The sequence below is a fragment of the Pelophylax lessonae genome, assembly GCF_965119305.1.
Source record: "Pelophylax lessonae genome assembly, chromosome: 3".
In the NCBI taxonomy this organism is placed as follows: Eukaryota; Metazoa; Chordata; class Amphibia; order Anura; family Ranidae; genus Pelophylax; species Pelophylax lessonae.
The window spans coordinates 163,019,155-163,091,243 of record NC_138770.1 but is presented as its reverse complement, the minus strand read 5'-3'; positions in this window follow the sequence as shown (position 1 = coordinate 163,091,243).

Genomic DNA, 72,089 nt, shown 5'->3' with positions numbered 1-72,089 from the left:
TCAAAAAATCAATATTGCTTATAAACATTTTGTACTTATGCCTCGTACACACGCAACGATTATCGGCCGACCAATCGGCCGTCTTTTGTCCAGTGTTGTTGTGTTGGTTGAAATGTGCTCTAGACTGCACACAAATTTTCTCGGCCGATCGGACGTTGGCCGAAAATTCACGGCAAACTATCGATGCGTGTGTACGAGGCATTACTCTTTTGTAGCCAGCCAGCCAGTTGCAAGTATGAGTATAGTATGTCATGCTTAAAAAAAACTGGTTTACTGCTGCAAAAACCTAAACAGTAGAGATGGTCCGAATGACCCCCTGTTTGGTTCGCACCAGAACTTTCGAACATCACAAAAGTTCAGAGCCAAACAATGAACTCCATCAATCTCTATGGGACCAGAACTGGAAAAACCAAAAGTACCAATTTTGAAGGTTTATATGCAAGTAATTGGGCATACAAAGGGTATGGGGCCCAGGTACTGCCTTGGGGGACATGTATCAATGAAAAAAAAGTTGTAAAAAACATCAATCTTAATGAGCAATGATTTACTGATACTCAAAGTAAAATAATAAAAATGAAAGAAATCCTATAAATATAGTGCCTGGGGGTCCCCTCAGGGCCAGATTAAGAGAATTATGGGCCTGGTGCTGAGGATTTTGGTGGGCTTTAAGGGCTGTGCATCAGCGTGCGCTCTGAGATGAAAGGGTGCAGCTGTACAGGCCCAATGGTATGGAAGTCCCAGGCTTCAATAAAAGCCCAACATGGGCGTGAGTGGCACGCCCTGAGGTGAGGTTGAAGGGCACAGCTGTGCAGACCTAACACAACATTACAGAAGCTAAATACCTGGCTTCCCTTAGGATGGCCCACAGTGCCCGTTATTAATCCCACCACCCGGCCCAGGTGGTGCATTTGGAATGCAGGACCGGTCATGCCAGGGAGAACACTTCCTGTTGGCCCGTTGCTTTCCATGCATGGCCTGTTCTTTTTGGGTGGCTGAACCTAGGGCCACATCATAGGGTGGGTGTGGCTAAATTGTACAGTTGGAGGGTCCTAAAGAAACATTGTTAAATAAGAACCAGTTCAGGATAACGTAATACACAGAGAGCTGGGTTCAAGAGAGCGTAATACACAGAGAGCTGGGTTCAGGACAGTGTAATACACAGAGAGCTGGGTTCAGGACAGCGTAATACACAGAGAGATGGGTTCAGGATAGCATAATACACAGAGAGCTGGGTTCAGGATAGCGTAATACACAGAGAGCTGGGTTCAGGACAGCGTAATACACAGAGAGCTGGGTTCAGGACAGCATAATACACAGAGAGCTGGGTTCAGGACAGCGTAATACACAGAGAGCTGGGTTCAGGACAGCATAATACACAGAGAGCTCGGTTCAGGACAGCGTAATACACAGAGAGCTGGGTTCAGGACAGCGTAATACACAGAGAGCTGGGTTCAGGACAGCGTAATACACAGAGAGCTGGGTTCAGGACAGCGTAATACACAGAGAGCTGGGTTCAGGACCGCGTAATACACAGAGAGCTGGGTTCAGGACAGCGTAATACACAGAGAGCTGGGTTCAGGATAGCGTAATACACAGAGACCTGGGTTCAGGAGAGCATAATACACAGAGAGCTGGGTTCAGGAGAGCATAATACACAGAGCACTGGATTAGGACAGCGTAATACACAGAGAGATGGGTTCAGGATAGCGTAATACACAGAGAGCTGGGTTCAGGATAGCGTAATACACATAGAACTGGGTTCAGGACAGTGTAATACACAGAGAGCTGGGTTCAGGACAGCGTAATACACAGAGAGCTGGGTTCAGGACAGCGTAATACACAGAGAGCTGGGTTCAGGACAGCGTAATACACAGAGAACTGGGTTCAGGAGAGCATAATACACAGAGAGCTGGGTTCAGGACAGCGTAATACACAGAGAGCTGGGTTCAGGACAGCGTAATACACAGAGAGCTGGGTTCAGGACAGCATAATACACAGAGAGCTGGGTTCAGGACAGCGTAATACACAGAGAGCTGGGCTCAGGATAGCGTAATACACAGAGAACTGGGTTTAAGAGAGCATAATACACAGAGAACTGGGTTCAGGAGAGCGTAATACACAGAGTGCTGGGTTCAGGAGAGCGAAATACACAGAGAGCTGGATTCAGGAGAGCGTAATACACGGAGAGCTGGGTTCAGGAGAGCATAACACACAGAGTGCTGGGTTCAGGAGAGCATAATACACAGAGAGCTGGATTCAGGAGAGCGTAATACACAGAGTGCTGGGTTGAGGAGAGCGTAATACACAGAGTGCTGGATTAGGAGAGCGTAATACACAGAGTGCTGGATTAGGAGAGCGTAATACACAGAGTGCTGGATTAGGAGAGCATAATACACAGAGTGCTGGATTAGGAGTGCGTAATACACAGAGTGCTGGATTAGGAGAGCATAATACACAGAGTGCTGGATTAGGAGTGCGTATCACACATAGTGCTGGATTAGGAGAGCGTAATACACAGAGTGCTGGATTAGGAGAGCGTAATACACAGAGTGCTGGATTAGGAGAGGGTAATACACAGAGTGCTGGATTAGGAGAGCGTAATACACAGAGTGCTGGGTTAGGAGAGCGTAATACACAGAGTGCTGTATTAGGACAGCATAATACACAGAGCACTGGATGCCGCAACACTGATAGGCGGCACTGTTGAGGGGCACTGATAGGCGGCACTGATGAGGGGCACTGATAGGCGGCACTGTTGAGGGGCACTGATAGGCAGGACTGAAGAGTGGCATTGATGAGCTGCAATTGTGGGCACTGCTAGGTGTCTAGTGGGTAGGCCTCATCACTAGTCACTAGACCACCACCCCCCCCAATAGACCACCATCCATCTTCCACCCCCCCAAACCAGTTACAATTCTGCAGTTCACATATTCATTTCACATATCTTACCTTGAAGCTTTACAAAGCGCCAGAGCCCATACAGTGCCAGTATCTGCTTCCAGACAGGACCCAGACTTTCCTCTTCACGCCGTGGCCACTGCACTTGCCAGGGCTGGCCTCTGGATGATATCGCACCCCGGATGAAGCTCCGCCCAAGTAGTCAAGGGGAGGAGCGCGCAGCCTCGGCGCACCGTGCTGCATAGTAACCTAGTACACTGTATGTGTAAGCATCGTGGTCACTGTCGGAGGCAGTGTCCTTTTGGGGGGGGGGGGGCAATGCTGACAGGGATATGTCTGTTGTGTCTGGTGTGACAGTGTCTGGACTTATAAGGTAGCCGTCCGGCGGCCGCTGATGTAACAGTAAAATGTAGCCTCCCTTCCTGCTGACTTTACTTTGGGCCTAAATCATGGTAGGGGCCTGGAGCTGCAGCTCCAATAGCCCCTACCTTAATCCGGCCCTGGGTCCCCTTAGTCTGTCTGTAAAGTGGTGCATCTGTACAATGTATATAACATGCTGCAGCAGAACTGACATATTTAAAGAAAATAAAATGACATTGATTTTCCCTGCAAGCTTTCTTTATTTGGTAAACAACAGATTGGGGAGCAAGTCAGTATGATGAGGCCACAATTTAGTGCACTCGGAACAAGATTAGTGATTTCTTTGGACACATTCTGGTGTCTCTTTGGCAGACTTTGGATGGGAATAACAAAGTTTTGCAGCACAGTGAGCAAGCCTTATGTGAAGAAGCCAAATTATAGCACACTCAGGCCCAAGTTTATGGGGGAACATAACTGCCAATTTGTGTAGCAGTTTTCTCCCCTCTCTGTAGGCTCATGTCCCTACCTTCTTCAGCCTCAGAACCAACATCTAAGTATCAAGTAATGGCTGTCCATCGTCAAGGAGCAAGTGGCTGGCGCTGTGTTCAAATAACTCTGTTGACTACCTGCATGATGCTGGGGATATGGCGGGAGTATCTGTGGACAAGGAGGCAGAATAAGCCACTCTGGCGGCTGCTGTGGACTGCGCACTAGTCTCTTTTTGGGTGACAGAGGATGAAGAGGACGAGGATGGTTTAGTAAGCCAGTTGACCACCTCCTCCGCATGCTGTGGCTGGATAGCACAGGCAACATGACTAAACAGAGGACATGTTGGGGGGGGGGGGGCTTATTGACAAGATGTAATAGAGATGGGGAAATGTGTACATGGATGGATGCACTTTAATCAATAAAAAGTGCCGTTTGGTTCACTTTAACTTGAGGACTCACTACACAGACACACTCCACTGACACACTACAATATACTGCGGTAAACATGCCCTGACGCACTTCAATATACTGTGGTAAAAATGCAATAACGCACTTCAAAATACTGCAGTACACGTGCACTATCACACTTCACTATACTGCAGTAAACATGCTCTAATGCACTGCAACATACTACAGTAAACGTGCACTAACTCACTCCAATATACTGCAGTAAATGTGTGCTAACACACTTAACTATAATGCAGTAAACATGCACTAATGCACTGCAATATGCTGCAGTAAAAGTACCCTGACGCACTACAATATAATGCAGTATCACTGCCCTTACACTCTACACTGATGCACTGTAATATACTACAGTAAACATGCTCTAATGCACTGCAATATACTGCAGTAAACATGCTCTAATGCACTGAAATATACTACAGTAAACATGCTTTAATGCACTGCAATATACTGCAGTAAACATGCACTAACTCACTCCAATATACTGCAGTAAACGTGCACTAAATCACTCCAATATACTGCAGTAAATGTGCGCTAACACACTTAACTATACTGCAGTAAATGTGCAGTAACGCACTGCAATATGCTGCAGTAAACCTGCCCTGGCACAATAAACTAACACAAAAGTAAAATGAACTGTCTCACCACACTCATGCTACTCTATCACTATATTCACACTAAGCTGACACTAAAATAAAAATAAACGGCCGCATTACACTCACACTGCACTATCAGTATTTTCACACTAAACTGATACTTCACACTCACAATAGAATCAGAATAGTGCACTATAGCACACTAACTCGCTATCCATGTTGATATCACACTGCACATGGCTGCTATGGAAAGGATATTGTGAGTGGGGTGGGAATAAGAGCAATGAGCCATGATTGGAGAGAGTCATCATGACAGTGTCCAATCATGGCTCTGACAGTGCAATGTGTCCTGATTGGGCAAAGCTTTCATTGCTCCTGGCGGTGCAGTGCATTGTGGGGCGATCGGCAGGCCGATCAAATGGTCGAACGCCCTTACAATTCGGATGTTCGCCGAACGGGCAAACAGTCAATGTTCAGCCAGAACTCATGCTTAGTCTGAACCGTTTGCCCAACACTACTAAACAGGAGTATAATAAAGTGGAACTAAACTGTTTCAAACAAAATTGACTGTTTTTATTCCTCATGCTGCTAGCATTAGTAAATAGATAGCAAAGTGCATTATATTTTCTTGTTTTAAACTTTTTTTTTTATACATGTCTTCAGTTACTTACTGGTCTCCATGCCTAAGCAAAATTATGGCATACATCACAGGAGTCTTCAGGAGGGGAGGAGGGGTTTTCCAAGCTAAGCACACCCTCCTGTCTGCATGCCTGAGCTAAGGGCAGATAGATACCAGGAAGTTAATGATACATAAATCCACTGCCTTTTTTTTTTCCAAAGGGGGGGGGGGGTGTTTTTCAAAGTGATTTTTCAACAAAATAAAGCATAAAGACATGGATGGATGGGTGAATTTGCTTTGAATATTAAGGAAGGAAAAACTGGCATATTGCTTAGTAAAAGCAGCACACAGTGCTCACAAACATTGTCAGACCACACACACACACACACACACACACACACACAAACACACACACACACACACACACACACACACACACGCACACACGCACACACACACGCGCACACGCGCACACGCGCACACACGCACGCACACACACACACACCTCAGAAGATGCGGTGTAGGGTATATCCTGCAATTTCTCTTTACTCGACAGGCATTGCTCTATCCCTGGAAGGTTGGTACAGAGATGGGAAACAGTGTAGCAGACGCTCTTAGCCTTTTCGCTCCAGCAGTTCACACAGGCACACACAGGTGGCTTCATCCTCCAGCTCTGCAGCCTCTTCCACATGTGAAGCAGTAAGTCTGTCCACTCTCCTCAGTACACACATCCTGATCCTGCACCCACTGCCCTGGGAGTTAAAGAGTAGAGGAGCATAGTCCAGCCTTAGTTGGGAAGTTATGGGAGCCTGTGGGAACCAAAACTAGCAGCCCCTTGTGGAGATTAAAAGATGCAGCACACAACCAGCAGCTTACAGTCTGCCAGCCCTCCTCCTTAACTCCCCCCATAGGGACATGCCCAGAGGGAAAAATGTGCCACCTACTTGCCGCACAGGAGCAGATAGTGGGTTTATCGAGACCAGAGGTGACCCCTGGTAGCTCGGCCAACACTGCGCAGATAGCTATGTAGACAGATACCCCCGAAGCCGGTGAGGAGAAGCAGAGGGGTGGAGAACATTGCTTAAGGGGGTGCAGAGGGGCAAAGGACATTACTGGGGGGGGTACCTTACTGTGGGGGGGGGCAGTTGATGTCAAAGGGGGGGGGGAAGAAGACACTACTGTGACTACATGTCATCTTTTTATTGGGGGCTAAATATATATTTTTTTATTTCCTCCATGTTGTCTCAGTAGATCTCAACCTCTGAAAGGTTGCCTACCCCTGCTGTAAAAGAATTAGCTTAGGATATATGTACAAAGCAATATTTATTTATAGATATGTGACTTTTTAGAGCTGTTAGTGCTTACTTGTCATTTTGTGGTTAGTAGATGCACATTTTGTGAGTGCCAAGCCTTGTAACTCATTGGGCACAATGTATTTTAACATTAGTGAGTTTAATGTATGTCAGTTCAGGTTGATGTCTGGGTTTTTTTCTAGCTAGGAACACATGACTTATTGATTGCTACAGTTGTATGCTTAAAGCGGAACTACACTGCATCTGAGAATCACAAACCAAAAATGCTATTTAATTAATGTTTGATATTCAAAGCAAACTCGCCCATCCATACAGGTCTCCAAGCATTATTTTGCTGAGAAATCACTTTGAAAAACACCCCCTGGCATTCTTGGCCGTTGCCATCTTGAGCAAGGACAGATGATTCATGTAGCATTTACTTCCTGGAATCCATCTGCCCTTGACTCAAGCTTTTAGGCAGTAGGGTGTGCTCAGCTTTTTCCTAATGACAGAAATGACATTCACGTTATGATCTCAGCAACATACAAAGATAGGTGCCCACATGTATCTTAATGTAAAATGTTGGCATATTGCCAGAGATAAATGGATTGCATCCACTAGACAAAGGGTTTATCTAATTAATAGGGATTATTTGTCACAACGTTCTCCAAGTAACCAACATATTAAAAATTTCCTGTAGTATATGCTGATATGGATCTCTTTTCAATGTTAAAAAATTGGTGCAGATTCTCTAGCCGGCATTCCCGCACCTTAGGGAGTTTATTATCTCCCAGGTTTTTTTTTCAATTCTAGGCAATCTAACAACACATGGCTCAATGTAACAAGCTCATATCATTGTGGCTTAAATACTTGGAACTTGTGGTTCCAAAAATGTGGTATATGTTAAAGAGTGTAAAATAGTGCCACCCACTTGTGCACTGCAATATGTGGGTGGCACTATTTTGACCGCTCTGCACAAGAATAAGGGAGCATTATAATGATGGCATCTATTTAAAGTGAATGTAAACAATCACCTTGGAAAACAACCCATTCAGTTTAAAATAGAAATAAAAAATAAAATATGTGTTTAGATGTAAAAAAAAAAAAAAAAAATTACAAATACCTTTTTAAAAGTGGTCATATATCCTCTGTTTTCAACTGCATAAGAGCTGGGGGTGGAGAAGCAACTTTACACTGAGCTTCCCAGGGGGTGCAGGTGGGGGGGGGGGGGCAGGGGTGTCAGGACAAGTCTGATCATTGGAGCACAGCAGGCTGAGTTCCCAGCATAAATGTAATTTTGGTATGGGTCTTGCGCTGTCTGGGGGATTATGTTATATATAAGGCCATTTCCTAGATGCTGCATGTACCAATACTGAAAACCATACACTGTAAAACTTATATTGAGGGGAGGGAGATACCGCGCTTCTGGGAAGTGTATTAATAAATCTTTAAATTAATTGGTGAACACACATAAATGTGAAATACCTTATAAATAATCAGATAAAAACCAATGAATAGCCTGTGTTCAATCACATAAAAAAATGTATTAAATATAAAGTGCATCAGTGTAGACCATATTCTCTAAATAAAGATATTCATACTCATAGCCAAATAAGTTGTGCAAATGCAAACAATTCATAAAGTGACAGATAAAGTGCTCAGGTGCTTAAAAGTAAGTGGGTGAATAAAGATCAATTAATCTATATAGTCCTTTGTAAAGTGCTGTAGGTGACCCAAAAGTTTAAAAAAATGGAATACACATATTAAAACTATATCCAGGTGGTAAAAATCTTCTAAAAGGTGTTCACCCTCCACCTAACACCGTGTTGGATTGTGGGGTGCTTCTTCTCACTCGTTACCCCTCAGGGTGTGCTAATCGCTCAGCTCAATATATCTGATCATGTAAAGCCTACACTCCCCACTGTGTCATGGGTATCTATACACCCACTGTCTCAATAATCATAATTTTTGTTGTCTTCATTATGACTCATTCAATGCTTGTTCTATTTTTATAGAATCGGTTTTGATCCTTCATTGTTTCTCCTGAAGAAGCGGCATAGTCCGCGAAACATGTAGAGAATCTACTGTGGAAATATGCCAACTACACTCCACAGTTTCAACTATGTCAAATGCATCTCAGTCAATCTGTCTGTATATTGACTTTATTTGTTTGTCTTGTGCATAATGTTATGTCCATGTGACTAACTTTTTTATGGAATAAAAACTATTTTACTTATACTTGATGTTGATTTGTAACTAATATACCTTGGTATCCTAAATCCAGAACCAATTCCCCAATTCCCACTCCCCTGTCCCATTGAGTACCTCTTCAACTGGGGAGTCTGAGGTCTCTCTTATCCCCTTTCCCTATTTTTGATATAGTCTAGCATCTGGAAGTTGATACCACTATGGTTCTATTAATTATAGGCTTACTTTGAATTTATATCTGATCATGCGCTGAGAGGAGTATTGAGTATATGTCAAAAGGCGCATGATCAGATATATTGAGCTGAGCGATTAGCACACCCTGAGGGGTAACGAGTGAGAAGAAGCACCCCACAATCCAACACGGTGTTAGGTGGAGGGTGAACACCTTTTAGAAGATTTTTACCACCTGGATATAGTTTTAATATGTGTATTCCATTTTTTTTAACTTTTGGGTCACCTACAGCACTTTACAAAGGACTATATAGATTAATTGATCTTTATTCACCCACTTACTTTTAAGCACCTGAGCACTTTATCTGTAACTTTATGAATTGTATGCATTTGCACAACTTATTTGGCTATGAGTATGAATATCTTAATTTAGAGAATATGGTCTACACTGATGCACTTTATATTTAATTTTTTTTTTTTTATGCGATTGAACACAGGCTATTTATTGTTTTTTATCTGATTATTTATAAGGTATTTCACATTTATGTGTGTACTGTTCACCAATTAATTTAAAGATTTATTAATACACTTCCCAGAAGCGCGGTATCCCCCTCCCCTCAATATGAGTTCCCAGCATAGCTAGGGAACTGACCACGCTGTGCTCTTGGCATGGTCAGTTTTTAACAGGAAAGCCTGTTATTGGGAGGGGATTTTAAACAAATTTTACAATAAATAGGGATATAGAAATAGAAGAGAATGGAGAGCACTTCTAAGAGTAGCCGTATAAATGAAAAATAAAGATAACAAGCCTATTCTTCTCACCCGATACACCATAAAAAGGAACTCTTCTACATAGCCCCAAATTGGGTTGGGTGTAGCAATACAATATAAAGCAGGCTTGTGATTTGCTAATGTATCTATGCATTGAAATACAAAGCAGATTTACCAATGCAAAGCAACAAATTATGCAATGTTTTAGTCCGTAAAATTATATTCTTGCATTATATATGATAAACTTTATATATAAAAAACTCCATTGTTTTTATAATTAAAACTATTGTTCTCGGCTCACTTATGCTCTCAGTCAAACTCCCACTCTATGACTAATTTCCCTAAAGCCCGGTACACACATACTGAAATTCGACCGGTTCAGCAGGCACTGGCCGAATTTCAGTACGTTTGTACTGCTGTCTGTTTAACAGAAGTCTGTCTAATATCTGACTAAGGGAGCTGTGCCCGACTTTGCCCACCCTTTCTGCCCACCTCCTCCAGTCATAGAAGTTAGGACTACATTTTTATGAATAAAACAATAAATGAATGTAGGGAAAGATCTTTCAATCATTTGGCCATCCTCCATTTTTCATTCACAGAAGCTGAAGTATCAGCTTCTATGAATAGAGTAGCTGGGCAGAAAGGGTACACCATATCTCACAGAAATTGTTCCAATGGTGCAAGAGTGACTATCCAAACTGTGTGAGATGTCAAGAAGCACCCACAGATCTCATACACATGCTCTAGAAATGCCCCAAACTGTTCCATTACTGGCAATCAGTGATGGGTACAATTAACATTGATTTCCAGGTGAAAAAAAGCATTAAACCCCTTGGTGTGTATATTGGGAGCTCTGGATGAGGAAGTTTTCCCTCCTGGCAATTAGATTCTGATCTCTAGACTTTTGTTTCTTGTCTGAAAAATCATAGCTCTTAAATAGATTTGACTTTATGCTCCTTCTTTTGAGGACTGGCGAACGCAAGTTAATACTAATCCTGCCAGAGAACATCTGATTTTCCAACATAGAGGAGCACTGGGGAAAATGTAACAAACTTTGGGACCCATGGTTGTCCATCCCTAGGCTGGCTCCTTTTACCCTCATTATTCAAAATGTATTTCAATGTCCATAGGTCTTTACTTCTCTAAGATGATAAAAGAAGTTGGGTTTCTTACCTGTGAAGGCTTCACCTCGTGATGCATATTGGGTGCTCTGCATTCTACCTGCTGATTATGATACATGTGCTCTGTGACAGTGAACAATGTTCAAATTAGGTTGCAGTTTGTGTTTTGGTTATAATGCCCCTTGACTTGAGACCTTTATTTCAAATCTTGTTCTTGTTGTCATATACTGACTGTTGCTCTGTTGTTTCTGTATATGTGTATAAGCAAGTGGATGTGTTTGATACTGTGTGTAGAGCATTTTTTTTTTATTATTTGGTTGGTTTTAAACTACGTCATCTTACATAGCTGCCTAGCATAGACATGAAATTTAAATCTAACAGTCTTTGTCACCAACTTGCATATTGTGCGGAAAATAAGGGTGGCACTGTGTTCCACATTTTCTCTGTTCAGGGGGGAGGACAGAGTGAACAGAGAAATTAGCTCACCAACTTGCTGCTGGAACTTCATTGTCTAATCACAGTCTGGGGATAAGGTGGTAACCAAGCTGTAAAGGTTAAAGCATGCTGTCGCTAAAAACCACAATAACAAAATTAAAGGAAGCAACTGCCTGCAAACCCTTCAGAATCTGACATTTCTGACATTTTACAGAAATACAAGTGTTTAGGAAAATAAGTCTATTGGCTATATGCAACTGAAATTATATCAATCATATCTTAGACTGTTATATATGACAAGCAGAAAAGTTGACAAAAAAATAAAAGCAAAACACCTAACTTGATCATTTAAAGCACAACAGGATCCAGGTGTGCATATACTGGCCTGGGAGCTTTAACACTCTAACTCTCACAATGCAAGTCTCTCTATCAATCAAATTGTACACTTCAGTGAAGGATATGGATCTGGAAGCCACCCTATATATACATATCTCCCAGAGTGCTTTAGAAGATAAAAGAAAGTCCAGACCACCTTGGGGTACTCACAGACAGCATTTAAAGAGTCGGCCCATCACTGTTGTGAGACCTCTGTGCTTCTATCTACCATTGTGTGGATTTTATGAAGAACACAACAGCAATAGGAACAGCCAAAGGTGAATAGAACACTCAAAATACCAAGACTGACTGAAACAGTTGAAATCTATGATGAGATAGTCTGGCTCCTGGAGTCTCTAAGAGATATAAGAAGATAGTGGGTGACTTATTCAGCAACCTCCACCTGTAACCAAAACTGCATTTTGGGTTAAATCTCCCTTTACATTGCAGTTAAGTATTTGTTTTACTTTTTTAAAAATTTGTCATAATTAGGTGTATTTTCCAGCCAGCCAGAAGAGCAATGTGCATAGCACATTTAGTTATAATGGCCAGCAGCAGTTAGAGTGGTCTGTTCTGGAAATGATTTTATAATGCTAACAATTATATTCTTTGCGTTCTATAACGTTAAATTGCACTGGGAAATCCACTTATGCCTGTTCTGTTTTTCAAAATATCCCCTTGAAACATACTCCTTTAAGGAAAGCAAGAAGTGACATATATTGATGATTTTTACGAATTTATTATGTTAAGTTTGATATAAGCATCAGATCCTAATAGCCCAGCTGGAGCAAAGCAAGACCATTTTGACAATCCATCTTCTACTCATAAGGATACACTGACACCGGAATGTGATTTTATGAGTAATATGGCCAAAGGCAGTAAAAGACAAAGTTCCAGATATTCATGACTGTCCTACAATAGTGTGTTCCCGCGTCAGAGTGAATATGCTTTTTTCATATTGGACATTTTGTGATGTCACTCGCCTACTCTGATTCAGGCCAAGATGTCCTTAATCAAAAATAATCACATTTTTGTGCTAATGGTAGAAAACTATATCATTTATTATCAAGTATGTGGTCAGCAGACATTACAATGTTAGGAAGCTTAACTTCTTAGGAGCCAGCTTTTGCTATGTTTCATTAAATTTACTAGAAATTTATACTTCCACTTTTACAAGAATGTAAGAAGTTTTCCTTATTACATTTATCTTTAGTGATAGCAAAGAAAAAACAGAAAAACAAAACAAAAAGTTGAGATGTGAAATATTTAGGGTCCATGTACACGGGACGCTGGAAATGGCCGTTTAGGAGCAGTTGGGCGTTTTTTTCAGAAGCCCCTGAACCCATCTACATTTTATCTTATCTGTCCATGTACACCAGGTCGTTTACAGTCATTTGCAGGCAGTTGCGTTCAGGGACTTTTTTTAGAACGCAATTATTTGCGTTCGAACGTGTGTTTCCCGGCGTTACAAACGCGTCCAAACGCGTCTGAACGCGATGACCCGCGATTTGCGTTCGCGTTTTCCATTTTAAAGGGGAATAATTTTTTTGACCTCTAGGAACGCTTCTAAACGCAAACGCCCGCAAACGCCCGCAAACGCCGCTAAACGCCCGCTAAACGCGGGTACAAACGCGACCGAACGGACATTTCAAACGTCCTAAAAATTCCAGCATTCAAAGGGACTTTTTTTAAATACAAAAGTTTTATTGAGCTTTGTAAACAGAAAAAAGCCAACAAACAACAAAACCAAAGTACAACATATCAGAGCTGTGCAAATACATGTCATTACGAACAAGTGTCTTACATATCACATAGTAATAAAAGGGGGGAAGAAAAAAAAATAATATAACATATAAAGATATGTAAAGTGGCGGTAAATTACGCTTTATAAACAGTGACGTAGACATGTGTTCGCAGAAAACATAGAAGATGGAAGGACAAGCTATAGTCTCTATTAATGGTATGGGCATAGAGAACATTTTTGCACTGAACACTTCATCGTATATCAGATACCAAAGTCCAACCATACCGATTTCCATGTATGCATACTTCGGAGAAAAGAACGATAATAACAGCAACAAAATGTTCCTGACATAAAAAAAAAGAGCATTGATAGGGGTATGACCCCCACGTAGACCACTGGGCGCTGATTCAAGGCAATCCTATAAGGTCCATAACACATCAGACTGTGGACCAGTTCTCCCATTTTTTATGGAATATATGCATAGTGTCGTATGAGGTGTGGTGAACCCTCTCCATGCTCCTAATCGCCTCCATTCTTGATAATACCTGAGTCCAAGGGACCATCTCCGACCGCCAGTTAAGGGCCACCGCCCACAGCACCGAGCAACATAGTGCATGGGCCAATCTTTGGGTTGGTGCCGGGGCACTAGGAATTTTAGCAAACAAAAGTCCCATCTGAGGGGTAATGGATATTCTAGAGTTCAACATTTGTGAGATTACTTCTGATACCCTATTCCACACAGCCGTCAATCTACCGCACTCCCAAAAGGTGTGAAGTATGGTGCCTGGGGCACCACAGCCTCAAAGCAACGGTCGGAGACCCCCTGGTAAAATCTATGGACTCTGTCTGGAGTAAAATACCACCTAGTGTGGAGCTTTACTACTGTGTCCTTTACTGACATAGACTTAGTGCATTTATGCATATTCTGTAACATGGAGGACCATGATTCAACTGATAATTCCACCCCGAGATCAGCCTCCCACACCAGCATGGCCCGAGATTTGACTGGGAGGTGAAGTCCATTAAGGTGACTGTATAATCTCGAGACCACTCCTCTATCTCTAGATGAGGTACGGCTGATAAGTTCAAATAAAGAGGATTCAAGGTTGTCCGTCAGAAGGCCTTGAGAGCCGTAAAAGTCTCTAATTTGAAGGTATCTATGGGATTCAGAATCTGGAATTTGATAATTGTTTTTAAGGCCTTCAAATGAATAGAAGGAGTTGTCTCGGAACAGGGCGTGGAAGGTGACCAAGGAGTGTTGCACCCACCAGCTATAGTCATCAGGAGACCTGAATGCTGGTGTAAAACTTTTATTACCCATAAAGGACATTAAGGGAGGTCTAGAGGAGCGTAGCTGGTACCTGTCATGACAGGTAGACCAAAGTTTTAGGGTATGCCACACTATGCCATTAAGCTGCTTGACGTTCCGAGGATGCGACATGGAGGCCCAAAGCAGACCCTGAAGGTTGAAGGGGCGAACAAATTCATTTTCGAACCTCAGCCAAGGTGGCTGTGGGGCACCTGCATGCTATTGTTCGGTCTGTGCCAGTCTAGCCGCTAGGTAATAGTGCCACAGGCTAGGGACCCCTAGCCCTCCCTGAGAGAGAGGCCTATACACTGTGGGTTTCCCACACCTGGGCCTCTTACCTTTCCATATGAACCTGTTCACTTCCCTTTGTATGTCCTCCACATCCCCTCTCCGGAGCGCTATCGGCAGGGCACGGAAGAGATATAACAATTTCGGCAATATAGACATTTTAATTTCTACTATCCTGCCCATAAACGGGATCGGGAAAGAATGCCAGAGGGACAACCACTGTCTCACTTTAGTGAAAGCCTGAGGGTAGTTATTGCTATAAATGGCTGATAGGGATGGAGCCAGTCGCACTCCAAGATACTGTAGGGACTGTCTTGAGACTGGGAAACCAAATCTGGCAGTTATAGCATCTATCATTTCCTGAGGTAAGTTCACTGATAGGGCTGAACACTTAGAGAGGTTGACGCTTAATCCTGAGATTCCCTCAAATTCACTCAGTACCTGTACCAGTCTAGGGAGGGAGTCCAGAGGATCCGGTAGGAAAACCAGTACATCGTCAGCGTACAAGCTAATTTTATGTTCCTCTAGGCCCTTCTTATATCCCTTTATCGCTGCATCCTCACAGATAGCCCTGGCCAGGGGCTCTATGGCCAGTGCAAAAATTAGTGGTGATAGGGGGCATCCCTGCCTGGTGCCCCTACCCAGTGTGAAGAGGTCCGAGGAGCAGCCTGGCAGCTTTATTCTAGTCTGAGGATCCCTGTATAACGCCTTAAAGCCATGCAAAAAAGCCCCCCGGAAACCAAATTTCGCTAGAATGACATCTAGATAGGGCCAAAGCACACTATCAAATGCTTTATTGATATCAAGTCCCAATATCAAGGCCTTATGTTGGAATAGATCTGCATCCTGAATGATATTAGAGGCTAATCGGATATTATCCGTTATTTTTCTGGAGGGAATAAAACCAGTCTGTTCTGGAGCAACCAGAGATGAAATAATGGGGGCTAAGCGAGCCGACAACAGTCTTCCAAAGATCTTGAGATCATTATTAAGGACAGAGATCGGCCTATAATTTTGGGGGAAAGAGTGATCCTTATTGGGTTTGGGAATTAAAGTCATGTTGGCATGCAGCATATCTGGGGGAAGAGAGTTGCCCTGTAGAATAAAATTAAAGACCTGTGCCAATTTAGGGGATAAAAAGTCTACAAATTTCTTATAATATGTGGACGTAAAGCCATCAGGGCCTGGGGCTTTGGAAGTTTTAAGGGACTTGATCACAGTCGCAACTTCTGCTTCTGTGCATGGGGCATTCAAACTACCAAGCTGCTCCTCAGTTAGGACAGGTAACTTCAGGCTGTTTAACCATGAGTAAGATATATCCGGATTGTTGATCTCTGGGGGAGAGAGCAACTTCTTATAAAATCGTGAGAAGACATCAAGTACCTCCTTAGGATGTGAGACCAAGTTGTCTCCCTCATCCCTCACCTTATATACATGTGCCGGCTGGAGAGACTGGTGGAGCTTCCTGGTGAACATGGCCGAGGCAGTATTACTGTGCAGAAGGAACCTAGCTTTTGCCCACTTAAGAGATTTTTCCGTGGCCGAGGACAATATGGAGTCTAGAGCAACTCTCTTCTGTGAAATTTGGTGTAGTACATCTGGTGAGTGATTCTGGCTATGTGTATGATATAATTTATGCAGGTCAGATGTCAGTGAGCGGATATCTGCCAGTCGTTTGCGTTTGGCTTGAGTAGCTAGTTCTATTAATTTACCTCTTATCACTGCCCTATGGGCAGCCCAGAGCATAGGGGGTGACACTTCACCATTATCATTAAGGGCGAAGTACTCACGCAGATGGTCAGCTACTGTGGTGAATGTCTCTAAATTAGAGAAGATAGAGTCGTTCATTCTCCAGTTCGACGCAGAGTACGGAAGGCAAACATGATCCGTATTAAAGGATACTACATGATGGTCAGACCATGGACATACATGAATATCCGCCGATGAGGAATTTGCCAATAAAACTGGTGTACTAAAGTCTAACCTAGCATAACTTTCATGCAGGTGCGAGTAATGGGTATATTCTCACCAACATTCAATGCCCTCCATGTATCTAATAATTGACAGTTGGTTAATGATTTATGTAAAGTTCGTGGAAAAGCATTGGCCGTGCTCACCGATCGGCTCTTGTCAAGCATGGGTTGTGCCACCAGATTGAAATCGCCTCCAACCAGGACATGTGCAGAGGAATATCGTTCCAGGATCTGGAAAAAATGTTGAAAAAAAGAACCCTGTGAGACATTCGGGGCATAAAGATTTGCAATTGTTATAGATTTACCCTGAATAGTACCCTGTACTATAATGAACCTGCTATCTGGGTCTCTATATACCTTTTGCAAATCAAAGAACAGATGACCACGTACCAGGATCATGACACCCCTTGTCTTTGAGGTATATGTGGTGAAATAGACTTATTTATAAGCCTTATCGAAGAATTTGGGGTGGTTTTGGGTAGCAAAATGAGTCTCCTGTAGCATAATAATATCTGCGCCTAAGTGCTTATAAAAGCGGAATGCTTTACGTCTCTTTTGAGGGGTATTAAAACCCCTCACATTATGTGAGATTACCCGCAGCCCCATATCTGGGTATACAAGTGGAGTCTATAACCCTCTTGTCCACAAGGCACTAACATATCCAGCGAGTCATAATAAGGCACTTGATAATTCTTATAAGTAAGGCGTGTATCAACCAGGGGTTTCCGTGGCAACTCCCTGTTTGCGCCCAGTGGTCCACGCATAGTCAGGAACATAGCAAACAAAAATGAGAAACGTATTTTCATATAAAAAACAATGAACAACAAAAAATAAAAATTAACAAAACTTAGGGTTCTTGTCATTGGAGAAATTCGGGGGACAGAACCCCGGTTCCAAGAGAAGAATAAATATCGTCCTACACTCTTTGGAATAGGTATCAAACCTACAGCATCAAGCAGTGTACCTTAGCCTTCCCTGCTGCAAATATCGTGCAGGGAATCCTCGGCAACTACAGCAAGTGCTGAAGAGTGGGGGGAGTAAGAGAGTGAGCACCTAGAGCCTTCAGTGTGGCCCCAAGAAATTGCAAGGGGAGAAAAAGAAAAATAACCAACATGAAAAAAGGTCCAGCAGTAACTAAAATTAAAAAAAAAAAAACTGTCAGTGGTGGAAAAGACCAACATCCCCTTAAGGGCGCAAAAATGTGACCAAAAAAAAAAATAGGAAAAGAAGTCGCTGAGCCTCACGGAGACCCACATCCTCTCCCCATGCCCGATGATATAGGACTCAAATACTCATATCCTAGTAGGATAGAGAATATGGCATGGGAGGGGTGGGGGCCAATCAGTCTGGGTAAGATCCACTCCTGGAAATTTCCTCGTTAGGGATGGTCAAGGAACACGATCCCTAGACCGGGATCCTCCATTATTGGTTCTCTGTGGTGATGGTGTCGCCCAAATGGCAGATGGGCGTGGGGTAGACGGAAGTCTCGGATTATTTTGGGGTGCCAAGAGACCCAGTTTAACCAGGAGCTCCTTACCCTCCATGACATTAAATACTGTATAAGTGGAGCCATTGTGGGGTACTGTGAGTTTAAATGGGAATCCCCATCGATATCTGATCCTGGCCGACTGGAGTACTGATGTGACTTCCTTCATCCTTCTTCTTTTATCTAGTGTCGTTGGGGAGATGTCTGGATAGATTTGAATGGTAACCCCCTCTAGTTGAATATGTTGTGTGGTACGTGCAGCTCTGAGGATATCCTCCTTCACAACATAGTCCTTGAAGCACATTATTATATCCCGAGGGGGTTTATCTGGGGTAGGTTTAGGCCTGAGGGCTCTGTGGAGCCTGTCGCAAGCAAAGGCCGAAGCAGGGTGTTCAGGGAGGAGGGAGCCAAAAAGCTTCTTCATTGCAGCCGCAAGGTCTGTGGTGGTCTCCGGCACCCCCCGCACCCGGAGGTTATTTCTACGATTGCGGTTGTCCAGATCTTCCAGGTGTGATTGAAGCTGGACAACCGCATCAGAGAGAGTCTCATGATCCTTCCTTAGGTCTGTGTGCACCAGGGCTAGCTCATCATGCCTGGTCTCCAACATGACCGTCCTGCCTCCCAAAGCCGCTATCTCCGCAGTGAGGGTGTTCGTGGACTAGTTGAGTTCGGCCTGAAATTTTTGAGCAATGCGATCATACATGATGGCAAGACTGTCCTCCAGATCCGCTTTCGTAAGTTGTGGAGTGTACTCACTGCGGTCCACGGAGACAGGAACAGGGGCGGCCTGGTTTGTAGTCTCCGCCGGAGCCTGCTGGCTGCGGGCGCCATCTTGGGACATGGTCTTCTCCCTGACTCGGAGAAGATAGGTCGTCAGGGACCGCTGGACGGGCTTCTTCTTGCGTTTCTTGGGGGTAGGCATACACTAGAAGTCCCACGGTGGTGATCGGGTAGGAGAGGAATAGAATCTTCCAGCAGGAAAGCCCCGGGGAGTGATAAAAGGCTCAATCTAGCTCAGAGCGTCTCCTACATGTGACCGTCCGGATCCGCGGCTTGGACACGCCCCCTTCAAAGGGACCTTTAACAACGTCCTGTGTACATGGAGCCTAAAAGTATATTTTAACCCAAACCTTCAGGACTTACTCACACTGGAGTACTTAATTATGCAGCAGTGTGAAGGGTGTGTTTGTCCACATGGGATGCATGAGTGTTGTTCCCTTCAAAGCACAAAACCAAGCACACAAAATCCTTCATGGGAAAAATTATACCAAAGATGTTAAACCCAAAAGTAGCAGATGTATTGAATGAGGACAAAAATGTATAAACTTTAACAGTCACTCAATGCCCAGTCCCAATGGGTTAAAGAAAGTTGCTTTATTTGGATACTAAAAAAACTATAGGAGCCAAAGTTAATTTACCACTTCAATACTGGACACTTTCACTCCCCTCCTGCCCAGGCCAATTGTTAGTACTGTCATATTTTGAATGACAATTGCTCAGTCATGCAACACTGTACGCATAAGAAACTTTTATAATATTTTTCACACAAATAGAGCTTTCCTTTGGTGGTATTTATACACCACTGGGTTTTTTTTTTTAAAATTTTTTGCAAATAAATAATCTTTAAATGATCTTTCTTCATAAATTTAGGCCAAACTGTATTCTGCTACATTTGTTTGATGAAAATAACCCAAATCAGTGTTTATATCTTTCGTACAGATTAAATATTAGAGTCCATAAACTATGTTATATATATATATATATATATATATATATATATATAAATTGATTTATCCTGATGTACTGACAGCCATCATTTCTTGAGGCCCGAAAACACCAGGACAGTACAAATTTCCAAGGTATTTAGTAAGAGGCATGGAGAGTTTTTTTTAATTTTTCTTAGATACTGTCACCAGTGCAGTACAGCATCATCATATAACTGGTGTGGTGGTGATCAGGGACAGACTGGTGACAGTATGCAAAAACAAATATATATATATATATATATATTAGGTGATGAACTTCTTGGCGGCCACTTCTGGAGCCGAGCCGCTGTGATTCCCCAACATGTGACAAAGTGACAGCCAGGAGATCTAGTGGCTAGTAGTGCTCAACAATACTGCTTTTATATATAAATATGAAATAAAATATACTGACTCACAATTTAGTAGTAGGTAGCGTGTAGCAGTAGGCAGCACAACTCAATTCAATCAATCCCACAGCCTCGCTCGCGCCGCGGCCCGCGGAATCACTGTCATGATCATCAAGTTAAGACCGCACTGGAGGAGCCGTGCTGCCGTCTTCCCGCTCGAGGTCTCTGCCTCTAAACGTGTTGTGTGTCACTCAGACTCCACCCCTTAGGGCCCTTACTGAGAGGAGTTGTGACACGGGCGGCGGGACGCGGGAGCAGGACTCGGAGCATTTTCTTCGTTATCTCATCTTCTTCTCTATGAGGTGAGTGAGGTGGACCGTGGAGAGGGCCTAATCCTTGCCATGGCAAATGTGCCATTTGAGAATCAAATAATCAAGAAGAGTGAGACTGACGGCTATGATGATTATCCGACCATCCATGGTCCATGGACCATAAGTGTTGTGTTGGTGGTGGTGCCTGTACTTCCTGCGGCCTGCCTCTGCCTGTGCGGCTGTGCCTGCACTGCAGTGGCCACTGGCAGTGGCACTTGACTTGAGCAAAGCAAATGAGCACTACTAGTGTGAAGGACAGGTGGTGGAAGCATGTTCTGACAAGGTATTATAATGAAAATAATATAGACAGCTTTTTGAACCAGTGCAGTGCCAGTGCTACTAAGGTGAGAGGCAGAAGGAGAGGCGCTCCAGTCCACCACTTTACTTGAGCAGATCACAGAAGAAAGGTGGAAGCATCTGACAGCAAGTGACAAGCACTTCTTAGATTGCACACTGGAATTCAGTTATGGACTTTTCATTATAAAGTTTAGTTTACACACTTAAACTTGCACCTAACTTATTCACAATCACAATTGTAGCACTGACCCCCGAAAGGGCTGCTGGTTTGATCTGGGCCTGCAATCTATCAATAAGCCCCACTAACTTGGCTCAATCCCCTTGGCACAGCTGTGATGCAATGCAATACAACACAATGTAAGATAGTACAAAATACCTGTATTGTCACTCCAGGATAAGACAACAGCACAATGGATTTCAATATAAACAATCAACAAGAAACAGTATACATATATATATATATTTCTATACCTGGAAGCTCTCCCTACTTTATAAGCTATGTGTGAGATCTCACTTTTTGGAGTACTTAGTCCTGGATCTTCTTTTCTTCGCTAGCTAAAGTGGCTCCTTGTGATTTGTAATCCACAGTCTTGGTGAATTAAATTGAAGTGAAAATCCTTCTGGTGTAGCTGTAACAACTATTTAAACATTTATTGAGACATCAAGGTAAATAGGCCTCAAACCTTCTCAGTATCAGTTGCTCTGCTCCTTCGTGGAACTATAATTTCCAGTGAGGCCTGTATATGAGTCTAACTGCATGTGAGATTTAACAAACTGTGGGCCGTGACCCGCTCACCCACTGGATAGAGGCCCAGTGTGGTGACTTTTTTCCGGTGACTGAAACTTGCTTCTCCGTCAGTAAGGGACCAATCGCTCCATTCAGCCCCACTGGGTGGATCCCGTCCTCTGATACTCGGATGAGTGTCTCTGGGTCTCTGCAATCTGGCCACCGTCTCCCCACAGGTCCTCTCAGGCAGGCCACACGATTCCAAGAGACCTAAAATGGCTGCTCCGGCCCCTTTTATCCCCTACCCAGCATGCCCTGCACCAGAAGGTGTTCATGGGTAGTTCAACCTCCCAAACCCACAATCACTTCCTGAGTCTTTCAGAAAAGTGAAAACATAACTGCATTACCAGTATTGGTCACTAGATGGCTCCAACTACTCAAACATAGCAATGTCCATGGACGTTTCATGAAAGTATACAGACACACATCAATATAGAAAGGATATCAGCGCTACACACTCCCCCTACTTTATCTCTTTGGTCCTCCAAAGAGGTTCAAATTGCTAGCTCTATCTTGTATTTTAGCCTCTATACGGTCATACAATACAGACAGAGGAGCTTCCCACCAGTTGTCATATGATGGGAAGCTATCCTGTGCACTCACAGCTGAAACTACCGTGTCTGGTACAGATGTGCCAAGGGGTGAGGTGGGTCAGTCCCCTACTGAATCAAAAGTAGAAGGACCAGGCAGTTCAAGGTTTCTTTTGCTGACAAACTGAGATGCTTCAGAGCATTCACCCAATGTATCATAAGTCAGTCTGCGTGGTGGGCGATTGTCTCTCTTGGCTCTTTGCACTTTCGGAGTGTCCATTCCTTTTTGACAAATGTCATCATCCCTCCTCTCAGTGACTAAGTATGGAGAGTAAATAAGAGTACTGGGCTCTTTTGCAGGATGAGTTGCCGGCACAAATTCCGGGGCCTCTGCCCTGAGAGTTCCGTTATTATCCTCCTCTACATCTGAAGAGACATCAGCATCTGTTTCTGAAGCTTCCAGAGGCCACAGCCAACTCATCTCCACTTCCTCATCTTCATCTGTAGAGGGTGCAAGCTGAGACCTGGTTATTGGCCTACACACATCAGTGGATGTGGGTGGGGATTCCCCCTCTGTGCTTATCCTGACTGCCTCTGTGAGAGGTAAAAGGTGATTCCGATGCCAGGTTTTTACTGGCCCAGTGTTTCCTTCTGGCTTGATTTCATACACTGGGAGCCCTGGTAGCTTCCTACACACAACGTAGGGCTGTGATCTCCAACAATCCGCCAACTTATGCTTGCCCGGAATGCCTTGATTTTTTTAGCAGAACCCGGTCACCTGGTTGAAGATCCTGAATTCTTACTTTCAGGTCGAAGTTCCTCTTGTTCCTGTTCTCTCTGGAGTTCGAGGTGGCTCGAGCCTGCTCGTAAGCTATCTTCAGGCTCCTCCGCAGCCTGTCCACATACCCTCTATGGGAGGTCTCTGATGTGTGATCCAAGGAGGAACCAAAAGCCAGGTCCACTGGTAATCGGGCTTCACGGCTGAACATTAATCTGTAAGGGGAATACCCAGTGGCGTCACTTTTGGTACTGTTATAGGCATGAACCAGTGCAGTAATGTGTCTACTCCAATGGGGTTTCTGTTCTGCAGTCAACGTCCCCAAAATATTCAGGAGAGTCCTGTTGAACCTTTCCGGTTGAGGGTCCCCTTGTGGGTGATAAGGAGTAGTCCTGGACTTTTGTATGCCTAGTAGATGCATCAGTCTCTTTATCAATTTGCTCTCAAAGTCCCTTCCTTGGTCCGAATGTATCCGTTTAGGTAAGCCATAATGGACAAAGAATTTCTCCACAAGAGTCTTTGCTACCGTGGTTGCTTGCTGGTCTCTAGTAGGAAATGCTTGGGCATAACGGGTAAAGTGATCTGTTACCACCAAGATGTCCCCCTGCCCACTCAGATCGGATTCCAAACAAAGAAAGTCTATGCAGACCAGGTCCATTGGTCCCTGGCTCTCCAAATGGCCCATTGGGGCAGCCCTCTGGGGCAATGTCTTTCGTTGTATGCACCTGAGGCAGGAATGACAGTAACTCTCCACTTCTTTCCTCATGTGAGGCCAGTAGAACCTGTCCCTTACTAGTTGGAGAGTCCTCTCGGCTCCCAAATGACCATGATGATCATGTAAAGCAATCAGTACCCTCTCTCTGTGTTTCCCCGGCAGGAAAAGCTGCCACTTCGCTTCTGGACCATCAGAGGGGCCCCTTCGGTAGACCACCCCTTGGTGCAACTGCAACCGATCCCATTCTTTCAGTAACACCCGGGCTTCCTTCTTGGGGCTCTTCTGCAGCACATCAGACTGTTGATGTTCCAATGCCTTCAGCACCAGCCCACACAGTGGATCTTCCTCCTGATCTCTCCTGAGATCCTTTCTGGATAGCTTGGGGAGACCCTCCTGTACAACCTGGGAGACGTTGCAATAGCACCTGGGTACTCCCGCTGAGGATACTCCTACTTGTTCGGCTCTGGCCCCACTCTTCCTGTATTGACTTGTCCCTTCCCAAAGGGCCCTTACTCCTTCTGGAGTAAGTTGAGTCCAGTCTTCTGAGGGATTTCGGGGGTCATGAGGCCTTCTTGACAGAGCATCCGCATCTCGGTTACCAACCCCTGGTCTGTACTTCAGGCTGAAGGTAAATGCTGAGAGAGCAGCTAACCACCTGTGACCGGTGGCGTCCAGCTTCGCAGTGGTGAGCAGATATGTGAGGGGGTTGTTGTCTGTTTTAACCACAAATTCAGCACCGTAAAGGTAGTCCTTCAACTTGTCTACCACTGCCCACTTCAGAGCCAGAAATTCAAGCTTGTGAGTTGGATAGTTTCTTTCGGCAGGAGTCAAACTTCTGCTCACATAAGCTATCGGCCGCAGATGCCCTTCATGCTCTTGATAGAGCACTCCTCCCAGTCCTTCACGGCTGGCATCAACATGCAACTCGTATGGTTTGGCAGGGTCTGCATAGGCCAATACCGGGGGAGTGGTAAGGCTCCACTTTAATTGTCTGAAAGCTTCCTCGCATTCTGGAGTCCACTGGTCCTGGATGGACTCTTTGTTCCTTCTGGACCCTTCTTTTGGCTTCCTTGACTGCTCTGGGCTTACACTAACTTCTTCCTGTTTCTTTAGGAGCTCAGTGAGTGGGTGGGCAATTTTAGCGAACCCTTCCACAAACCTTCTGTAGTACGAGCAGAAGCCTAAGAATGACCTGAGTTCAGTCACATTGGTGGGCCTGGGCCAAGAAGTGACAGCTTCCAACTTTTTGGGATCGGTTGCCACTCCCTCTTCAGACACAATGTGTCCCAGGTAATTCACTGAGGGCTGGTAGAACTGGCATTTTTCCATAGAGAGCTTCAGACCTTCATCACGAAGTCTCTTCAGGACCTTCTCCAGGCGTTCTTCATGCTCTTCCAACGTTCTTCCAAAGACTATGACGTCATCCAGGTAAACTAGTACTTCAAGAAGGTTCATGTCACCCACTGTCTTTTCCATCAACCTCTGGAAAGTTGCTGGGGCCCCAGACAGGCCTTGCGGCATCCGGATGAATTCAAAGAATCCCACCGGGGTGATAAAAGCGGTTTTCTCTTTGTCTTCGGGGCACATGGGGATCTGATAATACCCACTCTTTAGGTCCAGCACACTAAACCATTTTGCTCCCGCTAGGCTCTGCAGAGCATCCTCTATCCGAGGTGTGGTGTACTGGTCAGGAATGGTCCTCCGGTTCAGGGTCCTGTAATCGATACATAGGCGTAGGGACCCATTCTTCTTCCTGACCACCACTATAGGGGAGGCATAGGGACTCCTGGACTCCGGGATAATGCCTGTCCTCTTGAGTTCGGCCAGTTGCTCTCTCAAATCTTCCAGATCTCCCAATGGGATTCGCCTAACCCTTTCACGAAACGGCTTGTCTTCCTCCAGTCGAATTCGGTGGGTGGCACTCTTTGCCAACCCCACATCAAATTCACTTTTTGAGAAGGCTGCCCTCCATTTCAGAAGTTGAGCTTTAGCTCTTTCTCTCCATGCAAGGGTAAGAGGCGTATTTTTCGGGCAGAATTCTTCTACAGGGGTTTCTGCTGCTAGTCCTTCCGTCAAACCACATGCTGCGACTGGAGTTGCTGGGCTGACCTGTCCTAACAGTAGTCTGGCTGGCACTCTTACTGGCATAGCTGTCGCGTTGCGGACACTGACTGGAACTTTGCCATGAGTCCTCTTCAATACTCTGGTGGGCAACACTTCAGAGATAAGCTCTAACCCCTTTTTTTCTTCCTGGCTTGTATTTTCAAGGACAATGAAAGGACCTGGGTTTTTCCATCTTAACTTGACAGAGGCTCTTAGGCAGATTACTTCACCCGGCTGAACTAACCTCTTTTCCCTATTCAGGAGCCAGATTTTTCCCACTCCCTCTTCAGGAGCCTCTTCCTCTTGTCTAAGGTCTCGATATGTCTGGGCCAACATTGGATGTATTTTAGTGGGGAGGGTCCCCTTCTGCAGCACAAGGGGTGCAAGTAGCCTCCTCACTAAATCAGTGTTCGTCCCAATGATGAGAGAATTTTTGTCAGCCCCTGGGGGATGAGGGCACACTATGACCAAGGTGTCAAAAGTCTCAGCCTCTCCTGCTGTACTTGGGTCAAAAGTAAGTCTGACCGGCAGGTAACCATCATATGGGAAGTTCTGAGTGCCTAATCCCCATATCTCTAGTTCCTCCAATTTCTGTAACAGGTGCTTGAGATGTCTGTCATAGAAATCCCTGTAGAGCAAGGTTACTTGGGCTCCAGTGTCCAGCAGGGCTTTCGTATAAATCCCCTCTACTTGGATGGGGACAATTGGGGATGGTCCCACTAGCTTGGGGGGAAATCCACTGATTGCAGTACCTTTAGCCTGCTTGGTGGCTTGTACCTTCGCCTTTGGTTTTGGGGGTCTCTCTCTTTTACATCCTGGCTTGTTGGTGACCCCAGCAGCCAGGGGCATATGAGTCGGTGTGGAGTTAGCTATTACAACCGGGCGCCCAGTTGACTCCTTCACTGGGGCCCTCTGAAGTTTCCCCCCGGCTGTTTGGATTTTGTCTCAGTTACTGGGCTTGGGCACATTCGCCTGAGATGTCCTAACCCTCCACATTTGAAGCAGACTCTCTGTGTTTGTTTCATAGGGCGGTTAATGGTAGGAGTCTCCGGAGCCTTGAGTGGCGGGACTTCTTCTGTCTGGGGTTTCACCAGACGAGTCATCAGCATGGTCATCATCTCCAGTATTTCTTTCTGGGTCTGAAACAGCTTCTCCATTTCAGTCTGACTTACGGGTAGGTGGTGAACAGGTGAAAGCCATGATCCCTGTTCAACGCCTGCTGCCAGTACATTCAGTTCCTGAGTGTATGAGGGGACACCTATCTGCTGTATTTTAGCACTTGTGGTGCTAGAAGCTTGAAGTTTCCTCTGTTTTTGGTCTCTCTCAATCTCCATCTTATCTGCTTCATTCACTTTCTCAATGAGGACCTCATCCGGAGTTGAGGGATCTTCCAAATGCTGCTTCAATTGTAGCTTGATATAGTCACTCCTCAATCCCGTAGTCACAGATCTCCGGAATTTCCTCTTAACTAGCTCGGCTCCAAAATGCTCTCCGCCTCTTTCTTCCCTTGATGCGAAAAGCAGGCGGTCCTTGAGCTCAATGGCCCGAAATAGGAAGTTCTGAGGAGTCTCTCTACTATCCTGTGTCATATTTATCAGACGATGAAACAGCTCAGTGGCATCTTCCTCCTCATAATAGCTTTTCAGTATCCTCTTGAGCTGGTTCAAGGTCAATCCACTCTTCCTCTCCAACATACCCCTGACACTTGAACCTGGGCTGATGGCATGGATTACAGCCTCTCTAATTTCCGATTCCAGATATCCTTTCTGTAGTCCCAATTCTATTTGGTGTAGTAGGCTGGTGTAGGACAGTTTGTCCTTCTGCCCCTTTTCTCCTATCTGGCCATCAATGTGGAAATCCTTCCGGATGGTTACTTCCTGCAAGCGGCCCTGGGTGCGTTTCTTCAGCACCTTCCCAGGGTTGGGTGTTATCTTGCTATCTCTGTGGTCCTCCAAACCGACACGTAACCCATTAATACGTTCAGCTATAATACTGGAGGTCTCTTGAAACTTCTCCTGTATGTCACGGTACTGTCGTTTCAGATCAGCCAGCTGTCGTTCTGCCAGTGATTTAGCAGCAGCCCCTGCTTTCCGGTCTAAAGGTTCTAACTGCTTCTGACTGGGAGAGTGTCCTTCATGCTTGCTGGGATGTGTCAAGTGAAACTCTGTCTTTTCAGACAATTTTACACTGGCACCGTGGAAATTTGCAGGGACATCCCGTCCCCACTCTATCAGTGCATAGGTGCAGTCGGTCCCAGGATCTGGTTTCACTGCGACCACGTAAGCCTTTCTGTCCGGGGACAATGTTTGTACCACTTCTTTAATTTGTTTCTTTCCCCAGTCGCTCCCTGGAAATTCAATGGCCACGCTTGCTTCTGAGCGTGTCCCCTCTGCTTCGCACCACTGGACTACTTTGATGGGGTCCATGGTAGCCTGAAGGGTCCCCCACGTGTAGCACTGACCCCCGAAAGGGCTGATGGTTTGATCTGGGCCTGCACTCTACCAATAAGCCCCACTAACTTGGCTCAATCCCCTTGGCACAGCTGTGATGCAATGCAATACAACACAATGTAAGATAGTACAAAATACCTGTATTGTCACTCCAGGATAAGACAACAGCACAATGGATTTCAATATAAACAATCAACAACAAACAGTATACATATATATATATATTTCTATACCTGGGAGCTCCCCCTACTTTATAAGCTATGTGTGAGATCTCACTTTTTGGAGTACTTAGTCCTGGATCTTCTTTTCTTCGCTAGCTAAAGTGGCTCCTTGTGATTTGTAATCCACAGTCTTGGTGAATTAAATTGAAGTGAAAATCCTTCTGGTGTAGCTGTAACAACTATTTAAACATTTATTGAGACATCAAGGTAAATAGGCCTCAAACCTTCTCAGTATCAGTTGCTCTGCTCCTTCGTGGAACTATAATTTCCAGTGAGGCCTGTATATGAGTCTAACTGCATGTGAGATTTAACAAACTGTGGGCCGTGACCCGCTCACCCACTGGATAGAGGCCCCGTGTGGTGACTTTTGTCCGGTGACTGAAACTTGCTTCTCCGTCAGTAAGGGACCAATCGCTCCATTCAGCCCCACTGGGTGGATCCCATCCTCTGATACTCAGATGAGTGTCTCTGGGTCTCTGCAATCTGGCCACCGTCTCCCCACAGGTCCTCTCAGGCAGGCCACACGATTCCAAGAGACCTAAAATGGCTGCTCCGGCCCCTTTTATCCCCTACCCAGCATGCCCTGCACCAGAAGGTGTTCATGGGTAGTTCAACCTCCCAAACCCACAATAACTTCCTGAGTCTTTCAGAAAAGTAAAAACATAACTGCATTACCAGTATTGGTCACTAGATGGCTCCAACTACTCAAACATAGCAATGTCCATGGACGTTTCATGAAAGTATACAGACACACATCAATATAGAAAGGATATCAGCGCTACACAACTTATTTTATTCTGGTATTGTCATATATATTTTATATGAATTAAATTTACATTGTGGGAATAATTTGCACTGCATTTAGCACAGACATGTCACTTTATTTTTGATACTGTGGGCGATGATTTTGAATACAAGAAGAATATATATAATTGCAGGCACTTTATTAGCATTTTTAGCACAGCCACTTTGTTAGTAGTTTTTGATGCATTTTTCACTTTAAGCGTTGTAGGTTTGATGAAGCTGGCCTGGCACATCATCATCAATTGAGCAAATCAAATCAAACCGTGATTAAGAAGACTGCGCATGCTCCTGTTCTGCCTTTTGATCAGCTGAAAAGATGGACAAACCAAAAACACCACCTTCCACCCCTGGCCCTTAAACTTCAAGTGATCTGCCTGGATGTGAGAGTGAGGAAGCTCAGGAAGGAGACCACCCCTGGCTTTAAAAGGTGGATGCTTTAAAAGGGGAAGGGAGGGACATACTTTATCTGTTTTTTGTTTACAAAAAGTTACAGCCTAAGGAATTGTGATTGTCCTTTAGGTTAATCATTTGAATAAATCATTTGAAATAATAAAAAACAATATGATGTTCAAACTTTTGACTTCTTTCTTTAATAACTTCATAACACAGTACTTCTACTTTTACTTTCAGTACTTGAGTAGAATTTTTTTTTCAAAACTACTGGTACTTTTTACTTTTAGTACTTAAGTAGCAAATTTTTTGAAAAAACTACTTGCAATACTTAAGTAAAAAAAATGTTGAATACTTTAGTACTTCTACTTAAGTAACTTTTTCTGCGAGCACTTCCACTTCTACTCAAGTCACTTTTTGATCGAGCACTTGTACTTTTACTCAAGTAGAAATTTTGAATACTTTATACAAGTCTGACTGAAACTGGGGAATATTTTTTCCACTAATCCCTGAGACTGGGGCATATTTCCTCCACTATTTACAGACTGTGTCAGCTGTGGGAATTTTTAACTGATTCATGACTAATGTTCCCATACATGTGTAATAATATCTTTCACCCACAGGTGGTTTAGTAAGCTTTTGATGCATTTAAGGATGGCTGCCGCATATCCGACTGACCATGTGGTTGTGGGGGGAAGCAACCATGTGTTGATGACCTCACTCGCAAAATGACCTGCGAGTGGTCAAGAGTAGAGTTGAGCGGACACCCGGATGTCCGTGTTCGGCGGGTTCGGCCGAACTTGAGAAAAAAAGTCCGGGTCCGTGTCCCGGACTTTTTCTGAACTTTACCCGGACACCGAACCCCATTGAGGGCTAGAGTGCTGCAAATGGCAGCAAAACGTATTTAAGAGCATGGCAAGTGCTCTGCAAAAGGAGGGAGGTTGAGGTGGTGGTGGACGTGGCGGTGTCATAGGCGTGCACACAGGGCACACCCTAATCACCTAGGGCACATTAGCATTATCGCTCTGTTTGCCAGTGAGGAGATGGGAAAGATCTCCCTCGGACCTGCTCTGCCATAAGAGAAGTGCCACACACTTCTATTTCACTTTGCCAGCAGGGAGAGTAATGTACCGGGGCCATATACATGTAGGCAAACACATGCATGTGTATTTAAACTTTGGGCTGCACACCCTAATGCAATAGGCTGCGCACACCTATGGGCGGTGTAGGTGGAAGTGGCGGTGGAGGAGGACGAGGTAGCCAACACTGCTTTTTTTCAGTCATTTTAAATGAGGGTACACCCCAAAAGAGTGAGAAAGATCAAAAATAGAACAATGGCTGGGTAAGGTCAGTATCCATCTCTATTCTGCACAAGGTACGGAAAAGTCCTGTGGGATCCATGCCTGGTTCATTTTAATGAACGTGAGCTTGTCCACATTGTCTCTGGACAGGCGGCTGCGCTTGTCTGTGATAACGCCCCCAGCCATGCTAAATACACGTTCAGATAATACACTGGCTGCAGGGCACGCCAGCACCTCCAAGGCGTAAAGGGCAAGCTCAGGCCATGTGCCCAATTTGGAGACCCAGAAGTTGAAGGGGGCAGACCGGTCATTCACTACATGTAGACGTGTGCACACATACTGCTCCACCATGTTGGTGAAATGCTGCCTCCTGCTAAGACGTTCCATATGAGCTGCTGGTGCTGCTGTTTGTTGTGGCGTGCTGACAAAGCTTTTCCACATTTCGGCCATGCTAACCCTGCCTTCTGAGGTGCTGGCGGTGCCCTGGTTGAGTTGGCGACCTCTTCCTCCTCCTCCTCCTCCTCTACCTAAAGGCAGGATGAGGATGAGGAAGAGGAGTAGGAGGAGTTCGGAACAGGAGGCAAACTGAAGCGCCCTGCAATCCTCGGCGGTGGAAGGAGATGCGCCAAACAAATTTAAAAAGATGTATCTCACATGTACCGATACAGACTATGCCGTAATTTAATTTTTTACACTCAAACAGGGTTTATATTGAATAGCGGAATAGAAAAAAATGTATAAAATGGTGTATCTCACACATACAAACACAGACTAGGCCCCGATTACAATTTTTTGTACCCTAAAGGCAGGATGAGGATGATAAGTAGGATGAGTTCGGAACAGGAGGCAAACTGAAGCGCCCTACAATCCTCGGCGGTGGAAGGAGATGCGCCAAACAAATTTAAAAAGGTGTATCTCACATGTACCGATACAGACTATGCCGTAATTTAATTTTTTACTCTCAAAAAGGGTGTATATTGAATAGCGGAATAGAAAAATTTTTATAAAACGGTGTATCTCACACGTACAGACCCAGACTAGGCCCCGATTACTATTTTTTGTATCCCAAAGGCAGGATGAGGAGTAGGAGGAGTTCGGAACAGGAGGCAAACTGAAGCACCCTGCAATCCTCGGCGGTGGAAGATGCGCCCCAAAAGATTGGAAGGTGTATCTCACACGTACCGATATAGACTATGCCGCAATTTAATTCTTTTTACCCCAAAGGGTGTAGATTGAATAGCAGAATAGAAAATATGATATCAAAAGGTGTATCCATCTCACACGTACAGACCCAGATTAGGCCCCGATTACTATTTTTTGTACCCCAAAGGCAGGATGAGGAGTAGGAGGAGTTCGGAAAAGGCAGGAGGCAAACTGAAACACCCTGCAATCCTCGGCGGTATGAGATGCGCCCCAAAAATTGGAAAGGTGTATCTCACACGTACTGATACAGACTATCCCGCAATTTAATTGTTTTTACCCCAAGGGTGTAGATTGAATAGCGGAAAAGAAAATATGATATCAAAAGGTGTATGTATCTCACACGTACAGACCCAGACTAGGCCCCGATTACTATTTTTTGTACCCCAAAGGCAGGATGAGGAGTAGGAGGAGTTCGGAACAGGCAGGAGGCAAACTGAAGCACCCTGCAATCCTCGGCGGTATGAGATGCACCCCAAAAATTGGAAAGGTGTATATCACACGTACCGATACAGACTATCCCGCAATTTAATTGTTTTTACCCCAAAGGGTGTAGATTGAATAGCGGAATAGAAAATATGATATAAAATTGGTGATTTTTCAATAGCACATGTGAACACAGCAGTGTCTTATATCAGTCAGCTCTGCTGCAGGCTATGAAGGGGGAAAAATAAAAGAAAATTCCCCTTTAAGTTTGTAATTTTTAAATAGATTAGTACAGACTATGCCACAATTTAATTTTTTTAACCCAAAAGGGTGTATATATTGAATAGTGGAATAGAAAAAAGTGTATAAATTTTAAAATCACTCAATAATAGCACATGTGAACACTAGGGATGATCGAACGGTTCGGGTCGACCAACGGTTCGGCCCGAACATTGGGTGTTCGAGGTTAGGCCGAATTTAGAACTTTTTGCCCAAAAAGTTCAGAATTCGGCAACCAGAACCGCCCAAAATGCAATGCTTCAGGAAATGGGCTTTAAAAGCCCGTGATTGGACCAGAACCATTAGCAAAAGCCTATTGAGGGGGCAGGAGAATGCTAGGAATGTGATTGGAGTGACTAGGGGGTCCCTAGACCAATCATTAGTGAATACGCCCCCCAGTATATAAGATCGCCCCCGCCATATTCCTAGCATTGTTATACTGGACATGGAAGAGAGTGGAAGCAGTTCTGTTAATTTTACTTTAAAAGTGTCATTTAGCATTTATTAGTGTGAGGAAAGGGATATCTAGTGTAGTTAGAGTGCTCCTTTACACTTAAGTTAGCTTCAAAAAACTGAATTTTTGTAAAATCTTACCGTAAAATTCCTTTCTCTGAGTCCTCCGGCAGTCGCCGCCACTTCATAATCTTCACTAATGGGGGGTAATTGACCTTTGCTCCGCAGGAGTAGCTAGGCAACAAGATTTGTTAATATCAAAGCTTTTAGCATATCACACCCCTAGGGGGTGGTCCCCTCAGTCAATACCTCCCTGCTTCCTGCATTCTCAACTCAGTTTCAGTAGCATAGCAGTAGAGTACATAAACAAACCCCAAAAGAGGGGCGGGGGCGGCGACTGTCGGAGGACTCAGAGAAAGGAATTTTACGGTAAGATTTTACAAAAATTCCGTTTTCTCTTACATCCTCCGACAGTCGCCGCCACTTCATAATCTTCACTAATGGGGACGTCCCAGAGCATTGTAGACATGAGGGGTGGGAAAAAACGCAGCTGCGCCTAAAGCAACGCAGTACCCACATCAGAAAAAGGAACCTTACCAAAGTAAGAGAACCAACTGGGCAACAGGAAAAACGTGCTCAACAGGAGCAACAACCCAGGAAGAACAAGTAACCTAGGGGTAAAAACACCCCAACAGCCAAGGACCCAAACAAGGGACCCTAAGGCACTGCCGCACTAAGAACTTTACGGCCAAAGGAAGCATCTGCCGATGCCTGAACATCCACCTTGTAAAATTTTGAGAAGGTGTGAACGGACGACCAAGTCGCTGCCTTACACACCTGGGCCACAGAAGCCTGATGACGATAGGCCCAAGACGTACTCAGAGACCTGGTAGAGTGCGCCTTCACAGGGAAAGGAGGAACCTTCCCCTTCAAAGCATAGGCTTGCACAATGGTCTGTCTGATCCATTTGGCGATGGTCGCAGCCGACGCCGCCATGCCCTTCCGAGGACCCTCTGGAAGGACAAATAGAGAATCCGACTTGCGAAAGGATTTCGTCGATGACAGGTAAACTCTGATCGCCCGAACAACATCCAAGGAATGCAAAGCCACCTCCTTTGGATGCCTAGGCTTCGCGCAAAGCGAAGGTAAGACAATGTCCTCATTGAGGTGAAATTCCGAGATCCTCTTCGGAAGAAAAGAAGGGTTAGGTCGTAAGACCACCTTATCCAAGTGAATCACCAAGTAGGGAGAGCTGCAGGACAAGGCCGCCAGCTCCGATACCCTGCGAGCCGAAGTGATCGCCACCAAAAAAGCAACCTTCTTGGACAAAAGAGACAACGAGATCTCCCTGATCTTCTCAAAGGGAGCATGCTGCAACACGGACAGAACAAGGTTCAAGTCCCACGGAGGTAAAGGGTCCCTCCGAGGAGGGGCCAAGTGTCGCACCCCTTGAACAAAGGTGCTAACCAAAGAATTAGACGCCACAGGGCGTTGAAAGAGAATGGCCAGCGCAGAAATCTGACCCTTAATCGTGGCCAACGCCAAACGCTGGTCCACGCCCGTTTGAAGGAAAGCCAACACTCTCGATACCGAGTATGAGCGAGGGGAATACCCCCCGGACTCACACCAGGCAAAATACGCCTTCCAAGTATGGTAGTAAATCTTCCCCGAAGAGGCTTTTCTAGCCTTGATCAAAGTGGGAATGACCTCAGGGGAGAGACCCCTATCCTTCAGGACCTGGCTTTCAACAGCCAGGCCGTTAAAGCCAGCGACTGTAAAGCAGGATGGAATATCGGTCCTTTAGACAGGAGATCTTCTCAAAGAGGCAGACGCCACGGAGCGTCGACCGCCAGATTCACGAGGTCTGCGTACCAAGACCGGCGAGGCCAGTCTGGCGCCACCAGAATCACCGTGTGCGGTTCCGAGGCCAACCTGCGAAGGAGCCTGGATAGCAGCTGAATCGGTGGAAAGGCATACATCAGACGATACTGATGCCAGGGCGCCACTAACGCGTCTGAGGCGTCCGCCCGAGGATCGCGCGTCCTTGCCACGAACCTTTCCACCTTGTTGTTTAGACGAGACGCGAACAGGTCCACATCTGGGGAACCCCACTTCGCGCACAACATCTGAAAGACATCCGGGTGAAGGGACCATTCCCCCTGGTCCAGGGTCTGGCGACTCAGATAATCCGCCTGCCAGTTCTCCACCCCCGGAATGTGAACTGCAGATATCGCCGGGACGTGCGTCTCGGCCCAAGACAGAATGTCGGCTACTTCCCGAGCCGCTCGGGCACTCCTGGTGCCCCCTTGGTGGTTGATGTAGGCCACCGCTGTGTCATTGTCCGTCTGCACCCGAACCGGACGGCCCTGAAGTCTGTCCGTCCAATGCAGAAGGCAGAGATTTATCGCTTGCAATTCCAGAGCGTTGATCGGAAGGGAGGATTCCTCCTCCGACCAAGTTCCCTGGGCGGACAGAATGCCCAGAACACCACCCCAGCCCGACAGGCTGGCATCCGTGGTGATCACCGTCTACGACAAAGGACGAAAGGACTTGCCCCCCGACACCGCCGGGGACTGGAGCCACCACAAAAGACCCCTTCGGGTGAGGCGGCTCAACGAAATCTGCAGATCCAGAGATTGCGGACGCCCGTCCCACTTGGCCAGGATCTCCGCCTGAAGATCCCGCGTGTGAAACTGGGCGAAGGGAATCGCCTCGAAAGCCGAGACCATCAATCCCAGACACCTCATACACGTCCGGAGGGACGAGCACTGATTGTCCCTGAGGGACCTAACTTCGTTCTGAAGTGTCCGGAGCTTGTCTTCCGGCAGGAAGACCTTCGCTTGAACAGAGTCCAGGATCATCCCCAGGTAGGGAAGACGAACCGACGGACACAGCGTTGACTTCGGAAAATTTATTGTCCAACCGAACACCTGCAGAGTCTGCATCGTGATGGACAGGTCGTTCACCAGGCCCTGACTGGTCGCAGACCGAATCAAGATATCGTCCAGATACCCCAAGACAGAGATGCCCTGGGCTCTCAATAAAGCCAGGACCGGCGCAAGCACCTTGGTGAAAACCCGCGGAGCCGAAGCGAGACCAAAGGGTAACGCCACGAATTGGTAATGATCCTCCGCAATGGCGAATCGAAGGTTCCTCTGGTGACCCTCGAAAATGGGGATGTGAAGGTACGCATCCTTCAAGTCGATGGAGGCCATGAATTCCCCCGGAACCAGGGCAGCCACCACCGAGCGCAGGGATTCCATGCAGAACTTGCGAACCCACACAAAGCAGTTCAGAGCTTTTAAGTCCAAAATCGGACATACCTTGCCCTCCCCCTTTCTGGGCACAGTGAACAGATTGGAATAGAACCCCCGAAATCTGTCCCGATGAGGCACCGGAACCACCACTCCCTGGGCCCGCAGGTCCCGCACCGCCAGGTGCAGATCCTGCAAGCGCTCCGGAGACAGCTGAAGATTTGAGGGAAAAAATCTGCTCGCTGGCCGAGAGAGAAACTCGATCTTGTATCCAGATCGAACGATTTCCTGAACCCACCTGTCCCGAATGCGGGCCAGCCAGGGTTGAAGAAAACCGAGCAAACGTCCCCCCACCCCAGAACCGGGTAAGGGCGCCCCTTCAGGCCGAATTGGCATGGGCAGCGGACCCAGACTGGCCGAACTTCTGCTTACCTGCCCACGGCTTCTTCTGGGAGCCTTGGCCCTTGAAGGGCTTGCCCTTATATTGCGACCGAAAGGCACGAAAGGACCCCTGAGAGGGCCTAAACGAGGTATTCTTCTTACCGCAAACAAACTTATTCTTGTGAGTTTGGGGTAAGAGAGTGCTCTTACCCCCGGAAATTCCCTTTATCAGAGTATCCAAAGACTCGCCAAAAAGGCGAGATCCCGCGTAGGGCAAATTAGCTAAAGTCTTGCGAGATGATTGGTCAACCGACCAACATTTCAGCCATATCAGGCGACGGTTCAATACCGCCACACTTGAGAGGCGTGCAGCCAAAGGGACTAAATCCAAGTCCGCATCACACAAATACATGACACCCTGATGAATTTGATCCACCATAGCCAATGTTGTCGGTGGAGCAGAGCCAGCCACCAGGGTGCGCCTGAGCACCTGCGCCCAATCCGCAATAGCCTGGGCTGCCAAAATGGAAGCAAAAATAGGCTTCAGCATAGAACCAGCAACCATATAAGCATGACGAGCAAGAGACTCCAATCTCCTGTCCGTAGGGTCCCAGAACACCGGGGTATCCTCAGCAGGGATCGCAGTAGATTTATTCAAAACCGCCACCGCGTGATCCACCTGAGGCGGCACACACCAACGCTCATCAGTGGTGGGTGTAAAGGGATAACGCAGCTTGAACTTACTTGGCACAGTAAAGGGCAGCCAGATCAGCCCCCTCGGGGGATGCAGCAGCCCCTTGGCCCCCCACCAAGGTGGGAGGAAACTTGCAATCCTGAGAATCCATGCCCCAGCAATAATTGAAAAAGGAGGACTGCCCCTTTAAGACCATGGCGAGCGTAGCCCACCGCACACTACTGTATGAACCGACCCCACAGGGATAAGGACACTGAGCAAGGAATACAGGAAAAGAAAAGGTAAAAACCTGGAGAGACCACACAGGCTGCTGCCACCGATCGCTGCTCCAGAGCAAAAGGAAGTGATGCAATGACTGACCGCCCTATAAAGCCTATGCAGACTACACAAACATGGGCAGGCTACACAAACATGGCCGCTCGGCTGAGGCATTTTAGGCAATGAGAAAATGGCGCGACATGTGGCTGTATGATCGATCGCCACCAAAATGGCGGCGTTTGGCGCCAAAACACCGCGCCGTACCACACAGGGCCGGTCACCATAATTTGCCGCAAAAAAATGGCGGGCCGCAGTAGCGGCCGCCGCACAGCATGTCTAAGCCCAGTCTGCCCCATACTCTCACATAGCAGAGCGGGAGAGCCCCCCCCCCCCCACAGCCCACAGAAAAGCAGCTATTCCACACAGGAATCTGACAGGGAGCTCAGCACATACACAGACATGCAGGGTCACACAGTCACAGACTGACACCCAAAACAGACAGGTCCCCACATAGAATTGCACTTACCAGTCCGGATGGCGTGGGGAGCCTTCTCCAGCGACCAAACCGCTGCACTGAGGACAAGGAGTGTCGCAGCCAGGACGCAGTGGAACTGCGGTGCGAAACCGCAAATGGCGTCCGGTGAGGTAGCCACCTCACAGGCAGCATCCCTGCAGCGAGCAGGGATGGGTCGTTCAATATGCCAGGGAAACCTGAGCTGAACGCTCGATGGCAGGCTGGGAAGCCCCTGGCCCTGAACCCTGGGATCCAGGGTGGCCAGTCCGAGACCCAGCTCTGCATGATCATCTTCATCCGAAGAAACTAAACTAATGCTGAGAAAAAGAACAGCTAAGTAAAAGAAAGAGAAAAATACTCAAAATAAAATCAAAAAGAGGATAGAAGGCTGAGACTGAAAGCCCCAGCACAGGTGTGCTGCCTTCGCACTATATTTCATGTGCTCGGCACTCAGCAGTGTCTGTCCCTTTAAGACCCTCCATTTTCCTGTAGCCTAGGGGCGGGTCTTCTCCCTTCTGATATGGGCAAGTCTAAACTTGTCTATCCATTACAGCGTGAGACTCCAAAGGGAACAGACATAGGACCTCTCAAGCTAGTGCAAGTCTGATGAACACCAAAAGCCTGTAAGTAAAGGATTTGTTAGTTCAGCCTGCATAGAGGGATGTTAGATCTTTGTATAGATAATGTGTTCCAGTATGTAGTAAGCACATGTTAGTTAGTCCCTATCTTCTGCATAATTATGTATAATGTATGATGTTGAATAGCCATACTTATACCTGTCCTTTATATGTTTGTTTTACAGTTTTACCTCACTTTCACTATCATATCCACTCTCATGTCCACCACATATCTGCTTATTCATATGTAAAGGCACATGTATGGATTATATTTCAGTAAAGGCTGCATCAAAGAAACCAGCGCTTCCTTTATTAAGATTTGGTTATTACTTGATGTGAAGCTGTGTACCTCAGGCAACACACAGCCGAGACATTACAGTAAAAAGGCTTTTAAAACGTTATCAGAAGCAGTTAAGCAGCTTTGAATCATCCACAGCAGAAAAAGGACTCATAAATCCAGGCTGTGTGGGAACAAAACGAAAGTGAAACTAATTTCACAAGGCTGTGTGTTTCAGTCATCATTATCATCCACGCTGCTAGCAAAATGGAGAAGCAGGACACAGAGAACAACACTCTATCAGTTAACCCTCAATGCTCCTGTAAAGAGGAAGACACATGCAGCTTGCCAAGAACTAGGTCTAGATGCACAACACTGTCCGGAACATCCAGTCAAGCAGATCTGACTCCAGCTAGCGCCGGTGCAGCAAGATCTAAACGCACTAGTTCTAGACATTCAAGCATCACTAGTTCTAGACATTCAAGCATAACTAGTTCTAGACATTCAAGCATCACCAGTCTGTCATCAGTTAGCGTCAAAGCAACCAAGGCTAGAGCAAAAGCAGAAGCAGCCTGTGCAATGGCTTCTTATGCAGAACAGGAAGCTGAATTGATGAGAGAGCAAGCAAAAAGTGAATCTGAAGCACTTAGAAAAAAAGCAGAAAGTGAATCTGAGGCACTTAGGAAAAAAGCAGAAGTGCAAGCATCTTTACACTTACTCAAACAGCAGAAAAACGCTGCAGCAGCCTTAGCAGAGGCAGAAGTTCTTGCAAGGGCTGCCGAATCTCAGTTTGCTGGCATAGAAACCCAGACGTCAACCCACAGCGCAATCCAACGCACCCATGAGTACGTACAGTCACAAGCAACCATGTACACTGACCAGCAGTCCAATGACATACCTAGGCCATCATTGACTCCACCAGCAACAAGCAACTTTGATACTACGCCACACCGCAAGACTGAATCAGAACCTTAGCATGAGGAGTCAAGTGGTCGCATGCTCAGAGACCAATCTGCCAACCCTCCAAGAGTGCAAGCAGATGCTGATGTAATCCCTCCTCAAGCGAATACGAGCCTGGATTATAGCAGAAAGATTTACAACAGACGAGAACAGCAACCTAACCAAAATGGACTTAGTCAAGCATCTAATAAGCCTTACCAGCCGCAGCCATACCCTGAGTTTACACCCAGGAAGTATTCACCAGACGCAGCAAGAGCTACAGAAGTTGCAAGATTCCTGATGCGCCGTGAGATCCTGAGCGCTGGTCTCATGAAATTCGATGACCGTCCAGAAAACTACTGGGCATGGAAGTCCTCTTTCCTGAGCGGTACCCAAGACTTAGATCTGACAGACAGAGAAATGCTTGACCAGCTCGTCAAATGGCTAGGACCAGAATCCACTGAGCAAGCCCAAAGAATCAGGTCAGTACATGTTCATGATGCAGCAGCAGGACTTGCTATGGTGTGGCAGAGACTAGAACAATGCTATGGATCACCTGAAGTGATCGAGGATGCGCTTCTGAAGAGGATAGAAAACTATCCAAGAATAACAAACAAGGACCATCAGAAGCTGAGAGGTTTGGGGGACCTACTCTTAGAAATAGAAGCCGCTAAGTCTAGTGGATATCTGCCAGGTCTCTCATACTTGGATACAGCACGTGGAATTGATCCCATAATCGAGAAACTTCCTTACAACTTGCAAGAAAGGTGGGTCACTCAAGCATCAAGATACAAGAAAGATCATCGAGTTGGGTTTCCACCGTTCGCTTTCCTTGCTGAATTCATCGTAGACCAAGCAGAAACACGCAATGATCCAAGCTTTGCTTTCCTGAACAAGAGAATGGCAACCTTCCCAAAGGTAGAACAAAAACCTCCAGCGCTTTACAAAGAACGCAGAGCAACAGTTTCTGTACGGAAGACAGAAGTCCCTACTGAATCTGCAGCCAATCAGGAAGACTACGCAAGTAAGAAAGTGGAGGAGCCAGACAAAATATGTCCAATCCACAACAAGCCTCACCCACTAAGAAAATGTCGCAGTTTCAGAAGTAAGACATTAGAAGAGCGCAAAGCTTACCTTAAAGACAATCGCATTTGTTTCAGATGTTGTGCTTCAATTCAACATCTTGCAAAAGACTGTACAAAAACCATACAATGCACAGAGTGCAACAGTGACAGACACCTGTCAACACTGCACCCAGGACCACCACCATGGAAGCAAGAAGTTCCAGCAACTCAAGAAGATCATGGTGGGGAGCAAGGCGAGAGTACAACGCCAGCAGTATCCTCCAAGTGCACAGAGATCTGTACAGAACAGGGCCGTCCTAGATCATGCTCCAAGATATGCTTAGTCAAGGTGTATCCTGCAGGTTTCAGAGAAAAGGCAATCAAGATGTACACAGTCTTGGATGAACAGAGTAACAGATCTCTAGCAAAAACAGAGTTCTTTGACCTCTTCAGTGACAAAGGAAGTCCAACTCCATACACCTTGAAGACTTGTTCTGGAGTTGTAGAGACAACAGGGAGAAGAGCAAACAACTACATCATCGAGTCATTAGATGGAAAGACAAAGGTGACTCTTCCTACCCTCATAGAATGTGATGAGATACCAGACGACAAGTCAGAGATCCCCACACCTGAAGTTGCTCGTCATCACCCTCATCTAGTGAGAATAGCCGACCAGATACCAGCACTAGATCCAGATGCTGCAATCACACTTCTACTTGGGAGAGATATCCTCAGAGTGCACAAAGTCAGAGAACAGTACAATGGGCCACACAACGCACCATTTGCACAACGCCTTGATCTCGGATGGGTCATCGTTGGAGAGGTATGTCTAGACGGACTGCACAGACCAGCAAAGGTAAATGTTTACAGAACACATCTGTTACAGAATGGTCTTACATCTTGTCTTTACCCATGTACCAACAGTCTACACATTAAAGAGAGATTAGGTAACCCAACACATCAGCGGAGTATCCAGAGGTGCATGGAAGACTTAGCCTCAACTGGAGATACAGATGAACTGGGCTGCAAAGTGTTTGAAAGAACACGAGACGACGACAAGCCAGCACCCTCGGTGGAAGATACACTCTTCCTTGAGATCATGGACAGAGAAGTCTTCAGAGACAAGTCAGGCAGCTGGGTAGCGCCTCTACCATTCTGGTCACCACCCCATCGCCTTCCTGACAACAGGGTACAAGCTGAAAAACGCTTCAAGTCATTGCAACGCACTCTACAAAGAAAGCCAAGTATGAAGAAACACTTCCAAGCCTTCATGCAAAAGATCTTTGACAACGAGCAAGCAGAAAGGGCACCACCACTACAGGAAAACCAAGAACACTGGTACTTACCAATATTTGGGGTGTACCATCCTCAGAAACCAGGTCAGATACGTGTAGTATTTGACTCTAGTGCGAAGCACGAAGGCATCTCACTAAATGATGTCCTTCTCAGCGGACCTGACCTGAACAATACACTCCTGGGAGTACTCATCAGGTTCAGAAAGGAACTCATAGCAGTAACAGCAGACGTACAACAGATGTTCTACTGTTTCCTTGTTCGAGAAGATCACAGAGACTACTTAAGGTTCCTGTGGTATGCAGACAACGACTTTAACAAAGACATCATAGAGTACAGGATGAAGGTACATGTGTTTGGAAACAGCCCTTCTCCAGCTGTAGCTATCTACAACTTGAGACGAGCAGCACAGCAAGATGAAGGACATGGTCAAGAAGCCAAACAGTTCGTCATGAAGAACTTTTACGTAGATGATGGACTTGCTTCTTTCTCCAGCAACGAAGAAGCTATTAAGGTCTTGAAAAGTACAAGAGAAATGTTGGCAGAATCCAACATAAGATTGAATAAGATAGCCTCCAACAGCAGCAGAGTTATGGAAGCATTTCCAACGGAAGACCGTGCTAAAGACCTCAAAGACCTGGATCTAGGAACAGAATCACCACCCTTGCAAATAAGTCTTGGGCTTAGTTGGGACCTGAAAACTGACAGTTTTACCTTCAAGGTCGCCAGAGAAGAGAAGCCATTTACAAAAGGAGGTGTCCTATCTACAGTCAACAGTCTTTATGACCCCCTGGGATTCGTAGCACCTATCATTATGCAAGGCAAAGCTCTTTTGAGACAGTTCACTATTGAGCAAGAACAAAGTGACTGGGACGTACCTCTACCTGAAGAGAAGGAAATGCAGTGGAAGTTGTGGAAAGACTCATTGTTAGAGCTTGAACAACTCAGCATCCCAAGACCATACGCACCTGTTTCCTTATCTGCTACAAAGAGAAGAGAAATATGCGTATTCTCTGACGCTTCCACTATGGCTATCGCAGCTGTAACCTACCTTAGGGTAATAGACACTGAGGGACAAAGCCATGTCGGGTTCATCATGGGAAAATCTAAACTGGCTCCGAGACCCGCTCATACTGTCCCACGTCTAGAACTTTGTGCTGCTGTCTTAGCTGTCGAGATGGCAGACATGATTACGACAGAACTGGACATTGAGATCCATGCAGTGAACTTTTATACAGACAGCAAGATTGTGTTAGGATATATTTACAACGCTTCAAGAAGATTTTATACATACGTGGCCAACAGAGTGACACATATCAGAAAGTCTACAAGTCCAGAACAGTGGCATCACATCAGAACGGACAAGAACCCAGCTGATCACGGGACAAGACTGATGTCAGCCGCTGTACTCAAGCAAACTAACTGGTTCGTAGGTCCTTCCTTTCTTGGTAAGCCAGAAACCAAGGAGAATACTCAGGTAGAGACTTTTCAGCTCATAGAACCAGATCAAGACAAAGAGGTAAGACCTCAAGTTGCAGTTTGCAAGACTTTAGTTACAAGAGACAGTCTGGGCGCCCATAGATTTGAAAGGTTTTCCAGCTGGAAGTCGCTGATCCGTGCAATCAGAAAACTTATCTGTCTAGCCAGATACTCTTGCAGAGCTACCAATACTGATCAGCGTAGCAAAGACCACCTTGAACAAGCCAAGGTAACGATCATCAGATGCGTCCAGCAGGAAGTCTTTAAAGAAGAAATCCAAAGCCTTCTGAAAAAGGAAGAGATTTCTCGACACAGCTCCCTCAAGAAGTTGAACCCTATCCTCAACGAAGACGGAGTGTTAAGAATTGGAGGTCGCCTGTCGGCAGCGGATATGACTATCCAAGAGAGACATCCCTTCATCATACCCAAGAATCATCACATCGCTCTTCTTCTGGTGAGACACTATCATGAGCAAGTCGCACATCAAGGACGACACTTCACTGAAGGAGCAGCACGGGTAGCAGGATTGTGGATCATAGGAGGTAAGAGACTAGTCTCCAGTGTGATCAGCAAATGCGTGATCTGCAAGAAGATTAGAGGGAAACTTGAGGTTCAGAAGATGTCAAACTTACCTGCAGACAGACTTGCTTCAGATCCTCCGTTCACTCATGTAGGTCTAGATGTTTTTGGCCCTTGGAACATCTCTTCTCGCAAGACCAGAGGAGGCAGTGCCGAAAGTAAGCATTGGGCTGTTTTGTTCTCTTGCCTGAGTACCAGAGCAGTTCACATCGAAGTGATTGAATCTTTATCCACTTCAAGTTTCATCAACGCCTTAAGAAGATTTTTCTCTATCCGAGGACCAGCAAAATTGATTTGTTCAGACCGTGGTACAAACTTTATTGGGGCCTGCAAGGAATTGAAGATCATCTCTAAAGACTCTAAAACAGGTTCCTATCTTCAAGACCAAGGATGCACTTGGACTTTTAATCCTCCTCACGCATCGCATATGGGAGGAGCTTGGGAGAGGATGATAGGAGTAGCACGTCGCATTCTGGATGCTATGCTCCTGAAGGTTGGATCCACTCGCCTCACACATGAAGCTTTGACTACACTAATGGCTGAAGTCATGGCCATTATGAACGCCAGACCTTTGGTTTCAGTGTCCACAGATCCGGAGATGCCGGCAGTCTTGACACCTGCAATGTTGCTGACTCAGAAGATGCAACCAGTGACAGCTCCCACAGGAGACTTTGACCTCAAGGACTTGTACACCAAGCAATGGAGACAAGTTCAAAGTCTTGCGGACATTTTCTGGAAGAGGTGGAGACAAGAATACCTGGTGACACTACAGTCACGCAAGAAATGGCAAGATGACAAGCCCAACTTACAAATTGGAGACGTTGTCTTACTAAAAGACACTCAAGCCCACAGGAACGAGTGGCCTATTGGACTCATTGTGGGAACTGATCCTAGTAGTGATGCTAAAGTTAGAAAAGTTGAAGTTAGAGTTGTTAGACAGGGCACTCCCAAGGTGTATGCTAGGCCAATTTCTGAAGTCGTTTTACTTCTGTCCAATGGTTAGTGGCATAACAAAAAGTATGCCAGGTGGGGAGTGTGCTGCCTTCGCACTATATTTCATGTGCTCGGCACTCAGCAGTGTCTGTCCCTTTAAGACCCTCCATTTTCCTGTAGCCTAGGGGCGGGTCTTCTCCCTTCTCATATGGGCAAGTCTAAACTTGTCTATCCATTACAGCGTGAGACTCCAAAGGGAACAGACATAGGACCTCTCAAGCTAAGCTATTGCAAGTCTGATGAACACCAAAAGCCTGTAAGTAAAGGATTTGTTAGTTCAGCCTGCATAGAGGGATGTTAGATCTTTGTATAGGTAATGTGTTCCAGTATGTAGTAAGCACATGTTAGTTAGTCCCTATCTTCTGCATAATTATGTATAATGTATGATGTTGAATAGCCATACTTATACCTGTCCTTTATATGTTTGTTTTACAGTTTTACCTCACTTTCACTATCATATCCACTCTCATGTCCACCACATATCTGCTTATTCATATGTAAAGGCACATGTATGGATTATATTTCAGTAAAGGCTGCATCAAAGAAACCAGCGCTTCCTTTATTAAGATTTGGTTATTACTTGATGTGAAGCTGTGTACCTCAGGCAACACACAGCCAAGACATTACAACAGGATCACCCAGCTACTCCTAAGCTAGGCATTAGAAACTGAGTTGAGAATGCAGGAAGCAGGGAGGTATTGACTGAGGGGACCACCCCCTAGGGGTGTGATATGCTAAAAGCTTTGATATTAACAAATCTTGTTGCCTAGCTACTCCTGCGGAGCAAAGGTCAATTACCCCCCATTAGTGAAGATTATGAAGTGGCGGCGACTGTCGGAGGACGTAAGAGAAATCTACTTTCTGTAGGGAAAGTATGAAGTGTCCGGGTGACCGTAATGTAGTGTAGGGTTAACTGACAGTGACTGCTATGGCAGGGTGACCAAACCCTTCCATAGCAGGGTGACGGCTATAGAGAAATGATCATTTCTCTGAATAGCTTCGGCACACCCATATGGCTTCTCACCAGCCAAGCATTTTTTATGCTGCAGGGGCTGCCACTGTCAGTGCTTTTTTTGAGGACATGTTTGATGTCAGACATGACATCTGAACATGTGTATAGGGGGTATATATACACATATATGTCTGTATATACACCCCTAGACATATATAGGTGTGATAGTAGCAGAAATAAATGCTTTCGCTAATTAAATCATTTACACAGATATATTTCTGCTACTATCACACCTATATATGTCTAGGTGTGTATATAAATATATGTATGTGTGTATATATACCACTATACACAAGTTCAGATGTTTTGCCTGCCTCAAAAGAACCCCAAAAAAATGCCAAAAAAACGCTAGCGTCAAAAAAAATGCCCAGGTGTGTTTTTGCTGGCATTTTTTGGGGGGTTTTTGAGGCAGGCAAAACATCAGAACTTGTGTATAGTACCACTATACACAAGTTCAGATGTTTTTCCTGACTGCAAAGAACCCCAAAAAATGCCAAAAAAAAAAATGCTAGCGTAAAAAAAAAATGCCCAGGTGTGTTTTTGCTGGCATTTTTTGGGAGTTTTTGGAGGCAGGCAAAACATCAGAACTTGTGCACAGTACCACTATACACAAGTTCAGATGTTTTTCCTGACTGCAAAGAACCCCAAAAAATGCCTGCTATTAAACCGGCAGAGAAGCCAACTACCTGTGCTGAAAGTGTTCTAATACAAACAATCCTTTTTTTTTTATGGTTCTGGACATGCTACAGAGCTGAAACTTCACAGGTACACCTTTTAGACCCCCCCAGACACAAAATCACACAAAAAAAGTTCTTAAAAATTGTCATTTTTGATAAAAAAGCCAATTATTGGAAAAAAAAGAGATTTTTTGATTTTTTGGATTTCATATCTGGGGGGTCTAAAAGGTGTACATGTGAAGTTTCAGCTCTGTAGCATGTCCAGAACCAGAAAAAAAAGATCGTTTGTATTAGAACACTTTAAACACAGGTAGTTGGCTTCTCTCCCGGTTTAATAGCAGGCATTTTTTGGGGTTCTTTGCAGTCAGGAAAAACATCTGAACTTGTGTATAGTGGTACTGTGCACAAGTTCTGATGTTTTGCCTGCCTCCAAAAACTCCCAAAAAATGGCAGCAAAAATATACCTGGGCATTTTTTTTTTGACGCTAGCATTTTTTTTGGCATTTTTTTGGGTTCTTTTGAGGCAGGCAAAACATCAGAACTTGTGTATAGTGGTGTATATACACACATACATATATTTATATACACACCTAGACATATATAGGTGTGATAGTAGCAGAAATATATGCTTGCGCTAATGAAATTATTTACACTAATATATTTCTGCTACTATCACACCTATATATGTCTAGGTGTGTATAAACATATAAGTATGTGTGTATATATACCACTATAGACAAGTTCAGATGTTTTGCCTGCCTCAAAAGAACCCAAAAAAATGCCAAAAAAAACGCTAGCGTCCAAAAAAAATGCCCAGGTGTGTTTTTGCTGGCATTTTATGGGGGGTTTTGGAGGCAGGCAAAACATCAGAACTTGTGCACAGTACCACTATACACAAGTAGGGTTGAGCGAACACCTAGATGTCCGTGTTCGACGGGTTCGGCCGAACTTTAAAAAAAAGTCCGGGTCCGTGTCCCGGACTTTTACCGAACTTTTCCCGGACACCGAACCCCATTGAAGTCAATGGGGACCCGAACTTTAAGGCACTAAAATGGCTCTAAAACACCAAAGGAAAGGGCTAGAGTGCTGCAAATGGCAGCAAAACGTAATTGTGGATAGGGAAATAACTTAAAACAACAAAAAAAAACAGAAAAATAAAACAATGTTCTTCTTCATCTCTGAAGGACGAGGCCCATATGGAGTAGGAGGGAGGTTGAGGTGGTGGTGGATGTGGCGGTGACTAGACATATGCCGGTTTTCGGTAATTCGATATATCGCGGTATTGCATAGCCACGGTATTGTTATTGTGGCATTTTTAAAATACCGAGTTTCTCTGTCAAGTCTGCCTGACTTGTGAATTGATACATTTCAGTGAGCTGGATGACTCATTCACTCACTCAGCTAACACCTTTCAGCATTAAGTCTCCTAACTATAAACAAAAATGATTACATTTGTATCTTTTCCTTCCCTCTGCCAGGGAGAAAGGAAGTTTAACCTCTTAAAGACTGGATCTTTTTCTGACACTTGCTGCTTGCAAGTTAAAATCAGTTTTTTTTTTGCTAGAAAAGTACTTAGAACCCCCAAACATTTTATATATTTTTTTAGCAGAGACCCTACAGAATAAAATGGCGATTGTTGTAATATTTTATGTCACACTGTATTTGCGCAGCAGTCTTTCAAACGCAATGATTAGACTTTAATGAATAAAAAAAAAAAAAAAAACGTAACAGTAAAGTTATCCCAATTTTTTTTTTTTTTGTTACACAGAGAATCGTGAGAGAATCGTGATCTTTATTCCAAGCTAAAAAATCGTGATTCTCATTTTGGCCAGAATCGTGCAGCTCTAATAAATATATATATACACACACACACGCCTAGCAGCCCACATTACATTATTATATAGCCATCAAGCAGTGTCTGGCCTACCTGGTGATGACTGGTCCTGGCGCTCTGATCCGATGGCCTGGTCTTTAAAGGGGCAAATCCTTGCGATCCAGAAGTGGTTAAACCTGCAGGAGGACCGGTGTTTTTATCTATTAATGACTTTACTATTGCTTTAGGCCTGGTTCACATGTATGCGGGTTGGTGGTTCACATGTATGCGGGTTGGCGGTTCACATGTATGCGGGTTGGCGGCCCACATTTGCACAGGCATAGCAGCCCATTGATTTGAACGGGCTGCTATGCCCTCATTTTCCGCAGAAAAAAGGTGCATGCAGCATTTTTTTTAAATTCAGTGGCCTTGAAATCCATCCTGCTTTTGCACCATGCGACTAACCTGCAGTTCCTGCTCTGGCAAGCTTTCTGCATTTTTTGTATACGTGGGCACGGCATTTAAAAATAAACAGTTTGCGTGTGCAGCAACGGCAGGTAAGTCGCATGGTGCAAAAGAAGGATGGATTTCATGGCCACTGCATTTTTTTAAATTCTGCATGCACCTTTTTTCAGCTGAAAACGCAGGCATAGCAGCTCAAGCCCATTCACATCAATGGGCTGCTATGCCTGTGCAAATGTGGGCCCCCAACCCGCATACATGTGAACCAGGCCTAAAGCAATAGTAAAGTCATTAATAGATAAAAACACCGGTCCTCCTGCAGGTTTAACCAATTAATGACTTTACTATTGCTTTAGGCCTGGTTCACATGTATGCGGGTTGGGGGCCCACATTTGCACAGGCATAGCAGCCCATTGATGTGAATGGGCTTGAGCTGCTATGCCTGCGTTTTCAGCTGAAAAAAGGTGCATGCAGAATTTAAAAAAATGCAGTGGCCATGAAATCCATCCTTCTTTTGCACCATGCGACTTACCTGCCGTTGCTGCACACGCAAACTGTTTATTTTTAAATGCCGTGCCCACGTATACAAAAAATGCAGAAAGCTTGCCAGAGCAGGAACTGCAGGTTAGTCGCATGGTGCAAAAGCAGGATGGATTTCAAGGCCACTGAATTTTAAAAAAATGCTGCATGCACCTTTTTTCTGCGGAAAATGAGGGCATAGCAGCCCATTCAAATCAATGGGCTGCTATGCCTGTGCAAATGTGAACCACCAACCCGCATACATGTGAACCAGGCCTAAAGCAATAGTAAAGTAATTTATAAACAACACCTCCTTCAGGTTTAACCACTTCTTGACCACAAGGATTTGCCCTCTTAATGACCAGGCCATCGGATCGGAGCCGAGCGCCAGAACCAGTTATCACCAGTTAGGCCAGACACTGCTTGATGACCTATTTTAGGCCTGGTTCACAGAGTCTGTACTGACTGACTATATAATAATGTGCATAAGTGAACCAAAGCCCCTAAATTCAGCAATGAAATTGAAGTGAGGTGGAAATTTAATAATTTAAATTTAATAATAGAATACCGTGATAATACCGTATACCGTGGCAAAACCTTAATCAATTAATCGCAGCATGAAAATCTGATACCGTCACAAGCCTAGCGGTGACATAGGCGTGCGCACAGGGTGTGCTGGGTGTGCCTGGGCACACCCTAATCACCTAGGGCACATAGCATTGCCAGTGAGGAGATGGGAAAGATCTCCCTGGGACCTGCTCTGCTCTATTTCTCCTTGCCTACAGGTACATGGCCCCGATACATTACTCTCCCTGCTGGCAAACACATGCATGTGTATTTCAACTTTGGGGTGCACACCTTAATGCAATAGGCTGCGCACACCTATGGGCGGTGTAGGTGGAAGCGGCGGTGGAGGAGGACCAGGGCCGGATTAACAGCATCATGGGCTTGGTGCTGAGGATTTTGAAGGGCCTTAAGGGCCGTGCCTTGCCATGCACCCAGAGGAGGAAGGGTGCAGCCATGCATGCCTAATTCAACATGGGATGCTGTCTCTGAAGCCCATAAACACATCCATGCATCGCCAACTGTCCCTCCTTGTCCGGCCTTCACGCTGTGTGGGGAGGTTCTGAGGGTGCTGCCTGGGGAAGCGAGCATAGAAGCCAGACTTCTGTGTTTACAAGTGACAGAAGAGCGGTAACAGTGAATATGGCCAACCCGGGGCCTATATAAAAGGTAGGGGCCTGGAGCTGCAGCTCCAATAGCCCCTACATTAATCTGGCCCTGAGGAGGAGGACGAGGTAGCCTACACTGCTTCTTTTCAAAAATTTTAAATGAGGGTACACCCCAAAAGAGTGAGAAAGAGCAAAAATGGAACAATGGGTGGGTAAGGTCGGTATCCATTGCTATTCTGCATAAGGTACGGAAAAGTCCCGTGGGATCCATGCCTGGTTCATTTTAATGAACGTGAGCTTGTCCACATTGTCTCTGGACAGGCGGCTGCGCTTGTCTGTTATAACGCCCCCAGCCGTGCTAAATACCCGTTCAGATAATACACTGGCTGCAGGGCACGCCAGCACCTCCAAGGCGTAAAGGGCAAGCTCAAGCCATGTGCCCAATTTGGAGACCCAGAAGTTGAAGGGGGCAGACCCGTCATTCACTACATGTAGGCGTGTGCACACATACTGCTCCACCATGTTGGTAAAATGCTGCCTCCTGCTAAGACGTTCCATCTGAGCTGCTGGTGCTGCTGTTTGTTGTGGCGTGCTGACAAAGCTTTTCCACATTTCGGCCATGCTAACCCTGCCTTCTGAGGTGCTGGCGGTGCCCTGGTTGCGTTGGCGACCTCCTCCTCCTCCTCCTCTGCCTTGTGCTTCCACTGTGGCCCCGCTGTCAGATGGGAATGCCAGCAGCATGGCGTCTACCAGCGTGCGCTTGTACTCGCGCATCTTGCGATCGCGCTCCAGTGAGTGAATTAAGGACGGTACGTTGTCCTTGTAACGGGGATCCAGCAGCGTGGCCACCCAGTAATCAGCACAAGTTAGAATGTGGGCAACTCGGCGGTCGTTGTGGAGACACTGCAGCATGTAATCGCTCATGTGTGCCAGGCTGCCCAGAGGCAACGAAAGGCTGTCCTCTGTGGGAGGTGTATCGTCCGTGTCCTCTGTATCCCCCCAGCCACGCACCAGTGATGGCCATGAGCTGGCCTGGGTGCCACCCTGCTGTGAACATGGTTCCATCTCCTCCTCCAGCTCCTCCTCCTCCTCATCCTCCTCATCCTCCAGAACTGTGCCCCTGCTGGACAATTGCGTCCCTGGCGTTTGCGTGTGCAGGAACCCACCCTCGGAGCCCCTTGCGAATGACTGCCCTGAAAGCCTTGGAAATGTTACCTCTTCATCCTCCTCCTCCTCCTCATCCTGTGCCACATCCTCTTCCATCATCGCCCGAATTGTTTTTTCAAGGAGGCATAGAAGTGGGATAGTTAAGCTGAGAACGGCGTCATTGCCACTGGCCATGTTGGTGGAGTACTCAAAACAGCGCAACAAGGCACACAGGTCTCGCATGGAGGCCCAGTTAAATTAAATAGCGGAATAGAAAATATGATCCAAAAAAAGTGTATGTATATCACACGTACACAACCACACTGGGCCCCAATTACTATTGTTTGTACCCCTAAAAGGCTAGATGAGGAGTAGGGGGAGTATGGAACAGGCAGCACCCTCAAACCTTCAGAAGTATGAGATGAACCCCAACAACTTGGAAAGGTGGATCTCTCTCACACGTACCGACACAGACTATCCCGCAATTCAATTGATCCTCAAAGGTTTTTATTGAATAGCGGAATAGGAAATATGATCAAAAAAAGTGTATGTATCTCGCACGTACACAACCACACTAGGCCCCAATTACTATTGTTTGTACCCCTAAAAGGCTAGATGAGGAGTAGGGGGGGGTATGGAACAGGCAGCACCCTCAAACCTTCAGAAGTATGAGATGAACCCCAACAACTTGGAAAGGTGGATCTCTCTCACACGTACCGACACAGACTATCCCCCAATTTAACTGATCCCCAAAGGTTTTTGATTAAATAGCGGAATAGAAAATATGATCCAAAAAAAGTGTATGTATATCACACGTACACAACCACACTAGGCCCCAATTACTATTGTTTGTACCCCTAAAAGGCTAGGAGTAGGGGGAGTATGGAACAGGCAGCACCCTCAAACCTTCAGAAGTATGAGATGAACCCCAACAACTTGGAAAGGTGGATCTCTCTCACACGTACCAACACAGACTATCCCCCAATTTAACTGATCCCCAAAGGTTTTTGATTAAATAGCGGAATAGAAAATATGATCCCAAAAAAGTGTATGTATATCACACGTACACAACCACACTAGGCCCCAATTACTATTGTTTGTACCCCTAAAAGGCTAGGAGTAGGGGGAGTATGGAACAGGCAGCACCCTCAAACCTTCAGAAGTATGAGATGAACCCCAACAACTTGGAAAGGTGGATCTCTCTCACACGTACCAACACAGACTATCCCCCAATTTAACTGATCCCCAAAGGTTTTTGATTAAATAGCGGAATAGAAAATATGATCCCAAAAAAGTGTATGTATATCACACGTACACAACCACACTAGGCCCCAATTACTATTGTTTGTACCCCTAAAAGGCTAGGAGTAGGGGGAGTATGGAACAGGCAGCACCCTCAAACCTTCAGAAGTATGAGATGAACCCCAACAACTTGGAAAGGTGGATCTCTCTCACACGTACCAACACAGACTATCCCCCAATTTAACTGATCCCCAAAGGTTTTTGATTAAATAGCGGAATAGAAAATATGATCCCAAAAAAGTGTATGTATATCACACGTACACAACCACACTAGGCCCCAATTACTATTGTTTGTACCCCTAAAAGGCTAGGAGTAGGGGGAGTATGGAACAGGCAGCACCCTCAAACCTTCAGAAGTATGAGATGAACCCCAACAACTTGGAAAGGTGGATCTCTCTCACACGTACCAACACAGACTATCCCCCAATTTAACTGATCCCCAAAGGTTTTTGATTAAATAGCGGAATAGAAAATATGATCCCAAAAAAGTGTATGTATATCACACGTACACAACCACACTAGGCCCCAATTACTATTGTTTGTACCCCTAAAAGGCTAGGAGTAGGGGGAGTATGGAACAGGCAGCACCCTCAAACCTTCAGAAGTATGAGATGAACCCCAACAACTTGGAAAGGTGGATCTCTCTCACACGTACCAACACAGACTATCCCCCAATTTAACTGATCCCCAAAGGTTTTTGATTAAATAGCGGAATAGAAAATATGATCCCAAAAAAGTGTATGTATATCACACGTACACAACCACACTAGGCCCCAATTACTATTGTTTGTACCCCTAAAAGGCTAGGAGTAGGGGGAGTATGGAACAGGCAGCACCCTCAAACCTTCAGAAGTATGAGATGAACCCCAACAACTTGGAAAGGTGGATCTCTCTCACACGTACCAACACAGACTATCCCCCAATTTAACTGATCCCCAAAGGTTTTTGATTAAATAGCGGAATAGAAAATATGATCCCAAAAAAGTGTATGTATATCACACGTACACAACCACACTAGGCCCCAATTACTATTGTTTGTACCCCTAAAAGGCTAGGAGTAGGGGGGAGTATGGAACAGGCAGCACCCTCAAACCTTCAGAAGTATGAGATGAACCCCAACAACTTGGAAAGGTGGATCTCTCTCACACGTACCAACACAGACTATCCCCCAATTTAACTGATCCCCAAAGGTTTTTGATTAAATAGCGGAATAGAAAATATGATCCCAAAAAAGTGTATGTATATCACACGTACACAACCACACTAGGCCCCAATTACTATTGTTTGTACCCCTAAAAGGCTAGGAGTAGGGGGAGTATGGAACAGGCAGCACCCTCAAACCTTCAGAAGTATGAGATGAACCCCAACAACTTGGAAAGGTGGATCTCTCTCACACGTACCAACACAGACTATCCCCCAATTTAACTGATCCCCAAAGGTTTTTGATTAAATAGCGGAATAGAAAATATGATCCCAAAAAAGTGTATGTATATCACACGTACACAACCACACTAGGCCCCAATTACTATTGTTTGTACCCCTAAAAGGCTAGGAGTAGGGGGAGTATGGAACAGGCAGCACCCTCAAACCTTCAGAAGTATGAGATGAACCCCAACAACTTGGAAAGGTGGATCTCTCTCACACGTACCAACACAGACTATCCCCCAATTTAACTGATCCCCAAAGGTTTTTGATTAAATAGCGGAATAGAAAATATGATCCCAAAAAAGTGTATGTATATCACACGTACACAACCACACTAGGCCCCAATTACTATTGTTTGTACCCCTAAAAGGCTAGATGAGGAGTAGGGGGAGTATGGAACAGGCAGCACCCTCAAACCTTCAGAAGTATGAGATTGTGTTCACTGTACCCCACAAAGATTGAGTTCACTGCACCCCACAATGATTGTGTTCACTGCACCCCACAAAGATTGTGTTCACTGCACCTCACAAAGATTGTGTTCACTGTACCCCCCAAAGATTGTGTTCACTGCACCCCACAAAGATTCTGTTCACTGTACCCCACAAAGATTGTGTTCACTGCACCCCAAAAAGATTGTGTTCACTGCACCCCAAAAAGGATGTTGTTCACTGCACCCCAAAAAGGATGTTGTTCACTCCACCCCAAAAAGATTGTGTTCACTGCACCCCACAAAGATTGTGTTCACTGCACCCCAAAAAGATTGTGTTCACTGCACCCCAAAAATGATTTTGTTCACTGCACCCCAAAAAGGATTTTGTTCACTGCACCCCAAAAAGGATGTTGTTCACTCCACCCCAAAAAGATTGTGTTCACTGCACCCCAAAAAGATTGTGTTCACTGCACCCCACAAAGGATTTTGTTCACTGCACCCCAAAAAGATTGTGTTCACTGCACCCCAAAAAGGATGTTGTTCACTGCACCCCAAAAAGGATTTTGTTCACTGCACCCCAAAAAGATTGTGTTCACTGCACCCCACAAAGGATTTTGTTCACTGCACCCCACAAAGATTGTGTTCACTGCACACCAAAAAGGATTGTGTTCACTGCACCCCAAAAAGATTTTGTTCACTGCACCCCAAAAAGATTGTGTTCACTGCAGCCCAAAAAGATTGTGTTCACTGCAGCCCAAAAAGATTGTGTTCACTGCAGCCCAAAAAGATTGTGTTCACTGCAGCCCAAAAAGATTGTGTTCACTGCAGCTCACACACAGAGAAATGGATGTGGATCACTGACACCTGCCTATCTCCAATCCCACACCACACAGCAATATCGATTGTAGTTTGTAGAACACAGTTTCCCTAAAATTCAGCAGACTCTGTCCCTAACAGGATTGAGAAGAGATCGTAGATCAGGATAGAGTGCAGACCCCACCCCCCACACAGCAATATCGATTGTAGTTTGTAGAAGACACTGACCCTATAATTCAGCAGACTCTATCCCTAAAATGCCTACAACTCGCCCTGCCTAAACACTCCGACCTGTCCCTCAATTCTATCCGGACACAAATGGTTTTTTCCTGCCTATCTTTCCCTAATCAGCAGCCAGCACGTTGATGTGTGCTCTGTCCCTGAATCTAAGCAGCATAATGACGCCGCTGCGGCTGCCTCGAACTTATAAAGACTTGGTCACATGCTTCAGACGGCCAATCACAGCTACTGAGACATTTGCAGGCATGGCTGGGATGGCTTAAGGCACACCAGTTAAACGATTGTTGATTGGCTGTTGAAAGCCCGCCATGAAAAGAGCGCCAAAGCATGCAAAACCCGGAAATAAAACGACCGAACACGGATTTTTACCCGAACATACAGTAAAGTGTCCGTGTCCGTGTTCGGGTACAAAAAATCCAATTATTCGGTACGAACACGAATAATACAGTCCGTGTTCGCTCAACACTATACACAAGTTCAGATGTTTTTCCTGACTGCAAAGAACCCCAAAAAATGCCTGCTATTAAACCGGCAGAGAAGCCAACTACCTGTGTTTAAAGTGTTCTAATACAAACAATCTTTTTTTTCTGGTTCTGGACATGCTACAGAGCTGAAACTTCACATGTACACCTTTTAGACCCCCCCCAGATACGAAATCCAAAGCAAAAATCAAAAAATCTTTTTTTTTTTTTTTTTTCAATAATTGGCTTTTTTATCAAAAATGACAATTTTTAAGAACTTTTTTTGTGTGATTTTGTGTCTGGGGGTCTAAAAGGTATACATGTGAAGTTTCAGCTCTGTAGCATGTCCAGAACTAGAAAAAAAGATCATATAGGTGTAAAAGGAGGGTCCCACATACCTGTTCTACTGAAAAATTATCTTTTTTTTTTCATGGTTCTGGACATGCTACAGAGCTGAAACTTCACATGCACACCTTTTAGACCCCCCAGATACTAAATCCAAAGTCAAAATCAAAAAATCTCTCTCTTTTTTTTTTCAATAATTGGCTTTTTTTATCAAAAATGACAATTTTAAGAACTTTTTTTGTGTGATTAATAGTTAATGGGGCATGACCCAGAACCCTAGGCACTTTTTAGGGGCATTTATTGGGTTTTAGGGCTTAAAAATTGTGTTTTTTGATTACCGAAGTTCGGGTCCCATTGATTTCAATGGGGTTCTGAAATCCGGGCCGAACTTTCGGGAAGTTCGGATGTTCTGGCCGAACCGAACTTTTCAAAAGTTCGATCATCCTTAGTGAACACAGCAGTGTATTATCACAGTCAGCAGCACTGAAGGAAAAACGCTGCACACAACTGACTGATAAAAAAAGATTTTTTTCTCCCTCCTCCTCAGCGGACAAAAAGATTGTGTTCACTGCACCACCCCACACACAGCAAAATCGATGTAGAACACTGACCCTGCCTATTCTCCAGCCTCGCCCTAAAATGATCGATAAGATCGGTCACTGGCACTGCAAACCCCCCCACACAGAAAAATCGATGTAGAACACTGACCCTGCCTATTCTCCAGCCTCGCCCTAAAATGCCCTAATAACTCGCCCTGCCTGCACTCCGACCTGACCCTGAATTCTTTTCAGACACAATATAATTTTTCACGGTCTGTCCCTAATCAGCAGCCAGCACGTATGATGTGTGCTCTGTCCCTATACTACAGCAGAATGCCGTAGCGGCGCTGGGTCTCGAACTTATAAAGACATGGTCACATGCTTCAGATGGTCAATCACAGCTACTAATACATTAGTCAAGAGGAATGTTTACATCCTGTGGGTGGTCTCTGGTATACAGAACTATGAAAAGAGTCTATAGCATTGGGAATACTCTGTTTTTTGGAGCTGAGGAAAGACCAAGCATGCAGCCAGGATTTCTTACTGTCCTGTTCCAAATATGGAGTGCAAGCTTTTTCCAGAGTTAAGTATTGCTTGACCTTTCTTTTGGATATTGGGAATAGGTGTGTATGTTTGAGTCTTGTTAATGGTTATGGTAACTTTTATGTGTATGAAGCTTTATGCAATTTTGATGTCCAGTAAAGTTTTGTTGTATGCTTTTTATCAAAACTGCTCTTGGTGTGTCTGTTCATTTTAAATATTCACTAGATATTTCAGTGGCTGTCCAGTGTACCTTCATTATAAATTTTGTTGTTTGCACATTTGATACACAGACATTGGGGCATATTTCCTCCCACTAATCACTGACACTGGGGCATTTTACCCCAACTAACCACCGACACTGGGCATACTTCCTCCCGCTGATCACCGACAATTGGGTGAATTTCCTAAAGGCAAATAGGCTGCACTTTTCACCTGCAGTTGCACTCATTTTCTCCAGAGCATAGTTAATGTGGTGAAACCTCACTTTGTAAAGGATACCCGATCAGGTGCAATAAAAAAAAACATAATTATTGATTGCACATGATTGGATAATAGAAATTAGCAGAGCTTTATCACACTTACTAAACTCTGGAAAAAACTAGTGCACTTGCAAAGTGCACTTGCAAAGTGCACAGTCTATTTGCCTTCAGTGAATCCACCCCAGTAAGTGTTCAGTGAATACTGTGAGTAGACTGATACTCTATTCAAACTGGAGTTAAACACATCAATTTTACTGTTTCCCAAAACATTTACCTTCAATATCTTTGATACCCCTGGTGATAACTACCACAGTTCTCAATGTGATCCTTCAACTGGAAGTGGAGCCAAAACCTCCAATCTTTTACAGCCAAGCACGTTGCCATCTTAGCTTCTGTTTGATCTGCATGTGAGCAGGACTTACTCATCCTGCACGTGGGGGTACCTCTTCTTGTCTACGCGCTCACTAATGACCGAGATCAGGCGGGCTGTGGTCATGTGAAGAATAGGGATGATCGAACCGTTCGGGTCGACCATCGGTTCGACCCGAACATTGACTGTTCAAAATTCGGCCGAATTCCGAACTTTTTGCAGAAAAAGTTTGTAACTCGGCGACCAGAACCGACCAAAATGCAATGGAAAAGGGACTGAGCTTTAAAAGCCCGTGATTGGACCAGAACCATCAGTAAAAGCCAATTGAGAGGGCAGGAGGATGCTAGGAATGTGATTGGAGTGACTAGGGGGTCCAGAGGCCAATCAGTAGTGAATACGCCCCCCAGTATATAACATAGCCCCGCCAAATCTCTAGCACTGTAATACAGGGGCTGTGGAAGAGAGTGGACGCAGTTCTGTTACTCCTGCTTCAAAAGTGTCATTTAACAATTATTAGTGTGAGGAAAGGGATATCTAGTGTTTAGGGTACTATTTTCCACTATAGTTAGATTCAATAATCTATATTCTGTATGGAAAGTGTTAAGTGTCAGCAGGTGACTGTAGTGTAGTGTAGGGTGAACTGACTCTGACTGCTATGGCAGGGTGACCAAACTCTTCCATGTCAGGATGACCGCCATAGAAAAAAGATTGTTTGTCTTAGAATTGCAGGGATAGGGCAGAGAGCAGGGATAGGGCTCCGCTACTTTCACACCTGGGCGTTTTTGTTGCAGGCGTTTTTTTGGGCATTTTTTGGCCGTCTTTGGAGGCAGGCATAACATCTGAACTTCTGTATAGGGGTATATATATATAAATATATATATATTGTGAGGGATTAGCTCGGTGGCGGGTGTGGATGACCCCTTGGGGGGTGCGTTTTCCCAGAGAGGTAGCCGACAAGTGCTTGCAAACAAACAGTGTGGTTTATTAAATGGTGTTTTCTTCACCAGGCTGTATGCAGCAAAACATCCAAAATAAAATAAAACAGAAAATAAATCCTTGCCTCTGTGGGCGGCTACCTTCTCACAACTGGAACCTGCCTAAGTGTCTGTCTCCAACCTACCGTCGGGCAGACTTCCTTGTCCTACAGCGGACACTCACTAGTCCTTTTATAATAGCTTCACAGGGCAACACAGTCCTTTGTTTCTTTCACAACAACAGTTCGTCTTCTCACCTTTGAGACGTATTCACCCTTGGTTACCGTCCCGGGCACACATCACTCCGGGGGGTCTTCTCCCAGGCCCACACATCCTGTCGGGAGGCACACGCTGACTGTCCTCCTGCTCCCAGCCCACATGGCTTCAGGATGCAGCTTCTGGAGGCAGCAAACAACAGGAATTTCTCTGAACAAATTATAGAGCCTTAACTCCCTCATTCTGAACAGGTGAAGGCCTTTCAACTTCCTGCTGGCTAGCTCTGTAGCCAACACCCTAAATTAATTAATGGACTTCTCAATCAGGTGGAAAATGTATCTCCTTCCTGTGACTACATTCCCAGATTTAGCTGACTTCCTGTCACATACCCCCCCCTCTTGTTTCAACCCTAGGGTTGGGACACATATTTCCAGGCACGCATGTGTCAGGCACTGCTGACTCACTGATAAGCCTCCTATTATCCTCAAGCTTCCGGATGAAACTGTTTTGTCATCTTCATTGACGGATTTCTCATAAATGCCACACAGTTTGTCTCTCATCTCATATACACATTCTTCAACTGCATTTTTGGCATCATTTCGCTCCTTCTCGTTTCTGTCATCTTCATTGACAGCTTTCTCATAAATGTCAGACAGCTTGTCCCTCATAACCGTCTGTCCAATCCACCATGGAGGACCGTGATCCATAGGCAACTCAATTGGGCTAGTCTTAATGTCTTCAACATTCTTAAGACGCCTCTCTCTGCAATCCATAAATGTTTTCCACAAAACTTTGAGAACCTTTGCTTCACTAAGCTTTGTTCCAAGTAGGGACTCTTGACATCCCTCTGTGACTTGAGTTGCCTCTCCATACATCTGTACACAATCATTGACTTTTTGTTGTAAAAGGGAATGATCTTCCTTCTTGAGCTTTGCTTGCTCTAAGATGCTGTGCAGAGGATTTTCCAATTGAGACAACAGGCTGTCACACATTTCTTCAAAGTGACCCCTGTTCCTTTTCCCAGAGATATCAATATCATTCACCAAACATTTCATATTCATAGGCAGATCTGAAGCATTTGCACTCATCAACTTCTTAAACTTTTCGCCCTCCTGAGCGAGTCGCAGTAAAGGCCTACTATTTGATTTGATATTGAGTTTATATTTCTTGCCAAACTCTTCACAGAAGAAGCCAACCAGAACATCATCAACTTTCCTTCCACCAACATAGGGGTCAAAGGCAACAACACAGTTGAACCCAGCGATCTGGGTGGTATCCATTATAGACCTCCTCTCTGCATCAGTGAAGAAGCATGGAACTGCAACACATTCTTTTACAGGTTTCTTCAATGCACTTTCTGCTGAACTATTTGACCGCTCAAGGTCACCTAGTTCTTTTTCTTTATCTGAATTCCACATGGAATGCATCTCAAGATCACGATCAAACTTCTGCCACCCGTCTTTCACCAGTTCCATTTTGGAAACACTCCCTGAAAGGCACTTATTCATTTGCTTCACGTTTTCACCAACAGCCTTAGTTTTCTCCACTAGGTGGCGTTTGCTTTTTCCTCCCAGATTTATATCACTTGCTTTAGTTTTCTCCGCTTTAGTTTTCTCCACTAGGTTTTCAGCCTGAACTGAGAAATCATCACATTTCTTACACAACTCCTTTATTTGCTGAAGTTCTAATGATACATTTTCCAATGCTTGAAGTTTTTGAAGGAACGGTTTATTCCAAAGGGGTGATTCAAGCCACGTGTCATCACATTTCTGAGGCTCACTCAGGACAGACCCCAAAACACTGATCCTTTTAAAAACTGCATCAGGCACACTATCCCCTCTTTGGGACAGATCCTCTGTTGCCTGGAATTCCTCTTCCAGTTCCTGCAACGGAATCTTCATCTCTTCTACTTGCTGTTCTAAGGCTCGCTTAGACTTTTCTAGCTCCTGAACGCTTTTCACAACATCATCCTTGGAGCTGACCAATTCTTCCATTTCTGTACGCAGCTGTTTAACACTTTCTAGTTCAGCCTTACACTCTAGAGCTTCCTCCAAAGAGCGAGCCAAGAACAGGGCTTTGCTCTCGTTATCACGCACCTCCGTTTCTGCACGTGCGCGTTCTTCTGCATATTTTGCAGACACAGTCTTCTCTTCACCAAGCATCTGATCAAACTTCTTTTTCACATCTTCAACACACTGTAATGAACCAACGCTTTCTTCCATGCGTTTTTTCATATCCGCTATCTGAGCTTGCAATGTTGCGACTTGCTCTGATAGGTTTTTCTTTGCTTCCTCCTCCTCTTTTAATTGTTCCAGGAAGCCATTTTTCTCATCTTCCATTTGTTTGAGCTTTGTGCTAAAACTCAGCCTTTGACACCTCTCTTCCTGTAAGAGTTCCTGCGTGTCTTGCAGCTGCGATTCCAAGATAGAAAAATCTTCCGCAATTTCTCTAGATTTTCTGTCTGCTTGAGAAAGCTGATTTATAACATTGTCCAGCTCAACCTGCAGTCGGTTTGCCTTCTCTGACAGCTTAGCACACAATCGGTCACCTTCTGACACCTTCACTTGCGATTCCAGAAGCTGTGCCTCTACTTTTTCCCTCTTATGTTCACAATCTCCTTTTCCCTGCATAAGAGCCTTCACCTCATTGGCTAGTTTCTGGGAATGAGATTGTAATTCTGCCACACAGGCTTCTTTCTCCTTTAACTGCTGCTGGAAACGTTGGGCTTCACCTTTCCAACTTTCACAGTCTGCACGTAATTCATCTACCACATTGCTCAAAGTGGTGAGCTCATACACAGTACTCAGTAATTTAGCCTCTCTTTCACTTTTCTCTTTGTCGCTGAGAGACAATGTCGCTTTCAGAGCAACATTCTGTTCCTGCGACTCCTGCAGGTCTATTTTTGTAGCTCCCAAAGACTGAAGACTTTTTTCCAGCTGATTACGCAACTCCAACATATCAGCCATACTTTGCTTCTGCAAAGTCTGAATTTCAATTTCCTTTTCCATGAGGATGGTATCTTTCTCCTTTATAGTGTCTTGACATTTTTGCAACTCGACCAAAAGAAGAGCAGTGGATTCTTCCCACTGTAACACATGAGACTTGAGTAGTTCATTCATTTCCTGCAAGTTTCTATGCTCCATTTTAAGCAATTCCAAGGCTTGTTCCTTTTCTTCCATTTTCCGTTGCAAGGCATCCAACTTAGCCCTGCACACATACTCGGTTTCCTCCATACCGATGGCCTCCATTGGCTGCTGGCGTCTCTGTTTCCAGCCTGCCATGCTCTCTTGGTGATCCTTTTGTTGAGCTGCAAAGCTCCGTTGTTTCAGCATCTCCCCCATTTTGGGTTTACTTTTCATCTGAGAACCCTGCGTCTCCAAAGCAGTTTCATTTGCCCCAGTGTTGCTAGGGACAACAACTTTTCTCTTTAGCCGATTCCGTTCAGGCATGGATGGGGCTGGTTCAAATGGTAGCATCCCCTCCATCCATAGAATTCGGTCTCTCATTTCATCTATCTTTGCATTTTTTAGGCGTTTGGATCGCCCCATCTTCAATAACTCCACAAACAAATTTTTCACAGTCCAGCAAACAATTTTCAGACCACTGTCTCTTCAACACATGTAGTTTTTCTCTCTCTTGCAAGATCTCTTTTCCTGCACACACAGTTTGTGCAGTCACTTGCACCAGACACAACAAAGTTCATCAAATAATTTTGAGACCGCTGTCTCTTTAAAACACTTTTTTTTTTTTTTTTCTGTCAGGATCTTCTCTCCTGCACACATAGATTGTGCAATCTCATGCACCAGACAAAGTTCATCAAACATTTGCACTTCCTTGCAGGGATCTTGCTGCTTCTGCCCGCATCCTCCACCATATGTGAGGGATTAGCTCGGTGGCGGGTGTGGATGACCCCTTGGGGGGTGCGTTTTCCCAGAGAGGTAGCCGACAAGTGCTTGCAAACAAACAGTGTGGTTTATTAAATGGTGTTTTCTTCACCAGGCTGTATGCAGCAAAACATCCAAAATAAAATAAAACAGAAAATAAATCCTTGCCTCTGTGGGCGGCTACCTTCTCACAACTGGAACCTGCCTAAGTGTCTGTCTCCAACCTACCGTCGGGCAGACTTCCTTGTCCTACAGCGGACACTCACTAGTCCTTTTATAATAGCTTCACAGGGCAACACAGTCCTTTGTTTCTTTCACAACAACAGTTCGTCTTCTCACCTTTGAGACGTATTCACCCTTGGTTACCGTCCCGGGCACACATCACTCCGGGGGGTCTTCTCCCAGGCCCACACATCCTGTCGGGAGGCACACGCTGACTGTCCTCCTGCTCCCAGCCCACATGGCTTCAGGATGCAGCTTCTGGAGGCAGCAAACAACAGGAATTTCTCTGAACAAATTATAGAGCCTTAACTCCCTCATTCTGAACAGGTGAAGGCCTTTCAACTTCCTGCTGGCTAGCTCTGTAGCCAACACCCTAAATTAATTAATGGACTTCTCAATCAGGTGGAAAATGTATCTCCTTCCTGTGACTACATTCCCAGATTTAGCTGACTTCCTGTCACAATATATATATATATATATATATATACACACACACACATATATATGTATATATACACATACACACATATAGGTGTGAAAGTAGCGGAGCCCTATGCCTGCAAATAATTTCATAGGGCTCTGCTACTTTCACACCTATATGTGTGTATGTGTATATATACATATATGTGTGTGTGTGTGTGTATATATATACCCCTATACAGAAGTTCAGATGTTATGCCTGCCTCCAAACGCCCAAAAAATGCCCAAAAAAACACCTGCAACAAAAACGCCCAGGTGTGTCGTTGCAGGCGTTTTTTGGGCATTTTTTAGGCGTCTTTGGAGGCAGGCATAACATCTGAACTTCTGTATAGGGGTATATATACACACACACATATATGTATTTATACACATACACACATATAGGTGTGATAGGAGCGGAGCCACATCCCTGCAAATAATTTCATTAGCGCAGGCATAGGGTTCCGCTACTTTCACACCTATATGTGTGTATGTGTATATATACATATATGTGTGTGTATATATACCCCTACACAGAAGTTCAGATGTCATGCCTGCCTCCAAAGACATTCACAAAAAAGCCCAATAAACGCCTGCAACAAAAACGGCCAGGTGTGAAAATAGCGGAGCCATATCCCTGCTCTACTGCAATTCTAAGACAAACTTTCTTTTTTTTCTGGTTCTGGACATGCTACAGAGCTGAAACTTCACAAGTACACATTTTATAGACCCCCCAGACACTAAATCCAAAGAAATCTCATTTTTTTTTCAATAATTGGCTCTCTATCAAAAACGACAATTTTTAAGAACTTTTTTTTGTGTGATTAATAGTCCCTGGGGCATGACCCAGAACCCTAGGCCCTTTTTATGGGCATTTATTGGGTTTTAGGGCTTGTTGTGTTTTTTTGATTAACTTTCGGGAAGTTCGGGTGTTCTGGTCGAACCGAACTTTTCAAAAGTTCGATCATCCCTAGTGAAGAATAACATTAAAGGCAGAACTTGGACTTAGAAGTGCTGTTTTGGATTGGGACCAAAACAGTCCGAGATTATATCTGCCTCTGGCCTAATTCCAACTTCGGTGTGTGCACACAGGAATCATACGCTGACACGCTTGTCAGAATAGTTTGTTCTGCCTTTATTTGTTCCTCTTTTAAGCTTTATAAAGCATCAAGAAATTCATTCCAGGAAATACTCATATATAATACGTATAAGCTAGCGATTGGAGTATCTATGTGTCTATGATTTTCTTCCAGGATATGACAACCTCTTATTTTGGGTGCAGTCTCTCTCTGGGTGCACCATCTTGGATTCCATGAAGGGAGGGGTGATCTAGCAGCCATTTTGAGTCAGGTAGTACAGTAAATCAGAGCAGTAACATATATATATATATATATATATATATATATATATATATATATATATATATACATAAGGCATGCATCATAAGGTGAAACATGCAGTTCCTACTGTGAAACACTGTCCCTGATCACTGCACACTTTATCTTCCATAATGTAGCATTTAGAGGGGGAGACCACTGAGCTTTTGTTCCACTCCACCAACCCAGTGTAGCACTACCCCCTTGGGGGTTGCTAGTAAGTGTATGTTCTTCTGCACTGCTTTGACCCTGTAAACTGTCCAGCCCTCCTGACACTATTGGTTCAGACATGTTGTACATATACCTTCAAGTAATACAATGACACAGTATAAATGAGCTTTAACTTTACTTAACCACTTAAGCCCCGGAGGATTTGGCTGCTAAAGGACCAGGGTTTTTTGCGATTTTTTACTGCGTGACTTTAACGGACAATTGCGCGGTCGTGCGACGCTGTACCTAAACGAATTTGACGTCCTTTTTTTCCCACAAACAGAGCTTTCTTTTGGTGGTATTTGATCACCTGTGCGATTTTTTGATCACGCGCTATAAACAAAAAAAGAGTGTAAATTTTGCAAAAATAACAATATTTTTCACATTTTTTTATATGAAATTCCCCAAAAAAAAAAGTAAAAATCAAAATTTTTTAACATTTTTCGGCCAATTTGTTTTATGCTACCTATGTTTGGTAAAAAAAATCGCAAAAAGCGTATTTTGATTGGTTTGTGCAAAAGTTATCGCGTTTACTAACAAAGGGAAAGATTTTTGTCATTTTTGGTGTTTTTTTTTTTAACGCGTAATGGCGGCGATCTGCGATTTTTTTTCGGTACTGCGACTTTGCGGCGGACAGATCGGACCCTTGACTGACATTTTTGACACTTTTGGGGGTATCAGTGACATTACTGCAGTAATCAGTGCTATACATATGCACTGTTACTGCAAAAATGACACTGGCAGGGAAGGGGTTAACTTTATTGGACAGGGAGGGGTTAAGTGTGTCCTAGGGGCGTGCTTCTAACTGTGCAGGAACATTCCTATTGGTGTAAAAGCAAAGATCAACCGTTCTACATAGTAGAACGGTCAGATCTTCACTTTTACACAGGGAGAACTGACAGGCAGCTTGTTTACACAAGCCGCTCTGTCTTTCTCCCTTCACAGGAGCGATCGCAGTGTGACTGGCGGACATCGAGTCCGCCGGTCACACGCACTGACTTGTCTGTGAACGAGCCGCGGCGGGCGCGCGCCTCGGCGGGCGCGCGCCCGCCCCGATAGGCTCGCAAGTCAGTGACAGGCGAGTGACGTACCGATACGTCACTCTGCCTGGCCGGGGCTGACCGCCGCAGTATATAGTCGTGCGGCGGTCGGCAACCGGTTAAAAGATAAACTTGTAAAATTGTATTAGTTAGCTAGACCCTGGATAAACCTCCAGGGTTCAGCTGAATTGACATAAAAAAAGACAAGGAGAAAACAGGTTGTAATAACATTAAATTATATTAATAAACACAATCTCTGAGCATTTGCATGTAAATATCTCAAATAGCTGTATATTATCACTCAGGCTAAAGGGGAATCCCGGGCTGGCCTATACCACCTGTATGACTAACAGGGCCGGTGCTACCTATAGGCAAGGTAGGTGCTGGCCTAGAGCGCACGTCAGTCAGGGGCGGCACCTGCGGCATCCCTGACTGACCCCCTCCTCCCCGAGTGTCCATCACTTGTGGAGCAACTAAAATAGTGTAAAAGGTGCAAGTGATGTTGGGACCGGCGCTACCACATAAATATTGTGTTTGTGCAATTTCATACACTGTGTAATTCATATAAAACATATAAAAGTGCATATAGTGCTTAAACCAAAGTGCTGCGTGCTGTAAACCTTTTATATATTCGCATGGGCTGTGCTCAGTGTACCATATAAACACATGTATACATATAAAGTGCTGAGTGCTATTGATAACCACGTGTGTGATTGCGTGCTAAACAAAGTTTCATACGACGTCATCTGGAGCGTGGTTTGACGAAACGCGTAGGGCGTGGTTTGCGTACGTCAGTACGTCACTTCCGGGAACGGTGGTTTGAGCTGGTGGAACGCGGAAGCGACCCGGCGAACACCTCAAGCTGATAGTGAACTCCCTAAATGTGAGTGGATGCTACGTTGTTTTACCCTAACAAGGATATACTACGCAATGGAGGCTTGTTTTCTGTTCTAGTGACCAGGGAGTGCTGAGCCACCATCCTAAGAGTGCGGTAAGCAACGGTGCAATTTGTGGTACACCCACTGGCGCCAAACTTTGTTTAGCACGCAATCACACACGTGGTTATCAATAGCACTCAGCACTTTATATGTATACATGTGTTTATATGGTACACTGAGCACAGCCCATGCGAATATATAAAAGGTTACAGCACGCAGCACTTTGGTTTAAGCACTATATGCACTTTTATATGTTTTATATGAATTACACAGTGTATGAAATTGCACAAACACAATATTTATGTGGTAGCGCCGGTCCCAACATCACTTGCACCTTTTACCATTTTACTACCTCAGTGGTAGGTTGGGGGCAGCTTACACCACCATTTTTTAGTCCAAAAAGTACTGAAAACTCCATAGCGCTGGTATTTAAACCCTTTTCAACTAAAATAGTGTAGCCTTCCAGTTGCCAGAGTCAAAAAGCTTGTCTCGTCCACACTACACAGTAAACTAACCAGCACCGTTGGACATGGGAAATCTCGGGTGCTGTCAGGAGGGAGGGACTTTTGAGAGAGTTCCAGATGCTCATTGGCTAAGGAGGCAGGGGACTGCCTCCTCAGCCAATGGGTACACATAATGTGCTGTCCGTCATTGCAGCTAAGTCTTCATCCAGCGGGCTTCCTGTAGTGCGGGTTCGGGATGGAGTGGGTCTCAGTGGTGGCTCTGATGAGAAGACTGCACACAAGCTCTTCAACTTCAACCTGCAGTGTTCAAGGTGAGGGAGAACTGGAGAGAGCAAGAAGATGTTTTCCCCAGCAGAAATGAAAGAAGAACAGGGAGCTGTTAGAAGTGCCTGTGCCCCTCATTAATATCAGTCATTGTAGTGCCACCCATATTCCTGTCCTTTTTAGCAGGGTGACAGCAATCCCACACTTGTGTATCATAGGTCTCAGCTGACTGTAACCATGTTAAAGTTCAGGAATATGGGTGGCATTACAATGACTGGTATTAGGCTAGGTTCACACTAGCCAAAGCTCTGAAAATTGATCAGCAGTGGATCACTTTTCAGAGTGTGGCTAAGCGGCTACTGTCAGGTGTTCAGGAGACGGTCCTATTGCCCCCTGAATGCCTATTTTTTTGTCAAATGACAATTTATAATGGTGCTAATGCGCTACCAAGTGTTTGGCTCACAGCTGTGAGGTGGCCCGATTGAATTGATTGACTAAGTTTGATTGTCAACTCAATATGCCACATTGTACTTTAGGTGGTTTGCCAGGGTACAGTAAAACTGGGGCTCACTCGCCTGTTTTTACCTTTCCCCAACCTCCTATGTGAAATAGGCCTTAAATGGGACAACATTATCTATCTCAATACCAGTAGATACCCCTTTATTTTGTGCTTTATAGTCTCTTGACCTCTGAACTCTGTATATTACATTTTCCTGACCTCTACATTCTGTGCATTACCCAATCATGAGCCCTGCTCTCTGTACATTACATACACCTGACACCTGCATTCTGTACATTACATACACTTGCACTCTGTGCATTACATACTTTTGATTAGGTTTTAAGCCCTTCACACTGTTAATGCAATTTTTTCACACCCACACTCTGCCTCATAATTCCTCTGGGTACCCAAAAGGGGGCCCTGCCAGGTAGTCTGTACAGGACCCCATGATTTCTAATGGTGGCCCTGGATAAAAGTGTGGGTCAAGGATAGCGATCCGGGTTCCCCGTCAGTGTGGTTTACGGCAGGTTTCCGATGATCAGTGTTCTGCTCGTCTCTTGTTGACTAAAAATGGGGCGGGGCACTGCCTGTGTCTCCAAGTCCCTCCCGTCACGTGCATCCCAGTCTCCGGTTCCCTCCATCTCGGTGCTGGCTCACCCCCCAGCCAAGCAGATGTCCTTCAGGAAGAGACCAGGTACTGCTGCTACCCAAATAGGCAGTAACAGCTGCCCCTTCCCCGCCTGGCTCCCCCAGCTCTGATTATTACAGAAGGCCCCTCTGACACTGTCCGGCAGACCTCTTATCTACCCTGCACCCCTCACTATACACCCTGCCCCAAAACTATAGTACCCTGCACCTCTCTACAGAACCCTGAACCCCTCAGTATACACCCTGCCTTCAACCCATAGTACCATGCACCCCTGACTATACACCCTGCTCCCAACCCATAGTACCCTGCACACCTCACTATACACCCTGTTCCCAACCCATAGTACTCTGCACACCTCACTATACACCCTGCTCCCAACCCATAGTACCCTGCACACCTCACTATACACCCTGCTCCCAACCCATAGTACCCTGCACCCCTCACTTTACACCCTGCTCCCAACCCATAGTACCCTGCACACCTCACTATACACCCTGCTCCCAACCCATAGTACCCTGCACACCTCACTATACACCCTGCTCCCAACCCATAGTACCCTGCACACCTCACTATACACTTTTAGCCTAGGGTGTCAAAAATCCTTGCACCGGCCCTGATGACTAATGAGAGATAGGCTATATATCAGTAACGTGTTCTGTTTAAGAATCAATAGTATAATAATGTCCTACTTGCAAGGCCTTGCTAAAGTCTTCACCGGAAGTTGGAGCTCATGAAATGAACAGTTTCCAATACAACTCAGTGTATAGCAAATAATGTAGAGTAGTTGATTATAATCCTAAGTGATCTGATGGCTGACTCAATTGCAGAGTGTCTGCGTTCAGTGTAACTAGAACTGTAATAGTTTCAGTCTGAACTCCATCAATGAGGGTCCTAGGGAAACAGGCAATTGCAATCCTCCATGCTCTGTGGCCTGGAGATGGCTGCACTCTGCTGTCTCAGGGTGTCTCACTGACTCCACCCGATCAGCGATGCTGCAAGGA